General features: G+C 43.2%; 2 protein-coding genes across 4 annotated transcripts in view; one reads left to right on the forward strand and one right to left on the reverse strand.

Annotated features, from left to right (window-relative positions):
- Nucleotides 1–2,959, forward strand: part of LRIT2 (leucine rich repeat, Ig-like and transmembrane domains 2) — a 3,496-nt gene extending 537 nt beyond the window's left edge. Inside the window, exons 2-3 of the mRNA XM_041475912.1 lie at nt 1–718; nt 2,154–2,959. The exon at nt 1–718 is cut by the window's left edge and continues 64 nt beyond it. Coding sequence (XP_041331846.1) covers nt 1–718; nt 2,154–2,959 — 1,524 coding nt within the window. The remainder of the gene's footprint in view (nt 719–2,153) is intronic.
- Nucleotides 2,960–7,027: 4,068 nt separating this feature from the next.
- Nucleotides 7,028–49,912, reverse strand: CDHR1 (cadherin related family member 1). Of its 3 annotated transcripts, XM_041474934.1 has the most exons (17): nt 49,852–49,912; nt 48,997–49,092; nt 40,894–41,039; nt 40,040–40,090; nt 39,126–39,215; nt 38,558–38,644; nt 36,744–36,860; nt 35,022–35,165; nt 32,614–32,692; nt 29,645–29,745; nt 27,678–27,881; nt 24,490–24,642; nt 20,311–20,475; nt 18,185–18,252; nt 15,461–15,689; nt 14,315–14,569; nt 7,028–7,719 (listed from the first exon to the last, which is right to left on the reverse strand). In XM_041474934.1, the coding sequence occupies exons 1-17, from the start codon at nt 49,910–49,912 to the stop codon at nt 7,168–7,170; spliced, it is 2,598 nt and encodes an 865-aa protein (XP_041330868.1). In that variant the 3' UTR covers nt 7,028–7,167. The 3 variants fall into 3 exon arrangements, with proteins under 3 accessions (XP_041330868.1, XP_041330879.1, XP_041330889.1); XM_041474945.1 differs by lacking the exon at nt 49,852–49,912 and having other exon boundaries at nt 48,997–49,141; XM_041474955.1 differs by lacking the exons at nt 7,028–7,719; nt 49,852–49,912 and adding an exon at nt 8,297–8,509 and having other exon boundaries at nt 48,997–49,141.
- Nucleotides 49,913–72,089: the final 22,177 nt, after the last annotated feature.

Raw genomic sequence — 72,089 nt, forward strand, 5'->3', positions numbered from 1 at the left:
AAAATTAGAATAGAAAATTCTCACCTAACAGAATTGCCTCGTGGGTCTTTTGAGAACGTTAGTGCCTTGGAGTATCTGTGGCTCAATTTTAACAACATCACAGTGATGCACATCAAGAGCCTGGAATATCTGCCAGCTCTGAAGGAGCTGCGCTTGCAAGGGAACAAATTAAGTTCGGTGCCATGGACAGCATTTCAAGACACCCCGACTCTGAAAATCCTGGATCTGAAGCACAACCGGCTGGATGTCCTTCCAGAACATGCACTCCGCTACCTGCCCAACCTGACCTACTTAGATCTATCCTCAAATCAGCTTACCATCATATCCAGGGATGTCTTCTACAACTGGCCCGTGTACCAGAGAAGCCAGAGGACGGAGGGGCCGCTAGAAGATATTTCCAATGCCGTGCTGGCCCTCCATGACAACCCCTGGATTTGTGACTGTCGCCTGCGGGGATTTGTCCAGTTTATCAAGTCTGTGGGCCCACCTATTATTTTGATGAATTCCTATTTAACTTGCTCAGGCCCAAAATTCAGGACAGGGAAGTTTTTTCACGAAGTGGAGCTTAACAGCTGCACGAAGCCCCTGACCTCAGCCCTTGACACCAACCTGACAGTCCCAGCAGGGTTAAACATCACCCTGACCTGCTTTGTGCAAGCCAGCCCTTCCCCGGCTGTCTGGTGGACCTATGCACTCAAACTTTTAAGGGCATTTAATGGTAAGCAAAGCTTTTTCTTCTTCCTTTTTTTTTTTAATTAAAAATTTATGCTGTACTATTCTACTTACATAGGTCTGCAGGCCATCACAGTCACCACAGCAACCCAGCCCCTTTAGAGCACCACAGTTATTGTGGTGGCTGTAATCCAAATGATCTCAATCATCCTGTGCATCTAAGCACATCTGACCAGCATAAGAAGAGCTGCTTCATGCAGGATATCAGCCAAAGATAAAAGGAGCACGGCCTCATTTTTATACAATTATCGTACTTGTGGATTTTAAGGAGCAGCTCTTTCCTCATGATACATGATTGTAGGAGCTACTAATCTTATATTAGTTGTACATATTTAATAAAAATGTAGTTATCTAAATATGCATGTATATTTACTATGTATTATATACTACATAATTTACTATGTCATATACTCTATATATATATATGCACACACTCTGTATAATTATATGTGCACATAGATGTGTTTGTATGAGCCCACACCCATATACACAGACTTGTATGTTTCAACATTATTCCCATGTATTCCCTCAAGAAACAGAACACAAACCACAAAACTGTGCAGCCCTGTTTCCTGTCTGTGTCCATTCATGTTCTGAATGAACTGAGAGAGAGGCTGCTGTTTACCTGAAGTATTGCTTATTTATATTCTTTAGGAAAGGTGTTGTAATGTGAGACCTTTTCCTCTTCCTTCCAATCCATCCTCCCTCATGTTTATTTTTACTAAGAGCCTTCAATAGGACAAGTTGCTATTTTCATCAGGTAAAGTAAGATATACAGGCAGCCAGCACACAGGTTATGTGTCCCTAATAAGCCAGCTAACTAAAGAGGATAGCATTAGCCCTTAATCCTGGGCTGATATTTGCTTCAATTGCAGCACTTGTGTTTCTTTCCACAAGCACATGCTGATTAATTACATACAGTTTCTTCTCAACCACAGCTTTCTCAACCACAAACCTCTGTCTGCATAGATGACAGGGGTTCACACTGTTTTTAAAATTGCATTTTACTTCCAGCCCAACACTTTCTAGCTTCATACACCTATTTTGGTCTGAGCCTTTTGAGACTGACAATTTAATCCTAGCAGAGGATGGAGCATGTGCCCAGAATGTAGGTGTGCCTCCTCAGTGCCTCTCCTGGTTTGCCCCGACCAAGAACGCTGATGGCAGATGGGCAGCTCGGCCTCTCCCCCAGCAGCAGCTGCTCCTACCGGGTCAGGGCTCGGACACACCCCGTGTCTCCCACGCCGGGGCGTCCCAATGCTTTTATCGCCTTTCAGCCAGACAACGCTTTGCTGTTAGCTCTGTGGGGTTTGGCACATCCCTGTGCCCCTCTTCCTCTGTCCCTGGGTAGGGCGGGTCCCGTCCCACACCGGCCTTGGGGCCCAAGGGCTCGCTGCTGACCCACTCACCTCTGCCCGCAGTGTCCACGGAGCCCGTCAGCGAGGACACCGTCCGCTCGGAGCTGCTGATCCCGGCGGCACGGCCTGCAGACGCCGGCAACTACACCTGCACGGCCGCCAACTTCCTGGGCAACACCTCGGTGGCCATCAGCCTCCGCGTGGTGGCCCCGTGGGCCTCCACCACGGCCCGCGGCTGGGCGCCCATGGCCCCCGCGGAGCCGGGCGCGCACGTGGAGGTGCGCATCGCCAAGCAGACGGTCTACGGCATCACCCTCGAGTGGTTCGCGGCGGCGGCGGCGGCGGCGGAGCCGGGGGAGACCTGGTACACCCTCCTTGTGGGCCGCTACGACGCCGCCCATAAGGACACCATCTACATCGGGCCCGGGGTCAACACGTACTCGGTGACCGACCTGCTGCCCGCCACCAAGTACGAGGTGTGCGTGGCCGTGCGCAACCAGGCTCCCCGCAAGGGCCAGTGCGTCGTCTTCGTCACGGGCAGCGACGTCAGCCAGATGGAGCAGCGCGAGAAGCTCATCCACATCGTGGTCATCGTGTGCGCCATGGTGCTGGCCGTGCCGGCCGGCATGTACGCCTGCACGGCCGAGGCGCTGCCCGGCTGCCTGGCCCGCTGCCCCAGCGCCTGCCCGCGCCGCCGCCGCGGGGGCCCGGCGCAGGCCGCGGGCAGCAAGGAGAGCACGCTGGACAGCCTGCCCGCCGGCAGCGAGGACGGGCTCTGCCGCCCCGAGGGCGGCGCACGGCGGCCTGCGGACCGCCCGGAGCCCGGCAAGGCCCGGCCGCCCCACAGGAACAGCGCCGACCTCTACTAGGCCGGCCTGCCGCGCTGCGGCCCTTCCGCACGCCTCGGGCCGCGGCCGGTGCTGGCTTTCTCGAGGGACAGCGCCGGGCTCCGTGCTGCGAGGCTCGGGGCACGGCGGGAGCACCGCCGCTGCTTGCGGCAGGCTTGGGGAGCCCCGGGAATGGGGGTGCCCGGGCTGCCCGGCCACGGGTGTGGGTGGAGCTGCGCCTCAGGAGCCCCGGGCAGTCCCTGCAGCACTGTCAGGGAGCAACGCACACTGACACACCAAGAAAACCAACACTGACAAAAAACAATCCCCGAACAAATAGTAATGCTTGTGGCCAAAGGCCAGAGGTGTCCCCTCACTCACCCACACAGGTGTGTCTTTGTTTATGTGTGTCCGCAGCTCTGTCCAGTGCCAGGCGCCAGCTTCTGTGTGCCAGCTCCTGGGAACGGACAGGGCAGCAGGGCACGCCTGCCGCCACAGCCCGGCAACAGCGGATGGTGGGGAGGACTGGGCCAACATGATGAAGAGATTTGATTTTAGTTGGAGAAAAAATTATTTGGACCAGAGGTGTTGGTTTTGAGGGTGGGTTTTTTTTGTTTTGCTTTGTTTTCCTTAAGGTTTACGCAGCCCTAAGAGATTCACAGCTTTGGTTGTACCACAAACAGGAAAAGTGCAAGTGCTTGAACCAGGCTAGTGGGACAAGTGGACAGGGGCAGAGAACATTAGTGGAGGATGGGGTTGGGAGCTGAAGATGCAAGCCAGGCACATTCCCTAAATGCAGACAGGTGCCTGCCTATCCTGCTGCTTTGAAACCAAAGCTCTCCTCTTTGCTAGAGGCAAAAAAAGCCCAAAGATGCATGTAAAAGCAACTTCCTCCTGCTTGTGAAGCAGCTCAGTGCTGTGATTCTCGGAGGTCTGAGGACATGTGACTTACTATTTTTCTTTTTTTGACCTCTTGCTTTCCAGCAAAATGAAAGCATGTGGCCCATAGACCCACAGCACTTGTTATATGTGTTATAGATCATCTCAAAAAGAAAAATCTAGAGTAGACACCCCAGCTGTTGTGAGCTTCATGCTGTGGTAGCTTGGCTTTCTAATTGTATTTTGGTTTTTGGTGTGTGTTTTCCATGCTGTCTCTCCTCAGGCCTATGATTACTCCCCCAGCACCTCCTTCTGCTGTACTGTACTGCACAGCTTTTGAACAGAGCTCTGTTTTGTCACTGCTGACTCTCCCTGTTAATACTTCACTGGACTTCCTAGTCTTGTCAGTCTTTTAGTGTCAAAGCAATAAACACGACCGGTTTTCAGAATGCACAGAGGTCCTCTGCTTCATCTCTGGCCTTTTACAGTTACAAAGAACCTGGCTTCCAAGGAGCTCTGGGGTTTGGCTGCAGGGATGGAGGAGGCCAGGCAGCTTCAGTACAAATCACAGGGGTCTGGAATGGTGAGGAAGGGGCAGCAGCTGCTGGCCCAGCAGGAAAACCTTGTCCTGGAAAGCCACCCACAGACACAGCTAGTACAGAGTGAGCCATGAGCTGATGCTGGTTGAAGACCAGAGTGGGGCCGTAGGCGAGGCGAATAAATAACAAAGCACCCTCAGTAATGACCGACCTTCTTCAGCAGGGAGGGACAACAGCACACTGCAGAGACTGGAGAGAGCTGCTGAATCAGTGAGGAAAGAGCCAAGGAAAGACAAAACATCCTCTGACCATGTGAATTTGTTCATAACAAATTGCAGGCACTGGACACTGGCATCAGAGTGACCCTGCTGCCTCCCTGGCCTGGGACCGTGCTGCAGAGCGCTGTACCACGGGAGCTCGGCCAGGGGCTCTCTGTGACCCTGCCCATGGCCTGTGCCAATGGCATCCTGCTTCCCACCACCCCTCCTTCCAGGCTGGTGTTGTCCAAAAGCCACACAGCCCCTCTCCTGACTCACAGCCCGCAGAAGGGTCCATTTGGTTATCCTAAAAAGGGGCCTGGATACCTGTGGCTGTCTGGTAATGTAATAGGTGAGCACAAGGCATCGTTGCCAGCAGAAGCACACCAAGCACAGAAGCACCTTTTGCAGATTTTTAAAAAATTTATTTATTAAAAAAAACCTTTGAAATTGAAATACAGAGTAACTGGGAAAGAGTCTCACAACATAGTAATAAAACATCTTTATTGCCTCTTAAATATAATCTCTAAGACTATAAGCCTGTAATTCCTGCTAAATCTGACTTAATTGAATGGTCTTTATAGGCTTTCCTCATTAGAGAATGAGCACTGAATACTGGCAATAACACAACACTGGGAAGACAGTGGAATGGGGAATAAATCAGGAACTTGGGGGAACATTGCAGAACCTGCAGACACTCAGCCAGCGGGAGGCAGGTGCTTGCACAGGGCAGCAGGAGTGGAGTCAGGGGCTGCATGTCCCCTCCCTTCGGCCAGCTTATGGCCAGGGGACAAGGACGAGGTGATTGGACAGGTGAGAACTTGGCCTCACATCACAGTGCCCCGGAAGGAAGGATAAGCAAGAAAACAGTAGAGAAAAGGAGAGATGTGACAGGAGAGGCTCTGGGAGCAGCGATCCTGCTGTGGTGCCCAGCTGGGACTCTCCTGGATCTCTTGGCTACAGCTGCTGGCTTAGCTCATGGGTGACATGAGCCACGAGCACTATGGCTTCTAGGCAGATTGAATTGCAGTTAAAAAATACAAGATGATCCTTGTAAGTGCATAATTTCATATTCAACCAGCTATCTCCTAAACTGATGAAGTCCTGGTGCAAAAAGGGGAATTATTTCAGCTACTGCAGTGAGAGGAGATCCTGAGGGCCAGGTCTGCTGGTTCAACTGAAATGACAGCTGGAGAACTCTCATGAACCCCCTGAATTAACACAGTGTGCTCCCCACCTTGATGTTCCTGGTATTACAACAGCACAGCTTCTCTGCAGGGCTGGCTCTCAGAGAGAGGGTGCAGGGTGCTGCTCCCCAGCCAGCTCGGTTGGTGCTGCCTTCTCCCCAGGGGATGGGAAACAGCCAGGCCCAGCTGAAAAACATCTCCTCAGAAACAAACTTGAGGGGGAGTTTGTGGGGTAGATCCAGTGAAAAAAGTGCTCTGCTCTTGGTGCCTTTCTACTGTCACATAACAGGAAAAAAAAAACCTGTCAGCTGCCCTGCCAATCCCCTCCTATTAAATGTTGTTTAATTCACTCAAAAATACTGATAAGAAAAACCTGAATATTTTATGGAAACCTCCCTTTGCAACAAGCCAGGAGAGGTGATGAAACATATTCCTTGACACCTTCTGCTAGCAGTGTACAACACCACATGATCTTTCCAGACACTTCCCTGACCAACATATGCAACTTTCCAGCACTTGTCTCTGTCTTCCACTTATCATTTGCCTCTCAGTTTTACCTCGACTTCCCAGTGTTTTTATTCATGTCCTTCTCCTGCTGGGCTCCCGCTCTTTTGGGGCACAGTGTCAGAAGGAAGCAGTGCTGAGTGCTGCTATTGAACTTCCATGCTCAAATCTTGCCCCTGCTGGTCCAGGGAAGGCTGAGGTGCCCCTCCCATCCCTCCCCAGCAGGCAAGTCCAGGGCAGAAGCAAAGCACAGCATCATGTCAATGTGCTCTGGCAAAACCCAGCGTAAGCTGCAGGAAAAGGAAGAACTTCTCCAAGCCTGCCCGCTTACCTTCTGGGGATGAAGGGACTCAGGCCACGAGCACATCGCTCCGCCAGCTGCTGCAAAGCACATTGTGCACAGGACAGAGCAGTGCCACTGCTGTAGGAGACCTGCACCTGGACTCAGTGCTGCTGCTGCAGCCAGGCCAACACCTTCAAAAATGGGTCTGGGATTTGAAGTGATGGCTTTTCAGACACCTCAAACCCACCTGTCAGACCAGGTTAGAAGAAGCATCCACCAGGGCCTTGGCTACAGAGCATCTTGTTGGAAAACGCAAGCTCTGGGCAGAGACCTCCAAACCAGGGGCAACCTGAGTCCCTGTTCACCTGGGGAGACCGTGGCCGGCGCACTCAGCACCGTGGTCAGACAGCTGCAGGGAGGGCCCACGGGACACGGCCGAGGGAACAGCAGTCACGATGGTACTTGCAGAAGGTGAGGGGTGGCTATCACAGCGAGAAGCTGCTCTGGTTCACAGGGTGCTGACAGACACAGGGAAGAGACAGCAAATAAAAACATCCATGCCCAGCCACAGTCTGCAGTCTCTGGGGGCTGCTGAGAGCACCTAGATGTGGGGCTCCCCGAAGGCTGCGTTCCTCTTCTCAAACCTCATTTTGAGCTCTGACACGAGGGCGTTGTGGGTGCTGCTGTGACCTTTCTTCTTCGGTGGCTTGATTACATGCTTGGGAGTGAGGGAGCCGGACACGGTTGGCACCCGCCACGCCTGGGGATCGCCTCGGGGAGCCAGGGCGGGGGGTGGCGGGGGCAGGGGGGCTGCCGGCAGCATGGGGACAACCTGGACGTTATTGTTGCTGTTCTCATTGTGCAGGCTCTTCACGTCCTCCTCAACGACAAACTTCTCTGCAGCGTTGCTGGGCCTCTTGAACTTCAGCCACTCCATCCTGACTGTCCGGGATGGCGGCACCTGTCTCTTTTTTATGATCCTTCTCACCGGCATGACTTTGTTGGACCGCTTGTTGCGCCAGAACATGGCAGTAGAGATCATGATAGTTATCAGCACCATTATGCCCATGACACCAGCTAGCACTCCTAAGGCTTTCATGGGGTTATCTTTAGTTTGCATCAAAAAGGCGGCCATAGGCCCTTTGTGAAGAGTCTGTAAAGGAGTACAAAGAAAACACATGACTTACTCCAGGGGACAGACAGTGACCCAGAAATTTCATTTGTCCAAAATATGTTACAAATAGAGCTGATTGATGGAACTTGTCTCTAAAAAAAAATATGAGAGTCACACAGCCAGTCCAGTCCAGAGGTGGAGAATTTAGATGGGGCTGGAGACTGGGTAAACATTATAATACTGTGAGGTAGATGACTTGAACACAAAAGCTTACAGAAGCACTGCCACCAAATTAGGGCAGATTCCTGCATGTCACCATAGTGTTTAACTTGCAAGACTAGAGCAAGAAAATAATTGGCTCAATTACTGAGCATGGCATTGAAAAGGATTAGGAGAAAGCTTCTGCTTATAAAATGTCAGCGTACAAATGAGTAGTTAGCAGGTATGTGCTGCATTCTGTTTTCAAGTACTCTTTTACAGACATAACAAAACTCTTTGAGGTAGGGGAGATAAGTGGAGCTAAAGAGCTTTGTTTATAGAAAGAAAAGAAGTCAGCAATGACATAAGCTACATATGGCATATTAAGGACAAATGAATGGCCAGTTCACTTTCCAGCTCAGCACACTGTGCGTCTCGGAGGTCCCCGTATAATTTTGCGGATTTTGCCCTGCGGGTGGAGCTTGGATCTTTTCACACTTTTCCAGTACATGATGGTGGAGATCACCATTGTAACAGAAATGGTGGAAAGGACGCCACTCATGCATATTCCATATATTGTCCATGGACGCTTCTTGAGGCCTAAAATATAGGATTTTACCCTGGACTTGATCTGGAAATATCAAAAATAAGAGACATGGTCAACCCTCACATGATTATATTGGAAAGAGGCCAGTATCTATTAAAAATACAGCTGGGGAACTAGGCTGAAATGTGCACAGGATAGAGAGCCTATAAAATAAAGGGAGCTAAATGTTGAACTAGGCACAGGAGAGGAGGCAGTTGCAATGATGTCGAACTGAATCCAGAAACAGTAAAAGAAGTTAGGAAGCACATAGAAACACCTGGCTGATTGGGGAATAAAGGCTAGAGGCATGGCACACAGATCACCCTCATTCAGGGTGTGGTAGCCGATCCTTGGACTGCATTTCCAAGAGAAGTTTATTGTGAATACAGGTGGTGTCTGAACAGACAGTAGTGCTATGTAAGGCCAGGAGAGCCTGCAGAAATGGCACATTCACACGCAGGTTTGGTTACTGAGAGTTGGTCATAAAGTGATGTGTGGCTGCAGAAAGACAGGGCTGCCCACTGTGCCCTAGTCCCCTGTCTTTGACTACATGAGGGACTCCTCACCCAAACTTTGCATGTCTAGTGAGCTGTGTTTTAGAGGTCTAAGCTCCCAGCTTTTGGCCAATGGGGAGAAAAGGACTCCTCTGGAGCAGCAGTCACTATATGCCAAAATAGGTATCAAAGACAGTGTGTATAAGGAGAACCTTGTCAGTAGCTTGGACTTGAACCTCTGACTTGCAGATCAGATGGATTTCCCTGTGTGATTTTAATCTAGGATGCCCATCTCTTTGCCCTCCTCAGTCTGTGGGGGAGGATGACTAGGAGTATCCCAGAGTGTGCTTCAGAGTACCTCTCGTCATTAACGTCATATCCATAAACTTGGGGCATGTAAATTAGCTAATAAACACCTCCTTGTCTTAATTTATGTTTTTTCACAAGCTATCTCAAACACATTATCAAGCCCCCTCTTCTCCTACCCTGAATGTGTCCCATTACGAACAAGAAAGGGGCAAAGAAATGCTAGTGAAACTCACAGACCATGTCACTAGGCAGGTAGGCACAAATTTTCATCATTTTCCTGTACAGAGAGTTCTTCCAGTACTTAATTAGGAGTGGACCTGAACTAGAAACCAAAAGCAAAGCAGCCCATGGCTTTGGTGGAGCTTAGACATCAGCTTTGCTGTTGTGCATTACATGGATTTTTTTTTTGTACTTAAATCCCATCAGATGATAGAAATTCTACCCTGGCTTACTTAACTTCATGTGAAAGTCAGATGAATTAAGTGTCAGATAAACCCTGCTAAGTAGTACATGACCTGAGTCCACCTGTTACGAGTTTTGTCAAGATCTATTTTATTGGAAGTCACTGATGGCTGAAGAGTATTTGACTAGCTATTTGAAAACCTTGAATAAATGAGATTAGATTAGACAGAAGTACATGTTGCCTGTGTACTACAGTTGCAGAGGTAAGAACAGATAAAAATTTATGGAGATGTGACATTTGGCTTCATTCAGTTGCCTGGTCTCAGAAAGTCTGGCATCTTTTCAGAGCTTCCAGTGATGAAGAGATGATTAATACTAAAACTAAACCCATTAACAGCTATCTGGTTCAGCCTTTATTTTAGTTACTTGACCTCTACTATACAAAGCTTTGCCTGGAATTAGCCTTGGACAACAACTGTTCTGCATAAAAACATCAGACATTTTGTAAGCACACAGTGGGAGAGTTTCTGTTTGTCATGGCCATGACACTGGCAGGATAAACAGAAGGAATAAATCGCAATACAGGCCAGGAATGTCATAATCTTAGCCAGGCTGCAGAGAGACTCATGGGAAGTGCACATTTAAAACATCAAGTCCTTGTGTTGATTACCAGCAGTGCCATGTAGCCAGCTCAACAAATAGTGCCACTTTGCAATTGCTGAAGCTGTTGTTTTTTCCTAAAAGGCATGCTGCATTTTGAAGGGTACTGGTTTTTCTAATGCACATAAAATAAAAGCAGATACATGATTAAATGAAAGCTGTTGTATCTCTGTGGGCCAGGACATGGAAGAAAGACTCCAGTCAAGGGAATTAAAATACCAAAATACCACTGCTCACAGAAGATAATGCTCTGCTGTTTTTTGGGGGATTTTTTTGGCTGTGGCAGCTTCTCAAGAGCCTTTCCTAATGCATGGGTTGCAGTGAGCAGAGCACATGGGCCAAGTATCCAGAAGCTGGACCCAAAAGGATGTGTCTGAGCTCTTCAATCACAAGAGCAGCTAAGGCTCACCAGCTATATTTAGGAGTCTAAGTAAGTAGGCAAACCTGTTAAGAGCCCACGCTATTGCAGATTATTTGTAGATGTGGCACTTAAGGGACATGGTTTTGTGATGGACTTGGCAGTGCTGGAGTTGGACTCGATCGTAAATGTTTGGCTCAATGATTGTGTTACAGACAACTCAGGCTGTGTTGACTTGAGCAAGTGGATCTGTACAATCTGTGCAATAAACCAGCTGGTTCTGAGGAGCCCACTTCCACACATTCAGTGTTTCTGGCTTTGTTCTAGCCTGGTTGCAGGGAGGGACTGACTGTTGGTGCCCAGGCACACTAGCTATGCTCCCAAAACATATTTTCCTCTGAAAGAAGTTCACTTTGTGTGCTTGGAGCTAGTTGAGGCACAGGCCATCCCACAGCATGTGGGAATGATCAGGAGATTTGCTTCAGAAGTGACTCCTGATCCAAGGTAGAACACCAGGTGCCCCTGCAGTGCTTATCCCAAAGCTCAGTTCTGTCACTGTATATGAAGGCTGTGTTTGCATCACTTTGCAATACAAACACCAGCATGCAGCAAGACTTCTCAAATCAAACCAATATTTTTTTCAAGTCCACGAAACTGTGGAAAGAAGAGGCTAACTGCTCTGCAAATGTGGCAAGGGCTGTTCAGTGCCAGCAACCACAGCTCCCATGGTTGCCATTAGTACGAGAGGAGAAGACCTCCATGTTACTTCAAAGATTTTTGTCGAATCTTTCAGTTAAGAGAATCTAAAACTGAGACTCACCAGCTATATTTAGAAGTCTAAATGAGTGGTCAAAGCTATTAAGAACTACAGATTATGCTGTCTAAATATGGACTTAAGCCTCAGTCTGTGAGGAGGTGTAAATAAACACCCCCTCTACATTTGCAGAACCTCAGTGGAGTCATCAAGAGGCCGAGGGATGCCCCCATCAGGCCAACTTTCAGGAACAAGAGTAGGAATCAGCCTTCTCTGAAAATATCAGGCAGGAATAGATTTCTGAGTGAGACATATGGATGGAAAAAGACTGGCTTTTCCAGCATATGTTTTTTATTCTGTGAAAGGGTATTTTTTATTTATTGTGAAAGGATAGGATATTAACAGATGCCCCTCAATACTAATTTCCATAAAATCAGACTCAGTTAAATTAAAAGGCCTTTGGATTCTTTTAGCACTGTATTATTCCAAGAGAAGGTCCTTTTGATGTGCAACATTGCTGAACTTAGCCACAAGGCATCCATCTCGAAGGGCACAGACTTGTGCTAATTGCAATGGTAAACGTTAATCAGAAAATATGCCAGTTTAATTACTTACTGTGATTAACACTGCAGGAAACCTCTAGAGGATGCATTCAAAAATATCCTCCTTATCCAAAATCAGTAATACATAAATGCCCACCAAATAGTGAAATAAGAGCCTTTGTACAGCTGGAGCACAGAGGGATGAAATGCACATTTGTTACAGCCTCAGAGAAAGAGAGAGAGAGAGTGTGTATGCAATATCCCTACACCAAGAGATTGTTTTCTTCACAAAGCATTAGCAGTGACCGCGCTGTCCCTGGGACACAGGCAGTGACCAAGGGTTTTGGACACTGGCAGTGCATCTCACATACCTGCAAACTGAAATCTGTTTCTGCAAAAAAGATGGGATGCTATGGGATAAAAAAATCCCCCGACCCAACCAATCCAAATCATTACAAGCCATAGAAGAAGTAATAGAGACATGTACAAAAGGTTATGGAGGATGTGACACTAGATTGGTAGCCCAGATGCTGCTGAAGAAACCTACTCAAAGAAAGAAGATTCTGTTGCTATCTCAGACTCTCTGTTGGGACTTGGCATCAAGAAGAGCATTGGAAGAAGGAAAAAAACTTGGAAACCCATGTCATCACATGCTCTCTGCTTCCCCTTCAGACTTTATGAGGAGGGCTCTCCCTCACTTTGTGCCAAATATATACCCCTGGATGGGGAGAAAAGGGAGCAGACAGGGAACTTCATACAAGACAGCATCTTTCATCAGGTACTGCTATTGCTTCAAGCACTAGAAGGAAATTCAGCAAACTCCTTATCCCAAAGTATCAGCTATTTTTGTTTTCCTTCTAGTTGTCCTTCTTCAGCTGGTTCAGGGACGTGCTGTCCCCCAGCAGGGAGGTGTGGGACACCCTCCCTCCACTCACACCCATCAGCCCCACTGCTGACAGAGAGGTTTCCAGCTCACCCAGGAGGGAAGGGGAGGCTGTGGCCACCAGCAGGGACATGCCTGAGGACTGGGCCTGGGTCCACCCGGTGCCACACACTCCTGAAACGTGCAGCCTGGGAGAAGCCTGGAAGCAAGGCAGGGAGGGCAAGTACTCCCACTCTTGGCTGTGGGCAGCAATTCTGGTTTGTTGTATAAAACCCACCGAAACTTCATTTCCATGAGAAATCCAAGTGCTAAGCAGTGCATTTCCTTTGTACCTGTAAGAACAGCTAAATCTCTAGACTTACCACAGACACCCTGCATGCAGAGTCCCCCAGCTCCACGTGGCAGAGCCTTGCTGCAGCGAGCCCAGCCCACACCCACAGGGCTGGCCAGCCCCAAAAGGCAGCCCCATGCCAGCCACTGCCCTGCTAGGGCAGACCCCAGTCCCCTGGCAGTCCAGCAGGCTCTGAACTGTGTACACAAACTATCATGTGAATGTGCCTCATATGGAGTATCAGTGGAATAAGAGGAGATGGAGAAAACAGAGAAAGACTGTAACAGACCTAAGAGCAGTGGGAGCATTGTGACCAAACAAAGAGAAGGCCAGCTGCTGTCTGTAGGATGAGAGTTGCATCTTTGCCCAGTTTATGTGTGTGGTCCAGAGACTATCAGGCTAATGGTGTGTTTCTCATCTGCTTTAAAGCCCATTTCCTCCCTGCTGGTACCTAGTTAAAGGCATGGCAAGGCAGTTACAATAAATAAGAACCATGCAAGCGCGTGCTGCACACCATAAATCGCTGCTTGTTCTCCAGCTGACTTAAAAGCTGGACTAAGGAAAATCTCAACCTAAATGTGCAAGACTCTTTTAGTCTTCTTGTTTTATCTGCTAATAATACTGCAATTATTAAACTCCCATCCAAAGTTCTAAATACTTTAAAGCATTTCTGTAAAGTTTTTTCTCACTTTTCCTATGTCACTTTAGTTGATTTCTCTGACTTATTTCACTCTGACCCCACCTGTTTTCCATTCACTTTTTTAAGAGAAAAAAAATAAATTTTTTCCTCTGGATGAAAATAAAAAAGCAGAAATTTAGCACTCGGGATTTACCTTTACTCTCAGAAGTCTATAGACCTTAATACATATCTAACAATCTCTAACAAAAAACTCATCTCCCAGTTATATTATGCTCCTACCTTTGTACCTTTGCAATATTTCTGATCAAAATATCTTTCACATTTGTGGCTGCAGAATCCAACTTCACCACAAGGCTATAGAAATGCTCTGCAAAACAGAGCTGGCAAGAAAGTCTAAGGAATGGAGCAAGCAATGTCTACCCTTTGGTGCCTTTCAGGGATTGTTCCCCTAAGGATTTTTCTAAAACATTTGCTTACCTCTTCTGTGATATCAATCTTCAGAACTGCTGTGGTACTGAAGGACGGGGAGCCTCGGTCTTTGGCCTGGACCACCAATGACCATATGCAGTCTTTATTGTTTGTGATGTTGTGGATGATGTCCAGAGATCGGATATAGGATTTCAGCTTGATCTCCCCAGTGCTTTGGTCTATGTCAAACACATTGGCTGGATCTGCTTGCATGATGGAATAATCCACAATGTTGTTGGGTTCTTCTGCATCTTGGTCTATAGCCTGGTAGGGCAAGTGTAAAAAACAAAGGTGTTATTGTTTTTATCTTTGCCTGAGGACAAACACCTTCTGAGCATTCACTTCTGACAGTATCTGTGCCATGACTGGGCTGCTTTCATTTCATCTTGGAAGCTAGGCTACATTTTCTAGTGAAAAACAGCAGGACTAGGCTCCTTTCTTTACAAATTACTTCTATTTGAGATGAAATAAAATCAGAGGTAAAACTGAACTGTAACCTATCTGTAGAATGCAAATGGTCCTCAGCTGGAAGCTTCTCACACAGTGTGGGGGACAAATATGAAGTGATAAAGAACAATGGGATTAGCTCCATGCCATAAATTATAGCTGCCTTAATATTTGTGCTGTGGTATTTATTCTACTAACATTAGGTGTTGTGTGATCAGGCTTCATGATATGCATTTAAATATGTGTAACATAGGATGTTCTGCCTGGGAATTGTTATTGCATTTTTTGACCTTCTGTTCTGCACTGGATTATTGGATACGGTTCTTCAAAACAAAGGGAACTATGTTGTGTGGTTGAACACAAAGGGATGTCAGGAAGGTTATGTGTTCAAAACCCTGTACTTTCATTCACTTATCTTATTTGGGCTTCTTGTGATCACTGTATAATCCAGGACCGTCCCCCAGCTGATTGTTCAAATACTGTAATAGGACTTTATATTCTGCCTATAGAATTTATTTCTCCTTCTCAGCAGTCAGTAAATACTATAATTCTACAGTTTAATCCATTTGTTACATCCAAATGGATGTGCAAAATAAAGCTGCAAGAAAAGGCAACTTTCAAACATTCATCATGACACCTGAGAGTAAACAGCAGAGCCAGGGCTTTTCCAAAGCACTTTGCTTTGTGACACACGGTGCCATCTCTCACCTCTATCTTCACCGGTGACCCAATGATCATCGTCTTTTCCTGGATGTTTTCATTGAACTCTGGAGAGTGGTCATTGACATCTAGCACGGTGATAAACACTTCAGCCAAGCTGTATTTCCCATCTGTGTCCTCTGCTTTCACATAGAAATTATACTTTGAGTTCACTTCAGCATCTAGCACAGCCCAGGGCTGGGTGTAAATGATACCTGTTGATGGGTGGATTAGGAACCTGGAAAAGAAGCAAGAGAAGACTTTTGGTCACTTAATGTGTGTTTAGATCCCAGCTTTGCTCCAGGCTGTAAAGACTGAAATGCTGTGCCCAGACACTCGTGCTCTTCACCTAATTCCTCTCTGGGTGATGTTTCCAAATCTTTCACTCTACCTATTTTTTGTCTAGTTCCTTTAGGCTTGAAAACCAGAGAACTATCAGTGTCTCATAGTTTTCCCTCTCTTGTGCCATTTTAGCTGCATTTTCCATTAAAAGTCTTTGCCCTCAGTAAATGCTCAGTGTGATGGCCTTCTCCCAGAGTGATTTTCTTGCATTAAAAGGAAAAACATTAAACGTAATTTTACTTTTTTTTCCAGTTTAAAAGTACAGTGTAATAGATTGTCCTGCATAAATTAAGATTGATTTATGTCACCTAAATATCTAAAAGAAGTGTGATGTATATCATATTTAAGCTCTTCACTTCTCAGAATGGGTAGGAAAAAAAAAATCTGCTCTTAAATCTCCCAAAATACAGGGCAAATGATCTTCTCCAAAAATAATCATTTTTTCATAGACTGACACTGGAATGGAGTGGGTGTTCAGATTTATCTGTTACAAGTTCAGTTTTACACATTTGCAATTACAGAGACACTGTCAAAAGTGTCAGTCCAAAGTCTGGATTTATAGAGAAGATACCAACACAGTGTCTTTTTAAAATGGACTGCCACTGTAGGCTCCAAGCAGTAGTGCTTTTAACAGATGAAAGTGTTTATATTTCCTTTGATCAGTGTACAGGGTAGCAAAATATTTTCTGTATTCCAACTGCGAATACAATTGAGAGTGATTACAAAAGGGGCATTTAGCAATGCAGAATCTTCAACTGTTCTTATAATCCTGTTAAATACAGATACAAATTTGATGAAATCCAAGATCTGGGGGTGGGAATAGCTGTGTAGGAGACAGTGCCCGTGATGCCTCCTCATCTCTCAGCCCAGCCTTACCACACAGACAGCACTCTCATCATTCCCATTTTAGTGGAAGAATAGAAGTGCACCTACTGGCAGCTTAGATTACCAAAGTAGGATTACCATCAGATTGGTTTAATCTTCAACAGTTAACACTATTTCTCCTACTCCAGTACAACTCATCTTTCTGCCCACACAACTGCACACCCACTGATGTAATATCCAAGACAGAAACATCGTGCCTCTAGTTGAAATTCTCCTATCTGCATCAAACTGTGTGTTCAGCACATCTAGAGGTGCCAGGGCTAGAAAATCAATCCAGCCTTGCAGGGTGATGCCATTCTGGCAGGAGGAAAACAAACAAAAATACTTAAGAAGGAAAAGAAAAGCTCACATCATAATTTCTTCATTCAACAGCATAAGAACAGTGAATCTGAGCAGCCCCATAATGCCAATCAGAATAAAGTTGTGCTTACATTTTTTCCCCCCTAAATCCTTTGTCAACAACCTTCTCAAGCTTCTTTCCACCAGCTGCTACATTCTAAACCTAGGAGGTCTGCCTGCCTGACATGACCTTTTCTTGCTTCTCTCTGTGCAGTTAGCAGCTAGCTTAAAGACTTAGTGAAGAGCTCAAAATAATCCATCGTGGAAATACTCCCAAATGTGTATCCTTCTGGCTACAGAAGAGGTTCACCCTTAACATCTTGGATTTTGGACTTTGATTTCGCCTCCTAAACAGCTTTCACCTTAACAAGAAGAGTTCACCTTTAGCTCCAGGTGGATAATGTACAGAGGAAAAAAGATTCTTGAGATGAGTGCCTGAAAATCTCATTCATTTCCAGCATTCTGCCCTGCAGAATGCAGGCTCCAGCAGGAATATCTGTGACAGCCATGTCACTGATCCCAGCCATGTCTGGGAGCTGGGATGGACATGGTGAGAAGGAGCCAGTGTTTCAAGATGTTCTACCCCCAGCACTGTCCCCAAAGCCAGGGAGAGGGAGGGAGGCATTATTACCAAATCAAGTAAGCATCAGGTTCCCTTTTTCCTGATGCAGGACTATTATGTTTAAATATATGAAAGGCATTTAACACCCAATGCAGCTGACCTCCAAGCTGAAGTGATATCCTTGTATATCTTGTCTTCCCTTATTTATCTTGACAAGAGCTATTTGTAAAGCCATATGGAAAGGGAAGGGGAAAAACCGTTCTAGAGATTCATTTTCTGCAGAACTGGCTCTTCATAACTAGACCAAAACCTCTCTTTCTCTTACAAGTGTTTTTCAAATGGTGATTGAACAAATCCTGTGTATTGACACTTTAGCAGCTTTGTATCTCTTTGGGAGTTTGTGGGTGGAATTCCTTGGGTTCATGAAGTCGATGTTTAATGATCAGAGTAGCTTCACAGTAGTAGTTCACAGAACTCACAAAGAACATGGCAAAAATGTCCTTGAAAATGAGCAGACCAAGAATGAGTCTGCTAGCTTTCTTTTAAAATTATTTCAGAACTCTGCTTAGAGGTTATGTAGTTTTATTTATTTACTTGTTACTTACAGATCTGCTCCTGTTCCATAGATAGAGTACTTGATTTCTCCCCAAAGCCCTGAATCTGGATCTGTAGCCTTAAGAAAAGAAAAAAAAAAAGAGAGCTTTGCTTTACTAAAATGGAAAAAGAACTGTTTCCTTTTTCTTTTAACAACAGGCACAAATACTTTTCACTCTCTTTGCCGTCACATTTTTAGTGGGAAACCGCATGAGCAAATATGCACCTAGGAAGTGCACAACAGAAAACATCCCTGCCAGTCCCAGGAACTGTCCCTGGTGCCCGGGGGCTCTGGCACAGAGAGTGACGCTAGATGGCCCCATGCATCCACAGTTACCTCATCCTCCTCTGATAGAGACGGAGATAATCTCAATGACATGAACACACTGCCAGCTCTCAGACCTTCCTAATTATCAGTTAAACATTAATGAATATTCCCTAGACAAAATTATTTACTTTATATATTGTATTTTGAAGCTTCTGCTTGTTTAATTGAGTCAATTTATAGTAATGAATAACAAATGTTTCAATCTATACATTGTATTTCAGCTTTCTTTATTTTTTAATCACTCTTGTGCCTGTGTGACTTTTAATAATGCAAATACTGTAACCAGATGATATCTTAGTTTCATACTCTTGTTGGCTTCCTTTCTTAGCTCAGGCTTAGGAAAGCTATTGATTTGGTAGCAGCTATTTCCATAAGCTGCTGCTTCTCTGATAGCTCTGAGGAGGTGTTATACCATTGTATCTGGCCATCAAAAATCATGGTGGTGCTGGTTCATTCATTCATCTTCCTGTTTAAATATTTGAAAACTGGAACAATGTGTTTGATTCCTGCGTGATTAACATAACACACCTGCAGCCCTACTGGTAGCTGTAGTTTTGTTCTTTGGATGAGCTTGTCAGATTCTTTCACCCCATTATTTTGACCACAGTCTAGTTTAATACTGTCTAAGTTCATTTAAAACATCTGCATACCTGGGACTTCTTCCAGAATTACCATTCTGAGTACTTGAAACATCTTAGTTTTTCACATATAGTTGTAAACCTGGGTCAAGTACTGAGTTGACAGCACATGACTAAATTTTACATGGGCTCCTTCAGCTACACTTTTCTGTGCACTTTAGCTCAGAAGTTTTATTGCTTCTGCAAACATTTTTAAATCTCTTCTTTTTTTGCTGTCCACATCCTAGAGTGTTTTTATTTCTCTTACCTCAAAGACAGTTATGTTTAAGAGTCTCTAATATATTTCCTTAGTTTCATGCAATAACCTTTTCTCTGTTGTTTATGTTTCAGTTCTTTGATTCTTCTATTGCTAAAATTTGCCTTCAGCACTTCATTATTCTGATTATTTGTCTTTCTTGCTTGTTGCCAGCTTGTACGGGAGACCTCTGGCAACCTGCCTCCACTATCCTTACCTGTGTGGCCTCTGCAAGGTGACTTGTATCCCCCACCAAGGCCCAGGTGGCCAGGAGCTTTCTTGGCTTTGTGACATGAGGGCTGTTTCCAGTCTCAGTAGTTTCATTAGAGAGAGTCAGCTGGAAATGCTCCTCCAGCACTCATGTAATACCATGACTTTCTTTGTATGAAAATGCAAGATACTGGAAAATCTATAAGAATATTTTTCCCACCGTGAGAAGATACATACACAGGGATCTTTTTTCCCCAGTCCTAAGCACTTTAATTTTATATTCTTGCCCTCATTAACTGTTTAATTATTCCTTTAGCAGCCAGGTTCCTCCCAAGAGGAGGAGACTAATACCTACTAAGTAGCCATCATGTTTTCTTTTTACTCATACTTAAGCAAGCAAATCCAGTAAATCCAATTCCACTTAGCCATAACTGAATCTTCCCACTGGATACTGATTTGGCTGAGGCTTTCTTAATACTCAGAGGCCATGTGATTTGTCTTACAAGCAGATGGCCCTTATTGTTCTAAACAATATTTGTCAAAACTTTATATTTTCCCAAAGTGGCTTTTTTGGGTTGATTCTGGAAAGGAATTTGGAGTTTGGTCCAGAAGTCAAATGTTGAGTAAGATTTGCTATTTGCCCTGTCCACTATTTTTAAGGTACTTGAACTGTTTCCACAGACACCCAGAAAAGAGAACATTTCTTAAGAGGTGAATGAAACTTACTGTAACAGCAACTACATTGGAGCCCCCTGGGGAGTTCTCAGGGATCCTGGCAATGTAGTAGTCAGAGGAGAACTTGGGGACATTGTCATTGGTGTCCAGCAAGCGAATCACCACATCAGCCGTCGAGCTGAATTTCTCTGGTGTGTTCACCTCTATTGCAAGAAGCTAAGAAGAGAAAAAACAGACATCACTACAAAGCAGCCATTAGTTCTCTTAAAAAAGCGCACAATGGTGCATTTTAGCTTGGCTGGAGCAGACAGCTCAGAACCAGGGAGATGATGAGCCAGGTCAGCATGCGGCCTCGGCTTGTTTGTGTGCTTGCTTGAGATGGGCAGTAAAGCCGTGGGGAGAGGCCTTCACACCTGTGTATTCATACTAGACTTCATGTGACAGATGTGACTAGTCATAACTAACCAACACACATCCGAAAACCATAACAGAAGCCGACAAACAATCATCCCATGCAGCTCCTAGAACTTGGGGAAACATAAGCACTGAATTATTTTGAAAAACCACATACACTTAATTGTGATCTTTTGTAGAGGAAGTTCTTCATCAGGAAAGAAGTCAGGAACAATAAACTGCACCAAACAGGATAAAAAGATGAGGGAACCAGTTGTTTTGAAGCAGCATTACTCCCACCCCAAATGCTGGATTGTCAGGCATGTATAGCAGAATCCCATTTCCCAAAGATTCTGAGGACTTCTGCTACTGACTTCATGGCACTTCTGCCCTCGTTGCCTCATGCTGATTAGGACTTTATCAGATAAAATGAGGGCTTTTGAATTGCCTCACTGTCGCTGAGAACAGAGCTCTCTGACATCACAGGTTTTTATAACTGCTCATCTGAAAGGACAGGCAATCGCATAGAGTAAACTGAGTATTTACTGTATCTATCTGCTCCTTACTGAGCAAAATCTACTGGATTTGGGGAGCATCAGTAGGATGCCTCAGCTGGTAGAGCAGCAAGCTCAGGTGGTTAGTGGCTGAGCAAGAAAGAGCAGTTTCAACAATGGGTACTGAGAGACACAGGGACCTTCACAGCGTCTGTCTCACACAGGATCAGCACTAAGCCATCAGTCTTGGGCTCTGTGGGGGCTGAGCCCAAATGGCTAACACCAAAAACAATGGTCTAATGTTTGATTTTCATGCTTGGGCAGAGACATAGCTAACACAAGGCAGGAGGGCTCTAAGAAGACAGCACACCACTAATAGACTACTGAGCAGGACGTGAACTGAGATCTAAGAGGCTCAGCTGAGAAATCTGGCTGCAGGGGTTTTAATTGCTAGGAGACATGTCCCAGGAGCTCCCACAAAAAGGGAGTGCCTAGGTGAGCTTTGGCAGGAGCAGCAGGGCTGCCACAGCACCCCCTACTCCCTTGATGCTGTGGAGCTCATCCTTGCTGTGCAGGGCCCGCGGGGCGGGCGAGTGATGCTCCCCAGCAGTGACATCCCTGACTGCCTGAGGGACACACCCTGTGCTCAGGCCTCTGCTCTGCCAGATTTGGACAATTTATATCACCTTGAGATGAAAGCAGAGGGGGAAAAGGCTATCTCAGTGTCATCTCCTAGAGCTGTGCCTGCTGTGTGCACATTTATAATGCTTGGAAATAAAGAGAAGAAATGAATCCCGAAGGATTGCTTGCAATTACTGCAGGACACTGCTGCTCCAAAAGGGGAGCCTGGTCACTCCATTGCTGTGCTAACTTTTGTGTTTGGGAGTCTCAGGTGGTGTTACAGCAAAGAAATTTTTGAAGGGACAGCCATGCAGACATCAGCAAACACCTCCTCATGAGAAATCTCAGCTCCTAAAGCAGTACAGAGGTAAAATCTTAGTGCTGATTGTGCACATGGAGCTATTACTAAATTATAACATCTGCAGTTAAACCATCTCTGCTGCTGCAATCAGCCCATCTTAGTACACCTTGTGAAAGCTCAGTATTTTTACTTTGTTTTCTACACTGATTTTTATTCCCTCTCCTTTAAGCAGCCACGGTCCTGCTATGTCAACATCCTGACAACATCTTTCTTCAGGAAGAAATTTTGTCAGCTTACTTGCCTGCAGTGTCTTATGCAGACCTGTATTGTTTGTTTCATGCAGAGAGAAAAAAAAATAGTGTAAAACTATTGCTTCACAGGACTACATATCAACAATTCATACTTAGGTGCCAGAAGAGCAAACTGACATGCAATCTTAAAAGTGGTAGGTAAATTTTTAAAATAGAATTTGATTTTGGCAGCTGACGATAATTTCAGCCTCACTTGGTCCCAGTCTGTAGATGTGAGTGTCTGGGTGCTCGTGCCAAGGCAGGATGTGCTCTAAGCTGGAGGAGATGGAGGCAGGAGGTTTGCCCCCAAAGCATGGAAGCCCATAACAAGGTGGGACAGCAATATCTGGCCCCTGTGGCAGAGGGACTGCAGAGATGTGTGAATTACCATAGCTGCAGTACTCTGGGAAACCCATTTCAGCTCTTAGATAGCTGAAAATGAAGGAACTCCTAACTACCACCTACATTTAAGAGCCAGCACTAAATGGAAGATAGGTTTCTCTAGCAGCCTTGGCTTCAGAAAATATTTCAGTGTATCTCCCAGACAAATCAGCTTTAATTACTCTCTGGCATTTTACTCTTCAAAAATGAACTAGAGGAGAGGGATCATTGCTTACAGAAAAAAACCAAAACCCTGAAGATAACCTCTCAAAGCTGTTGTGAGATACACATTAAATAGAAATATATTTCATCCAAAATTCTAATCAGAATGACTACACTGACAACCAAAACTGGGTAGGAAGGGATTTGAACTTTGCAGGAAAGTGAAGCCAGCAATTAGGTCTTTATAAAGTATTTGTTGCCATATATTGCTGCCATATCATCCATCTGCACCTTCTCCATTTGGAGTCCAGAAAAAGGCTGCACTTTTTAAGCCAAGTCTTATAGTCTCCAGTGGAAATAATTTTGGAAAGTCTTTCTCCAGTAGAAATAATTTAAAAAAATGAATAGCTGCTTAAGCTATAAAAATATATATCCTTTTTTTCTGGTAATTAATTCTTTTGGTGTTCATGGCAATCACATTAACTACTTTGATTTCTATTGGCATTCATGTGTAACTCCTTTACTGGTCTTTTGGTAGTTTAACCTGAATAAATGTGTGCTTGTTATAATTAGTTTCAGTAGCACTTTATGGCCCTTTCAGAATCTTCCACTTTAATACAGTAATGATGCCTCATATTTTTGTAGCATCTATAATCTGTAAAGCTCAAAATGGCTTAGCAACACTGCAAGAAGAGGCCTGACATACTGAAGTGAAGCTTGCTAAGGACACAAAGCAAACCACACAGCAAGGGGGAGAAGAAAATAGTTCTGAATTTTGGCTTTTGGACCGTGCAAAAGATGCTCCTCTCTGTATGTTACAAAACTAGCATATGTTAATGCTCAGCTAGATTGTTTTGGCAGTTTTTTTAAATGATTACAGGGATTGTCTATGCAGTTCTTTGCAATCAGAACTGAAACATCTACACTCATGTCAGAGGCAGCTGACAGAAAACCAGACTACTTAATTATCTTGTTGATGAGCCAAAGAATCCATCAGGGAAGGTGATAATGCAAGGTTCCAGCTTTTGGATGAAACTGGTTCTTGCAGAGCTGGTTTAGAGCATGGGTGAGCCTCAGGTCAGCCTGCAAATGGCCATATAGATAGATAGACTCTGACAAAGGCAGTGAGCAATTTTGGGGAATTATCTTCCAGTCAGCTGGGGTCTTCAGGCTGCCAACATCCAAAAGCATGATCATGAATCAAATTACTTAGCACTAAGTAGGTAAAGTCCTTGCTGCAGAGAAATTAGGATTTCATCCTGTGAATGTATCATTGTGAGTGCAGAAATAACACCCTGAGGGTTCAGTCTAGAATGATTCAGAGCCACCAACATGTACAGTTTCCAGAGAGACATAAAAATCAACATTTTGCACTGACTGGACTAAATCAGTCCACAGATGCCTCCATTAAACCTTGTGAAGGTGGTGAACCAGAGGCAGAAATGCGTTTCCCTTACATGGACTATCATGTCTCTGATAACGCATCAGACAGCTCTGGGTGGATTAAGAAGCTAAATCACATCAGATATAAAAGCCATCATACTCATACTGCATATACTGAAAAAGAGGACCTGGAAAGCAGAAGTACCTTGAAGGTTAACACCTTGAAACTTTCATAGTCAATGGCAGCAGAATTTTCCACTATTATTGTAACCTGAGCCTCATTCAGGACAGTTTGAGGAACCACTCGGAAGATGCCACCAGGTCCAACAAGTCGGAGGTTGAATTTAGCATTGGCTCCCTGTTAATAAAAGCAGACATGACATTGATTGTTTTCAGTAATGTCACATTTCTTACAGCCTAGATTGCTCTGTTTCTTCAAACTACATAAAATGAGAACGAGCCTTACTGCTGAGAGCCCTCTGCTCTCCATCCCCTGGGCAGGAGATCACTAAGAAGCTTAGTTGTATAATCCCTCCAGCCCTAGTCACAAGACAGACACAGCTTTTCTTAAAATAGATTGACAAGCTTGGTTATTCTTTCAGTCATAATGGAAAAACCCTGCAGCAGGCCTGGCTAAGAGAGGAGTCTTGTGGCAAGCAGCCTTGGGTTTCATGCCACACACTGGGAGCTAGAGAGAGATGACACCACATGCATATTGCCAGGGAAGTCCTGCCTCTTCCTGCTTCCTACCAAGGAAAGACAACTGAACTGCTCCAGTAAGGACAACACAACCCTCACAAACCCAGTCCCACAGAATGGTTTGGGTTGGCAGGACATTTGAGATCACCACATTTCAACCCCCTTGCCACAGGCAGGGACACCTCCCACTAGACCAGGTTGCTCAGAGCCCCATCCAGCCTGGCCTTGTACACTTCCCATGTCCAACCTGTGTCCTAATATCTCATATGCTGTGTGAGTTGTTCTTCATGCATTCTGCATGACGAAGATGCAGAATCACAAAGGCAGTTTCCAAACAGATGTGGAGTATCATGTTTTGCACTGACTGGATTAAGCTAGCCCAGAGATGCAAACACCAAATCTTTTTGAAGTTGATGCACTTGTGGGGAGAGAGGAGCTCCACTAGTGCAGGACAAAATCTGACACACACTTGACAGCTCCAGGTGAAGTGAGAGGGCAAATCCCCTGACATAGATAAACCTTCTAGCCAGGGAGAACATGGGAAGCAGCAGTGTCTAAAAGATTATCATCACTTGTATGCAAGTTGGGAAGAGTGAGCCAGAGCCAGCTGGCCAGACTAATTCTTTTAAACCAAACTGGAGCATGTAAGAGAAAGATGAAAGGGGGATCCTCATATTTCTGCCTTACAGGGAAGATGTGAAAATGAGCTGAGCCTACCTCGCCAAACTCTCTGGGTTCACCAGTTTCTCAGTGTCATGTTTACACTGACAAATAGCCAGATTCACTGCCTGCCTGGTGCCACATTCTGCCTGTAGCATGAATCTTGAGATTATTAATTTCTAATAATAACTTTCAAACAGGACAACTTTACTTTCAGCTGTATCCCTGGAGAGCTTGTTATGAGCAGTTCTTGAGCAGCCTTAGCTCATATCAAGAGAAAAAGTATTCAGCAGTAGTCCCTTAAGGGAAACAGAATGACCTTGTATCCAAACTCGGTCTGTGTTGTTTGGTCACACAAATCCAGTCCCCAACTACAGAGATGACAACGGGCTCTCTTTTTCTGGGTGGTAAATCCAAACACACAAAGCCAGAGCTTCTGGGCTATGGAAAGTAGTGCTGATGGGAAGAGTGGATAGTCTGACAGTACAGTCAGACAAAGTCATACAAAGTGTGTGGCACTTGGGATCGTACATGACTAGAAGGGGGCATGGGATAGGGAGAGAACTGCTCCCTCCAACAGCTGAGTGATTTCTGCCACTGATGTCCACTGAACCCAGATCTGCTCAGAGCCAGCCATGCTGCTGCATGTCTCCAAGCAGACAGTCATGGGACACAGGAATGACTGAAGGAACGGCAGCACTGAGTCCTAAGCCATGCTGAAGAGGTCTGGGAGAGAAATTTCTGTGTAATTTTTTTGCAAGTAAGCATGGCATTTCCATCAATCTGTAGGCCTAAACCAGACCTTAACCACAGCTTCCTCCTCCTCCTCACCTGGATCACCCACTCCCCAAAAGAAAGAGTCTCTAGCAGCTGTGACAGAGACAGACACACGTTTAATTTTCTTCTCTACAAAATCATCTTGGATAGAAGGGAAAACATTGCATTCTCTGCCTTAGAAGAAAAGCAACCCATCCCCCCCCCAGAGTGATGCCTTACACTGTACTAGGAAGCTTATTGAGAAATCTATACAGTGTATTTATCAGTGTTTTCTGCTTATTTTATAGCCTAACTTGCAGCCTGAATATTTTGTCAGGCTAGATATATATTTTGTCTCTAAAGAGAAGAGATGGGTTTTGTTTCTCCCCTTCTGCAGCACCATCCCCCATGACAATAGCAGGATAGACACAGCACTGCTTTGAAAGCAGTCATTTATCTGCTCGCTGCAGAGCAGCAGGAGGGAGGGGGAAGAAGCCAGTGGGTTTGATAAAGTACAATACCATCAAACCAGCACAATACTGAGCACTGCTACAGAAGAGAGTTCTTTCCAATAGTAATACAATTCTCAGCTGCATTAAGCTTTTTTCTTGTCACTACCTAACCAGAGGCTAACTCAGATGGATGTCATTCATACAGTATTTAGCTTAGGGGTCCCTATAGCAACCACTGCCATAGTACCTACAGGCATCACAGGTCAGTTAAGACAGGAGGCTGAGATGGATGGAATCTTCTTTCCTTTTCCTTGATCTGGTAAGAGTTAGTTTGACTTGGGCATAATTTTTAAGAGTACCTAAATATCATTCCAGTGGGAATGATTAATCAAAGCATGCACTGCAGACCCTGACTGTAACATAAGGGCCAGAAGAAGATGCAGACATTAGTTACTAAAGGGCTTGGAACCTCCAAGAAAATCTTCAAAGGGAGTATGTTCTCAGACAATACACTGGCAACAAATGAACACAACCAGCAGTTAGGGAAGTTCGCAAGGATTGTTCAACTTCAGAGGCCACAAGACCTGGGCAGTGGGTTTAGGACCACCCTTCCTATTGGCATAAGAGTGCATGACAGACTAACTGAACTCTTGGGCTCAATCTCTCTGTGATACTGGACCCTACCACTACTTTGTCTGTCCTAGGCTTTTAGGGCATGCAGGTGAAAGAGTTGAACGTGTAAAATGACATTTCTCCATCCAAGAGCTCTTTGTAGTCTTTAAGGAAAACAGGACAGGAAAACTGAAAGTGCATAGTTTCCATTTACCTGATCTGAATCATTGACTGTAATCTTCAGTCCCCGTAAGATCTCACCCTCTGGGGGATGCTCGTACATGGTCAGCTCAAACCTGTTCTGCGGACCATTTTCTCCATAGAACGTTGGCGGATGGTTGTTGAGGTCTACCACCCGTATTGTCACCATGGCAAATGTGTGCTCAGAGATGTCACCTTCCTGACTGACTTCTGATGCCTGCAGCAGGCAAGAGGAAGAAAAGAATGATGAAGCATTTTTCTCCTTTTTCAGATTCATGTTCAGGTATTATCCACATGTACAAAGCACTCTAACTTCTAGGAAGATTCATAGACTTATATTTCTCTAAAACCTCAGTCCATTTCACACTGAAGTTTATGATGATTAGAAGATTATGGTAATAAACCACTCCCAGTAGAGCCCCAGTTGATTCTCTCTCTAATTTTGTCATCTTAGTAAATCACTCTAGGTGAAAACAGTTCTCTAAAAACAATCCAATAGAAGTAAGGTAATTGCTTGCCTAAAGTGTTGATAGAATAGAAAAAGAAGACAATGTTTAAATTTGCTGTGGTACCACAGGCAGTTCATTGTCTCATTGCTGCAAGGACTGCAGCCTTTAATACTGTGAGAAAAACTCTACTTGTGGCATTTAGCTAAATATTTGAAAAAGTGAATGTTTGGTTTTTTTTTTTTTTTGAGATTTAGTCTCCAATTTAAAATTCTGCTGTGGTGTTTAGATGAGCTTAATTTAAGGTGCATATAGTTTAGACAGACAGGCAAATCTAGCTGGTATTTTTCTGAACCATAAGATCAAATCTGTCTGGGTTTCAACAACTGCAACATGCGGCCTGATTCACTGGATTGAACCTGAGACATTGTTTCTGCCAGGACAGAAACTGGCTGGTGTTTTTGTCCCAACAGCTATATCTAACATGCCTTTTTGCTCAAAGGGCTCAAAACCAAAGGCACTTTCTCCAAAGGCACTAGTCTGGCAACTGAGGTGCCTGTCACTGTATATGCTGGGTAGTATAACACCCTTTTAGTTCCTCTAGCAGCTTTTGCAGCCTGCATGAGCTCTGGGTCACCACATACATAATTAGGAGATCAGAAAAGCCTGCAAGGCTTTTAACCCATTCTGGGGAGTGGTAGCAGACTGCAGTGAAGCAGAGCTGATAGAGGAAGAAATGGTGCCTGAGTTTAACTCAGCCCATGATAACTCCGTGTTCTCCCAGGCAGCTGTACCTGTACCTGCCCTGCTTGAGCCCAGGAGCAAGCAAGTGCCCTTGGGGGTGCTACACACTGGTTCTGGCAGTGTGCAACTCCTCAAAGCTGCCTTTAAGTCAGTATTGTCCTTGCCACAACAATAATATATAATTCCAATGTGCTGAAGAAAACTGATACAGTCGTCACAATTTAATTCTACATTTTTTAAACACTTTTTCTTTAGAAACTGCTTAAAATAACACAGCCTGTCACATGAGTACTGGCTCATGGAGGTGTTAGCTCATCAAGGTGTGAGCATGTATTTGTGTGTGGCTGACGAGTGCCTCAGGAGTGGATGCTGACATGATGCTGCATGGTCTCTCCCAGTCCTATTACCAGTCATAGATTTGACTGTTACCTATCTCATAACATGGAGGTTTCAAGACATTAATTCCCAGTTTAGCAATAAAATCTGGAAACACAGAGAACAGGTATCTATGGACCGTAAAGGACATTGATTCTCTAGCCTCAGAGATGAAATTAGGACAAGATGATTTAATTTGAACGAAGTTAATTTGAGATACTACATATCCCAACAATAATATCCCAACATCCCAACAAAACCAATTAGTGCTGCTTTATACTATCTGGCACTCTGCTCAGATATGGGAGGTAATTTCTGAAACAGGTAAAGCCAGGTATAAATTGAACAATTTTGGACAATCATGCCTACTCATGACATTTTAGCCCAATAGTCTTAAAGTGGCCACAGTACCTACCTTAACTTTTAGTTCATACACTTCTTTCTTGAGCTGATTTGGGCTTTTTATCACAGAAATGGCTCCAGTTGTGTTGCTGATTTCAAATGAACCTTCACTTCCTGCAATGAAAACAAGATGCTCTGGTTGCATGCCACACTTTCTTTCTTTGAACAACATGGGCAAATCAACTGTACACTTCATTAAGCACATCTTAGTCCATATGTGTATCCATATGTATCAGTAGATCTGAAGCCACTCTTCAAAAATGAAGGATTTCTATGGCTGGTCACAGTGAGATGAAAACACAGATGAGGGCCTAAAAGGGCTTCCTCCCCAAGAATGACACAGTGGAGTTCCTCCCTTATGGGCAACGGTCAGCATTTTCCTCTTCCCATCCTGCTTGGGCTCCCCTCAAGCCTCAGCATCCAGGCATGCAAATTTGGTATTAGTTTTTATTATGCTGCCTTCTTTATATGCTGGTTTAGACAAAAATAGACATTTGTCATTGTAATTAGCAAATGCTTAATTAAGTCTCTGAGAAACAAGAACATTTCTCTCACTAATATCAGCTAAGGTGAGAAGCCTGACAACCTGCCAAAAAGAAACACAGTCACTTCCCTCAGACAGCATCTCTGGAGAAGTGTCTTCTGGTCTTGAACACTGAGTTGTCAAAAAAAAGCTTTCAGCCTGTTGCAAGGCTGCCCTGAACAAAAAGGGTTTTTTGGAGTAACTGGGGTAAACCCCAAGGTTTCTGGACTGAGGCAGAGTCTGACAGAGGCAGGACAGGGCTGCAGGCTGACTTTGCTACTGCTACCCAACTTCCATTGATCTGGAGAGAATACCAGTTCCAGGCAGCAGCTTATTGAGGTTGGTGTATTTGTGCTGAAGCAAATGCCCGCTTGCAGAGAGGCAGCAGTGTCTCACCAGGATGTCAGGAACCATCTCACATCACAGGCAAGGGCAGGCTGGTGCCCAGCAAGGGCAGCCCTGATGCTGCCTCATGTAAAGTATTGGCCACATCCTGTGCTTTGTGGCAGTCTACCATTGAAAGGAAAAGAGAGGAAATCCCTTTAAATGTAGGAGATCAAGCCTTCAGAAATAAAGGATGATGACCTGAAAGCCCAGTCATTGTTCTTTTCCTCAAACTTATTTCCAATGCTGATTTTTAAACCATCCGATAGTATCCTCTTCTGCTAATGCCTACAATAACTGCAACTTCATTAAAGCACTCTAGACACAACATTGAACAGATATTGACTCACAATACCCAATTATTAAGATACATTGGCCTGCAAAATACATTCTGATTGAGAAGAAGCTTAAGTCAATGTGGTTTCAAACCACCACACTTCATGTTATTGTCTAGTTATCCCAGGGAAACTGGTAACCTGGAATACATTTAGCAGTATGTATGTTCCTCCAGACAGCATGGCCAGAAGATTGGAGCATTTCCTATCATTATTCCACACTCCTGGGATAACACATGCTTATTAAGAACAAACAATTGCCTATTTGATGTTAGTGTTTTCTTGTTCTTTAACATCCCAGCCTGCAGTTATTGGAATAATGGTTTGTCAAAAATAATGCCAGTGTCTGAGGTGCAGGGGCAGAAACCTGTTGCAATCTTCTGTTCTCTGTTTTTCAACTTTCTATGCACTAAAAGCATATTCCCTTCCCCTTTTTTCCATTTCACACAAACAAAGCCCTTTGTTAATGGGCATGAGAAAAGCCTGCTCCCCATTAAGTTATATTTTGTTCTACTTATCTGTTATCCCCTTTCATCTTCCTTTCCCACTCTTTCCTAAACACTTACCTTTTTTTTTTTTTTATCCCAGAGAAGCCTTTTGGTCCTTCTCCATTTTCTTTGGCAATCCTGTATCTTTTCTCATTAATCTTACTTCCCTTTGAGATTTTCCCTGGTTCTTCTACCTTCACTTGTTCTCCTTACTTAATTTCTCCCTTGTTTAGCATATTTTCATGCCACTTGCTTGTTCTTCCTCCTCATTTTGCATCTTTCTTTTTACCTTTTCTCATTTTCTATCCATTGTCTTCTGCAACTCTCTTTTCCTCGATGTTTCTACCTTTCTTTTACCTGTTTATTTCTTCACATTAAGAAGGAACCTCAGCATGGGTCTCATCCCACACCAACACAAAACTCAGCTGTGAGTATCTCTCTGTTCTGGCTGTTTAGATCACTTAACACAATGAAGCACTTACTCCATAGCTCTTCAACTACACCTCAGATTTCTCTCAGGAAGTTTTGGGATCTTTCACACCTGTGAGTTGGGGTGCCCAGTTGCTACAGAAGCCTTGTTTTGGAAGGGAGAGTGTATAAAACTCAAAATCCCCAAAGCTGTAGCCTGGAGTTTAGTTGCTCTAAGCTGTTGTCTTCACCACCTAATGAATCACCAATTCCACTAAGTTTCACACTCATGCTATTAAAAGATGTGTGACAGACACTCTCAGAATAGCTCATGGAAGGCATTAATCTTCTGATAACATCTGTTTTCTTCCACTTCAGTGTACAGCCAATGTCTCTTCACTGGTAAATATAATTTCTTCCAAGTAATCAGAGGTTTGACTGTTTAGCCACTTTCATCACTGTATTAATAAAAATATCTCTCCAAATGCCATGTCTCGGTCTCCCAATGAATTATCTCACCTCCCAGATTAAGTGATAGAGATGCTCAGAAGAGTGAATGCATCTCCCTTTACACTTTCTGAAATGACAAGCAGGCTACTGATGCCTAACAAATCAGCAACATTAGCAGCTCCAAGCACAGTTCTGTGAAGAAGATACTAAAACTCACTGAATTGAATCTTGGCTATTCTCTGCTAGACAGGGCCCTGAAGTTGTTTGAGCTACCCCACATTATTTCCTGAGATTTTGTCTCAGATTTATTAAACTCTAGCATATTCTGTTCTAATTTAATGCCAGATGGTGTTTTGAGTGCCCTTCAAATTTCATATAAGACAAGCCTACTCACCATTCACAATGGAGTAATGAATACTGTTAGGCCTTCCTCTGTCTCCATCAAGAGCAACAACAGTAAGGACCTCAGAGCCCTGGGGAGAAACGGGAAATCACAGTCTGTGTGCCGAGATTAGAGCAGTGAAATTGCAACTGCACATTAATAAATGGAACTCCTGTAAGTATTTCTGCAGTGAAGTGCTGGGGGCAGAGTGGGGACTTGTGTTTGTGCCATATGGGGAGCACAAAAAGGGCCAGTGCCCACTGCTCTGGGTGTGAAATGGCTGCAGACCCTGCGTGGCCATGGGTGCCTCAGCCCTGGGGGCTGGCTGGTCACAGGAATGGTTGGAAGCTGTGGCCAAGGACACCTGCCTGGAGCCACAGATGTGGAGAGAGGATTTGGAGCAGCCAATCTGAAACCCAAAGTTTAGTTTGGAGCACTACCAAGATTCCCTCTGGCTGCTTCTCTGTAGGCTCCTGTGTCCCATGGCCACACAGTATGCTGAGACACAGGCAGCTGCCAAGAAGTCATTGGGTCACTTTGGTCCTTCCTAATTAAGTTCAGAGGCAGTAGAAGCAAACAGAGGTCAAAGAGAAACTTGGCCCACAGAACATCTAGGGCATAAAATTGTGATGAAAATGATGGTGATTTAACTGCCCTTAAACTTTCACTGTCTGTCTTTCTGCACAAGTAACGTGGCCGTGGGCCATACGTACAGAATTTGTGTACTGAGGAGCATTTGCTCATGTGACCACTTCTATCAGCTCAGAGGGATGATGAGTGTCACATTAAAATGCTCACCCAAGTGGCAATGAGCTGTACAATTCAGGCCTCTGAACTAAAGTGTTACTGTTTGAGGCTGTAGAACCAGGGAACATTGAAGTAACTGTCAGTGAATCAGAAATGGCAACAAGGAACATTTTCATGACAACCCTACAGTGAATTTTTCAAACAAGAGCAAGGCTCTGTTAAAGAAACTGGAAATACAGAACTGTGTTTATTATAGTTTATGCTGGAAGCAGCAATAAAATCTGCCTACTGGGCAAAATGCAGTGCAGTCCCTTTGAAGGTGACAGAGTACTTGTAAATCCTGACAACTCCACCAAGGAGAAAAGAAGCAAGTTTACAAAATTAACACCAAATGCACAAACACCACTAAAATCAGCTATTGCCTCTTTCTCTGTGGAGCTCATTCTAATGGTAAAACCCACACAGGGAAGGACTGATTCGTGCTTCCATCATTATATCATAATGCTGTAAGTTATGAGCTCAAGCTGGATGTAATTAACATTTATTGATTCTCATTTCCATAGTAAACACTAACTCCTGTGTGCACCTGATAGTTATTTCAAGATCTATATGTAACTATGCAGAATAAATCAATACACATAATATCATTCATTTTAAACACCTGCAAAGTCCATGAGCATTACTTCTCTGCCCTGCTGAAATGTAACAGCCTCTGCAGTGAACTGCAGTATAGAGTCATGCATGGGCTGCAGTGCACATTTCTGGGCAGAAAGGTAAGACAATCTTTCCAGCAACTCAAGGGAAGGTCAAATGAGCAGAGTGCAATCACACTGCTAAACTGATCAATAGTCTAATGTTGGGTAATTTCATGGGTAGATACCATTTCTTGTCCTATATATGAAGAAAATTTTAATTAAATCTTATGGATCAGGGTGAAAGCTGATCCATACACAATCATGTCACTGGTTAGATATAGAAAAAATTCATTAGTTTGCAAGTTCAAGAATATGTGGCTGAAAATGACTGGTTCTCCTAATTATGCCCCTGCTTGACTGATAATCTGGTTGAGTTTAGGCCTAGGAGGCCTTCCTGGCCCATCCTGCCTAACCAGACATCACTGAGCAGAAAGCATCCTGCATTTTGGGGATGTCAAGTTGCTTCTCCCCAGGTGATGTCCATGGGACAACACAGGGAGTCTGGAGTATCTGAACATAAATTCTGCCTGCACCTTGTACAACCAGCTGTTGGTAGTAGACTGATCTGAGCTAGAAAATAAAAGCACTGTGAGACCAGAGAGTGAACAGACACACAAAGGCTTTTAAGCGTGATGTGTTCAGGTGAGGTGACTGGCAGTCTGCTAAGCCTTCAGCCAAGTGCCTCTGGAGCTCTGAGCTACAGAAGAGCTCTTAGTCACTGTCTGGGTTTAGACCAGGTAAATGGGCAGAATCCTTTTTGACTTCAATGAAAATAACAGGAAGCCTTGCATAGCAAATTTGCAGTAGACATAAGGAAGAACAAGTGTCAGGAAGATTTGGTCAGCTCAGTTCACCTAGGAGTCAAATCAGAGTTTAGGTCCTATTTCCAGTAAAGCCTGTGCCAGAAACCTTAGGGCCATCTTGAGCAAGATGGGAAAGGCTGTACTTGATCTCCCATGTATGAAAACCAGAACTTACTGCGAGCGTGTCCTCATAGACATATCCATAGTAGGGAGTCCCGATGAACATGGGAGGAGTGTCCTGAACATCCTCCACGTTTATAGTAACTGTTGTTGTGGCTGAAAAGACTTTGTTGTCTCCCCTGAGCTTCCCACCACCGTCCTGGAAAAGAAGTCATTGTCAGATGCCTCTGCTGAAGCATGCCTGCAAATCAGCTAAGGCATTGCATGGACCTCATGAGCCTTCAGAAGCACAGTTCCAGGAATTTTTTCCCTCTCTGAACATATAGATTTAAGCTGTGCTGCCCTATTCCCTTCTCTTTTCCATTTGTCCTGCTTTCCCTCTGCTTAGGAAAACAGCTTGCAGTGCCTCATATATTGGCTAATCACAAAAGTGATTAGCCAATATATGCAGTCATAAATGATCTTTATAGAAGGGGCAGGGAATTCAAGGGCTTTCTCAGGAAAAAAGAACACTAGAAACTGATGCAAAAGTTAGTGACCAAGGTCTACAACTTTTCATCCCACACAGAGTCTTGTCATGAACACAAGACAGTGCACAGTAGCAAGGTAGTGCATCTCTGGAGGGAAATAAACAGTGTACATGCTCAAAGTCTCCTAGGAACTCCAATGTGATAAAGTGCAAGCACAGAGGAGCTGTGCAGCCAAAACCTGCGAGACAGCCACACTGTGTAAGCAGTCTCTGGGGACTTGGTACAACCAGCTCTGCACGACTGGTACAGCAGAGCCAATTAGGAAGACAACTTGCTATTTCAGAAGCTTTTAACACCCTCAGTCTCAGAGCACCAGCTGTAGGTCAGTAGTTATGCTGGTGTGTAAGAGTGTGAATTGTTCAACATGTCTGCAGTACCTATTCTAAAAATTCCAATTCTTTTAAAAGATAAACAGATTTTTTTTCTTCCTTACTGCCCCAAAGGTAGAATTTAAGCCAAATTTTGTTACTTCTCCTCAAATGAACCTTGGCTAAAAATACATGAAAAGGTCCATACATTTTTAAAAAATATGAGCAATTCCAAGTCCCCATAAGTTACAGCAAAACTGCCCTCTTTCCATCCATGTGAGTCTGTGTGACAGGTCCCCACAGGATTGTGAGAGACTTCAGAATCTATAAGCTTTTAATGCCTGTTAGCATGTGCAGTCACAGGCACAGTACTGCTGGGAAAGAGAGTGGCAAGAAGGGATGTGCAGCAATATTTGCAGGATTTAAATAAGCTCCTGCCACGAGGAGCTTATTTAAAGAAAAAAAAGGAACATTCACAGATATTTCCAGAAAAGAAATCAATCACTTGTGCTGTGCTGGGTCTAGCTGTGCCCTGTGTCTTACTGTGGGTAGTGACTGTGGCCTGTCTGCCTGCCAGGGGTCTGTCCTTGTGGTGGTAGGGCTGTGTTCTGGGCAGCATGAGGAGCCCTGAGCTCACAGGCTGATGCCTCTTGAAGGCAGGGCTGGATACACCAACCCTTCTCTTCTAGGTGAGTCCCATGGCACAGGGGACATGAATGAAATGCGGGAAACCCCCTCCCAAATCCTCCAGATGTTGTTCAGTAGCAGACACCTGCTACCTTTCCTTCCCCTCTTTCCACGTTACCCCCAACACCTCCAGATGTTACAGAAGGAGTAACTCTGCTGCCTCCATCATGTTTCAGCACTTGTACTCAAACTAATTGGTCCCACTCAAGCACAACACCCCACCTCCTCTGGTCTCACATAAAAGCCTTTTACCTTGGCTACAACGACAACAAAATGTGTTCTTGATTTCTCGTAGTCCAGGGTGACCCCTGGTTTGATGCGCAGGACACCGCTGTGACGGTCTATTGTAAACTTATTAGCATGGATGTTCTAGAGGAAAAGAAAAGAACCAGCCAGAGATTACACATATGGAGATAGGATTGCCATAGGGATTCATCTTTTATTTCATCTGCTAAGGGAGAAGACTAGAATAATGGCACGGTTTGGCTGAATAATGTATTTGATGAATTTCACCTCTGTGTGTTTATGAACAATTCATGAACCAACCACACGTCTCTCATTATTCAGAATACATCAGTTACTTGTAATGTCGATTTTTTTTTAATCTTTTAGTATTTCATTGTGAAATCTTACACTTTTGATTAACTCAGTTAATTGCATGGAAAGAGGTAGGGAGACTTAACAGAAAAAAAGATGAAGGGAAAAGGAAGAAAAAAAGAAATGGTGTTACCCCTTAGTGTTTCAAAGTTCTACTGGTTTAAAAAAAAACACAGGAAGGTTGCATGTATAGATTATTGTCAACACAGTGGTGGCCTTGTGATTTTTGTGATGTACAAGCAAAATCTAAAGGACATCTGATTTTAAAAGAGGCCTAAAAAATGCCTTCCTCCATTCTTCTGAACTGGAGATATCTGTACAAACACCTCTGCCCCTGTATCCAGACACAATGGCCATAGTCAGATAATCTTGGCCATTTCAGCAGACATCACCACCTGCCTTTATCTTACTTATGGAGAGGGTTTTTCTGTGCAACCTGAGAATTCGCAGAGACTGTGCCCAAAGACATGGCAAGATTTTTTCAACAAATACACATATTTATTATCCTTTTTGCCACACAAATATATTATAAACTAGACATAGAATTTTGAAATTGCTGTCCTTTGGTTCATAGACTATCAGCTCTCTGGAAAAAGCCCTGTGCAAAATTGAATCCTGCATATGGATCATAATTTGTGAAACCAAAGCTAAATTTCAACAAGAGACTCAAGGTGTTCTTTCACAGTATGCCCAAGCTCTTAACAGGATTAGCTTTAGTGCTATGTAAATATCTTCTCACTTGTCTCCATATTCTTATCCAAAATTAAATATTGCAATTAATTTGCTTTGTTTTTTGTTTGCTTTTTTCATGTTTCCTCTTGAATAAAAGGAACTGCAGATAACCTGGATGAAAGTGCCTGTAGGAAGAAGGAATTTGAAGGACATAATGCAAAAAATTGTCCTTGTGGCATACAGAAGATCTCTAATACAGAAGTTCAGCTTTAAATCTGGAGCCCCTCCAGTTCTTCACCAGTGGGCAGCAACTGAGAGGATGGTTTCAGGCAGTCACTGCTTTGGCAGGGAGAAGATTCAGTACCTCTCATTTCACACTGTGATCTAGGTATCAATTATGCACCAGCCTGCTACACTAAAGGGCACATTTATGTTTCCAGTGTGTTTTGCTCCCTAAAGAAAGCTATTTCATGTTTTAGAAATCCCATAAACATACAGCTGGATTACCAGCTAATGTTGCTCTTCAAAAGAAGTGTCAGTAAGAGCCCTGCCATGAGGGGTCCTGCTGGTAAGCACAGGATTGTCAGTGGCAGCTCCAACTGCCCTTACTGCCTCCTGGATCACCCTTGGCTGCTTGCAATCAGACAACACCCCTTCTGCCAATGCTTATTTTCTTGTGCATGGTACAAAACTATAGGCACTAGCAGTGCACTCAACCCCCAAAATATTTTTAAAATCTGATTTCTGAAATCTCAGTAAATGAGAGATGATTTGTGATGGTACAGACAATACTTTACCTGCAAGAAGTAGGTGATACTTCCTCCAGAACCCGTGTCTTTGTCTATTGCCTCAATCTTAAAGATACTGCTGCTGGAGGGGGTGTTCTGTGACCAGAAAGAGTTAGCAGTCACACAGAAACAGAAAACCAGGTGAGGTAAAAGAAATGAAAAATGAGCATGCAGTGAGGCAGAAAGAGAGTGATGGTAGAAAGAATGTAAAAGCACTGAGGGAACCAGAGAGCAGAAGGGAAAGAGGGAAGAAATTAAAACTGGAAAACAAGAAGAAACACTTCGTGAAATAAAAATAACAGAACATTTTAGCTGAAACTTGCTGTATCCTATTCCTGTAGTCAATTCTAAAAACTCACATTGACTCACATCTTGGAACTTACCCCAAATATAGCACACCTTAAGTACCTACAGACTTATTCCCCAAGTTTGCAGTGAATATTAAATATCTACCCAAACCCTAAACCAAGAGAATGCAAGTCTGTCCTGCACAACTTGTTATTTTACTGAAAACACATTAGCCCCTGTTTACATCCTATAGAAGTATATTTCCAGTATGCAAAGGAACTTCACCAACCTCTGGGACTTGGACTATGTAAGGTGTATTGATGAACTCTGGGCTCTCATCATTGGCATCCATTACAAGGATCCTGACTTTTTCAGAAACCTGGAGTAGAATATGAAGAGCATATTATTACTCCCTTTATTTATTAATCCCATTATTTCCTTTTTACAGAGATTTCCAGGGCAGTTGTGCCTGTAGGAGGCTGGAACATCCCAAACATTTCTTGTAATAACCTCAATTAATTTCTTTGAGATGAGGAAGAGCTCTAGATTTATCCAGTCTTGTAGATAAGAAGAGGGTCCCACTTTTGTGGTACCTCTAGTGATGAAACCCACATCCTCCTACTGTCAGACTGCCATCCTGGCCCTGACAGCATCAGTCCATAAATTAAAAATGCCAAGAAAATCTGTGGAAACAGGACTGGAGGCTCAGTGCCTCAGATAAGTCCTTAATTAGACATGAGCAAAGCTTTATCTAGCAGCAGACAAGAAACCCCCCACCACCTTAGCCTGAGCAAATCTTCTTAACATCATGCTGGAGAAACACTGTGGGGGTGAGGACAGGCAGCTCTTGGGCACCCAACACTAGTTCCTATAATGTCACACATTTCTCCAAAAAGCCTCCAGATCTTCGGCACAAATCCGACTGTGCTGGCAGTGAAACATCATAGGAAGCTGCTGTAATTCTGCAGGCTGCTAAGTCAGTATTTCAGCTCACACTTCATTGTAATTATCCTCAAATAGCTGAGCAAGGAGATGAAGTGAGACTTGAGTAACTGTGAGTTCAGTGCCTCTTGGAACAGGAGGTAAGGCTCTAATGAGATTATGTTTTCTGATCAAATGAGATGGTCCTTTTAAGGTAATTTAATAGGAGTAGGTATGTGAGGACAGACAGTTTGACAAGCTACAGCATAATTAAATACTTACTGTACTCAGGCCATCTGAAATACTGACAATAACTTCAACCTCATCTTCCTTCTGTAAATGAAGAAAATTCTTTTGTAAGAGAGATGGTGTTTTTCCTGATTGGAAAAGGGACTGAAGATTTAAACCTGACTAGGCAGGCAGATGAAAGTAACAACTAATATCACAGAGCAATCCCAGCAGAGGCCAGGAAGACTCCTCAGAATCTCCAGCTCCTTGAACCTTCTGTGGCTACTGTCAGGAGATGGTTGCTCTGGTAATCCCTCTTGCTTCCTAAAGTGCTCGTAAAAATCAGTCACCTTTTTCAAGAAATGTTCCCCAAAATGGCACTTTGATTCAAAATTGTTCTGTATTAGTGTACAGATTTTTAAAGGGTTTACCCAATATAGTGTAAGCTTCTCAGTGAGGAGACATGAAGGGTTCAATGCCTTCTTCCCAGAATAAGGCTGGCTTTAGGCATATTTAACCAGCATGATGCACTAGAGGACTGTCCTGAAACACTGCTTACACAAATCTCTACTTCTTCCTAATGACAGGAGACTCCCCTGTCTGAGGATTTGATGACTGTAGCTGCCCCTAAGCTCTTGATGGGGTGTGGGTGGGGGAAGATAAGAAATAAAGAATATACTTCTCTTTTGAAAAAAGCTGGACAGACAGCTGCTGAAAAATTTGATAGCAATGTTAGTGGCACAAGTCAACTGGAATGCAACATGATGGGTGAAGTATAACGTCTTAGTATTGCAAAGTATATTACACGCTTCAGGGGCTAATAAACTGGCCTTGTCCCTCAAAGCCTCAGATCAAATTAAACGGAAAGAATTTCCACAAACACCTGGAGTGGTGCCATTTGATTGTACCTCTCTGTCAAGCTCCTCGATCAAAGTAACATTTCCAAGATTCTTGTCAACAGAAAAGTAACGCCTTGATCCAGCTTCATAGGTCAGGCCATATGTCACAGGATCTCCTTCTGGGTCAGTTCCATTCAGAGTGTACACGTGGGTACCTGAAAAATTGATATTCAACAGCATTTCCCTGTGGCTATTTCAATCAGTGAGTGTTCCACTGGTCTGTTCCTTAGGAACCTGGCTACCCTGCAGCAGGAAAAGGTTTTGTTAATCAAGCCCACTTACTGGGAAATATAGATAAGCAGACAGTTCAACAATCCTGATGGCAACTTTTTAGCCAGCTGGTTAAATTGAGTTCATCAGTGCTGGTTTCTGTCACTTTAGGCCCTTTCCTGTGGAGCTGCACCCAGGTCAATACTGTTCATACCCAAGGGTGTACATAGGTGACAAGCTCTTTGCCAGCTCTCAGCCCAGGTGAGCAAGAAGTGATGCTGTTGCACAAGTGGGTGACAATCCCAGCAGCACCTAAAGGCCCTCACACACCTCTTCTTTGTCAGAGCATCAGAACTGCAAACTAGCATGCAGAGAATCTGGCAATCTCCCTTCAAGGAGAGCTCTCTCAGGATTAGATCTGAGCTCTGGAACTTGGGAGGTGCAAGGACATTTCATATTTTCCCACTTTCAGAATTAATCGATGCAAAAGTCTTCTTTCCTATTGCACTCCCACTCATTAGCTCTCTCTCGTTAAATTCTTTTCTTGACACACCCACTCGTGCTCATACCAATTATTAAATTTTTCAAACTCATCAATGTATTTCCTTCAGAAGCTGGAGAAAGATTGTTATTTTTATACATTGAGAAGTTGGTGCCAGTTTTTCCACTGAATTGTGTATGATAAATGCTAATTCCATATTTTCAAAGCATGGTGAGAGTGTTTATTAGCATTATTTTTTAAACTTACATGTCTGTCATTCTACTGTGCTTTAACACCTTCATCTAAATAACTTCAAGCAGTTTACAAACACCAGTTAACTGAGCCTGAAATATAAACCACTGTTGATGTTTCCTTCCCGTCTGCTGTGTCTTGGGTAAGTTCCCTGACACATTCAGGTTGGAGAGGTTAAGCACAGAAACTGCTTCACATCTAACAAAGCCCTCTGCACTGGAAATACTGCAGCAAGTGACTCACTGGTTACTAGTAGTTTTGCTCGTGCATGCGACCCAAATACAGGATGGAAGGATCCCTGCTTAGAAAGTTAGCATAAAGCTAAGGACAAACACTAAGAGTCCCAGTTTTGAAGTACTCTGGCCCTGAGTTTGACAGATGTTTAATTCAGTACTCAGAAGTGATACTTTTTTTTCTCTTCTCCTGTCTTCAGAGACCACTGACCAGATCTGTAAGTTTGTGTTTAATTCTAGAGCTTTGCCCACACCACTGACAGGTCAGCTTCTCAAAGGTTTCCTCAGTTTTGCAAGGCAACCTTTGGACCTCATTTGCTTCTTCCTTGGCATTCAAACTGGAAGCTGCTCAGGGGTCCTAGTGGCCATGGGATATCCAGCCATCAGTGGTGATATTTGCAAAGCATGGCTGTCTTCTTGTCATAGCAAGAGATTATACTAAACCATGTGGAATCTGTGCTCACTTAGGAGTAAACTCTCATATGATAATTATCAGGGCAATATTTGGGCACCTTTGTACAGAAAAATATTACATTGCAAAAACCAATGCACCCACAAGAGCACTAAAAAGAGATCCTGTTATGAGCTGGTTCAGCCAGTCAAAAAATAACCAATAATTTTGTGAACTGCAAAACCGTTCACAAAACTACAAAACATTTTCCACATTTTTCCTGTACTTTTCCCACAAACCGAATGGAAAATGACAACACATCTGTAACTGTGATCCCTGAAAATTATTAGGGAAAGACAACAAGCAGTATGATGAGACACTTCTGACTGTGACAACTCTGTACAAGGAAATTAAAGGAGAGGAACTAACTGGGACTGATATAAAATATTATTCTGAAAGGACACCTGCTTCCTGATACAACTGTAGCACCAGCACAGACTTATTTATTCTTGTTTCTCAAAAGCTTTTTCTTAATATCACAACTGGGTCCAACTGGAGATTTATGGTGTCAATTGTCATCATCTCACTGATATCCTTATAAATATAGTACTTTAATGCAGCGGTTTTTTGGTCATTACTTGTCTGTACATCTCAGTTGTTTTCTGCCCTTCTTACTACCTTTTCCTGTCCCTTGCACTTGACACAATGCAGGCTGTCCTGCCTGTTTCTAGCTTGTGTGGATGTCTGCAGCAGCTGCTGAGCAGTGCTCTCTGTGCTGTGGAGAAACAGGATGGACACCACATCTGGGCTCTCTCAGAGCCTGAGAGCAACCACCAGGCACAAGGTCTCTGCTGTGGCTGCCCTGAAATACCAATACCAGCAGCACACATGCAAACCATTCCTCAGGGGTTACAGGGCTGGAGAACAACACACTAAAAGTTTATGTGAACCCATTTGAACCTGGGCTGGTTCTTTAAATCTCAGTATCCCTTCCTACATTTCTTAGAATGTTCTTACAAGGAAGACAGGAACTTTCTTGCTGCTAAATGTGAGTAGAAACATTGATATTGGTACAGACTGAGATTACTGAGCTTTCTGAGCAAGTAATGACGAACTTCATTGATCCTTACACTGGACTCTCTGCTTTTTAGCTAAAGCCGATACTTCATTTTTCATAATACAAAATACTCGCATGCCTTTTAAATTAGATTGTGGATCAAAATTTATTTTCTAACACATTATAATTCCTTATTTTTTCCAAATTGTAATTTCACTGCACAGTACCCTCCATATCATTAACACCCCCAGGAACACTTCTCACCACAGTGTTAATGCCAATTAAAAATCTGTTCTAAGTGTGCAGCCTCTACTTGCTGAAAAGGAAATAAATGATAAAGACAGAAAAAATCTTACCAGAGGATACCAAGTAAATACCCTCTCCCTGTCATAAAAATATGGGAATAGAAGAGTCTTTACTTGAGGATATGGCAAATGCCACAGTTAGGAGAGCTGGATACTCTGAGTACCCAGGGAATGATGCAGCAGGCTGGGACAGGGGAGTCCTGGGGCACTACTTGCTGCTTCCTGCTGTGGTTTCCTCCCAGGAGCCATGCCACGCTTTTTCACTCTGTTTTTCCTCTTCCATCTTAAAAGTCATTTGCTCTCTGCTCTGCCACTTGGGCTAAATGGCTGTCTCATGATGCCATTGCTCCATTTTTGACTCAAATTTAATCACAGTTTCTGCCCTGGGCTCTGGGACTGATTTTGCTTTCTCATTGAAGGCACGCTCTCCCTCTCTGCTGTACAACAGTCTGCAATCAGATCCCTCCCCTGTCAGTTAAACAAGCCAAGCACATTTTGGATTCGTGCTCAGTCCTGCCACTGTCCTTTGCCACCACAGCTGACAACTGTTAAGAAGATGCTGAGAGGGACATGAGTGGCCATGCTCCCAGGACAGGACACCTCTGTTCCTAAAGTCACAGCAAATACTGCCTTGCCCAGGATCACATGTCTCTCTCCACCTGTCTCGGCCAAGGGCCCACTTCCCCAGCAGAAGAGGAGATGGACAGTTAAAGCTACAGACAGCTGTTTTCACACCAAGCTCACCCCAAGCACAGGCTCCTGGAGGCCATGGACACACAACGTGACTACTCCAAAGCCTCTTCCCCGCTCACTGCCTGCTACTGCTCCTTCCCGACCATGCCCAGGTGACTCCTGCTCCCTCCCTGCACCCTGGTGCACCAACCACCTGGCAAAGCAGAGACATGGTAGCATCAGCAGCAGCCAAAACATGCCCAGTGCCTGTCCTGGAGAGATGGGATATGGCAGCAAGGACTCAGCACGGGGCCCAAACCATCACCTCACAGACAGCAGCAATATGTCCCTGCAGAATCCACGGCAAGCAGCTCCAAGGAGAAGCCTTCTGAGTGCAATTTTCTGATGTGTCTGCAGTTTCTGTCAGAAGAATCTAAACAAAATTGAAGGCTGTAACACCTGTGAGTCCTCAGAGCATCTCTGTGCAGTGCTCAGCTTTGCAGGGGGCTTTGCTCTGTGCATGCTGGCACTGCCTCTGCAGAAGGCTGTGCTTAACACTGCTGTTCTGGCAGCTCCCAGCTTTCCTAGAGGTGGACCAGGATGACAGAAACAAGGAAAGAATGATAGGTACTACAGGGGACAGGAAGGCTCTCCTCAGTCAGGTGTGAGTGACGGAAAGAAAGGAGACCAGCAGCATGTACGAACAGGGCAAGCTGGAAGGATGGAGGCATCTGAAGGGATCAGTCACCTAGTGGTGAGGAGGTGGCAGCTGTAGCTTTGATCAAAGAACTGCCACTGCAAACTGGCTTTTAATGGGAGAAGTGCCTTCTTGGGGGCAAGGGAAAAAAAACAGAAAGGGAAATGCAAGGAGATCATGCAGCGATCTACAGAGCCATGAGGATGTTTGGGCTTTGAGAGAGTAATGAACTTAGGCCTTCTGAGTATGCTTCAATCCCTTGCTCTGCAGCTGTTCCCAGCCCCACTGTGTCCCCACCACGAGGCTTACAGGGATTATGAGGTAAGATGAAACAAACAACTTGAAATAGCATCCCACTCCTGCCTTAAGACCTTGATTAGGAGCACACGCACATTTTGTATGTACACATGCAAAGAGCTAATTACCCACCTGCCCCACCAAACCACAAACACCAACTGCTATTTCAGTTCACAGCTCCTCCCATTCTTCTCAAATCTGGCACTGAAAGGGGCTGCTGCTGCTCTGGCCCCTCTTACTCTGAGGGGTCTCTAGCCCTGCAGCAATAAATAGGATCTGGGAATCTGCAGGTACCTTCAAGCATTCATGCAGAAATGCTGGTTTTATGATAACTTGGTACACAAGTTACAACCCTGTGTAAACAAGAAAACTGGACAAGGGAAAAGAAGGTCAAGTTAAGGATGATACGAGAATGGTAATGCATTTGATGTGTTCACACAGCTGCAGAGCTGCAATGTCTCTTTCTACAGCCACACATAGACTTGTCCATAGACTCATGTCCTTTCAGTGCTCCCAAATGTTTCATGTCCCTTGCCTACAGATGTCTGGGAATAAAACTAACACATACTACTTTGCCAACCACTTGCAATCTCAGCAGGGTCAAAGACTGTAAAATTTCTGGAGGTTTATTAAAGCTGCTGTCTGTGGCATTGCACAGATCAGACACCAGCTGCTGCCAAGAAAAGCATCCTGCCCATGACTCCAAACTTTATGTAAGGACAGGGAAGATCTAATAGCAATCTGTCCATTTTTGCAGCACATAAACCTGAGTGAAACTATCCAGAATCAAACATGGAAGTTTTAGTTCCCCTGTTTTGTCATTGATCATCCTGCTCAACCTGAGAGATGACTGAAGGAGTGTGGATGCTCGGGACTGCACATGAGCATGGGAGACCAGATTCCTGCTCCTGCTTCTGGAGCAGATCAGAGCAAGTGATGAAGAACAATATTCTCCTCTGCAGTGCCACAGAAAAGGGCCAGCCTGGTAGCCATTTAGCAGGGAGCTCTGGCACAAAGATCTGGCTGTGGTATGATTGAACTCTGATCCTCTTGCCCTGTACAAAGCTGAAAGCACACCCAGCACTGCAGCACTGAAGTGTCAGTGCTGTTTGTGCCCTTCTCTGTGACTGTCTCTGCCAAAGCCTCCCCAAGGAGTGACTATGCTGACATGGGCAGCAGCAGTTTGCATTAAGCAGGTCCCAATGGAAGTTCTGAAAGTGCTTTCAGAAGAGAGGACCTTGCAGTACTTAGATCTGTTTGTCAAGGTATAATGGGAATTAGCCCAAAGAAGCACTGGAAGCTGTGTGGCCTTCTCAAAAGTAAGGTCTTATCTCTCTTTCCCAAGGGTTTCTACAGGTCTTTTGGAGCTTTCAGAGAGAAGCTGTTTCTCTCTTGTCTTTTAAAGCACATTTACACATCAAATTAGAAGTACAAGCCATCCAATTTAAACACATGTAAGCACATTCTGGATGAAGCTAGTAGGCAGGAAGCATAGCAGCTCTCAAGAAAGAGCAGCCTGAGCTTTATCACTGCTGCAAGCAAAGCACAAACTCTCCAGAGACCTCTGTGTTCCTAGTCTGGTTGCTAATGTTACAAAAGCACACACAGAAGCCCATCAAATATATCTCATTATTCTTACTCAGGCTAATTAGGAGAGCACTAACACAGGCTCTGATCACTCACACCACTGTTTTGCTGTTTGTTGAGGCACACTGTCCTTTTTTTGGCTGCTGGAGCACCAGATCAGATGCAGTGGAAATTACTGCTGTACTTCACTGCTGCAGGGAGTGCTGTCATTGAGAGACCATGTGGTGCTGCAGTCCTGACAGGAGGGACATTTTTGCTCATGTTGTGGCTCTGTGCCATCTTTATCTCCTCATCCCCATGCAGGTGCCTGGAGGCTCCCAGTGGTGGCAGGCAGAGGCTGGCAGCACACCAGGGAGTGGGACTTGGATGGCAAGTAAGTTGTACTCCTGCAGTTTCAGTGGCAGAGCTGGCACGCACCACCCCAAACAAACAGAGCTGGGGTCCCATTTTGTGGCTGTCTGGCATTACAGCCTTGTCTACACTTGGACAAGTGTTTCCACTGGCTAATCTGACTCCAGCTATCAGCAGAACTGTGTGGATTGCCAAGCCTGAGCTAAGTGTGGTTTCCATGAGAATCCAGGCAGAAGTACAGCAAAAATTGCAGCTCCTTGGTCTGCCTCTGGCTTTTGCAAGTGCCACTACATTACTACATTACTGTTGGCATTCAAGCTGAGGTTGGCATTAAGCTTGACCAAGCTTGTAGCAAATTCCTGCTGCATCATTAGCAAGCTCCTTTTAAGTTAATTGTCAAGATGTGTCACTACTACACTCTGTGCTGCCATCGCCCCCTCCTCTTGTCAAGCTGAGCAGGTGAAGGAGAATTTGCTGCTTCCAAATACCCCCTCCCCACCCTCTAGCAGGTCCAGTGTGGGTCTTGGATGACATTAACAGCACTGGGTCAGAAATGGAGACTTTGAGCAAACCCAGGCAGCTCCTTCCCAGCGCAGAGTGACCTTGGTCTCCTTTAAGAAGGCGTGGGTGGCAATGTCAGGCTTGCAGAGCAGGCTGTGCCTTCTGATCCCTCCCTCATCCTGGCCTTCCCCAGCTGCCCAAGCCCTCGGAGGGGGTGTTTGGCTGCACCCCCTGTGCAGCCATATCTCTCCTCTCTGCATAAAGCACAAGTAAAGCGATGCTTTGGTACCCAGTTTGCATTAACTAAATATTTTTCTGATTTAGCCTGTGAAAGCTACAGACGAACAGAAGAAAATCCTAAATAAAATCTCAGGGCAAAGTTTGAAGTAAAGATGATGTTCATCACTTATTTATGTAATTGTTTAGGTCTTAGGAGATTATTTTTCCCCCACAGAAAATATTGATTATAAATCACTTTTTGTTCTTATTTAACTTTCCTTAGTGTAACTACAGTAAAAAGAAGCATAAATAGACTTGTCTCAGAATGCTGAAATCTGAAAACTGTATCAATTTTTGAATTTTCAATAAAACAAAACTGATGTTTTTAAAAAACATCAGTTATTTAGACAAAACAATTTTCACTGCAAGTGGAAACATTTTCTACCATTTGTACATAAATATTAAAAATGTGTTTAGAAAAAGTCATGCCCCTTACTTTTTCAATGTACAGCTTGTTTTTATCAAGGCTGATAAAATTACTAGAAACTAGGCTTTCTTCTCATGAGCATTTACAGAATTTGTTAGAAGCCTTTCACCACGAATTTATTTCTGACCCCAATGCTCTGTGCTCTGAAGCTGTGAATAGACTGGTGCACAAAAAAAGAGGGAGCTAGAATTCATGTTTTAAATTGCAGCTACCATTCAAACTTTCATTTTAAATCGAGGCCAATTAAAAGCTTGAGAGAAAAACATGCAAGATCACAGCATACAACAGCAACCTACAAGAAAATATATATGTTAAACATAAGAGCAAGCAATTCAAGTTTTACAGTTCAAACATACAAATTTTAATACTGACCAACAGGCGTGTCCTCTGAAAGGCTGAGAAGTGCCATGTTCCCGTTTGTGCTTCTGGCTCCATTATCAAAGAAATAGGGGGCATAATTTGCCTGAACTGCAATTAAAACAAAACAGAAGCCAAACAAAAGCATTTTGTAGGTGACAGTTATTTGGCTGTCTCAGTTACCTGACTCTCAGTAAACAGGAGCTGTTTAGGGAATACTAGGAGTGCATAACACACCCAGTTGCTGCAATGGACTTTCAGAACTGTATCTGTATAGATATTTTTAATAAAATTACTTCTATGTGCCACCGTGCCAATATTTACACAGCAAGAAATAGAGACAGTATACAAAAAAACCCCAATCAACAGAAACAAAACAAATAGCAGGATCTCCTTTTAAAAAACTCAACCAGTTCCAGACAGCTTCAATGAAAAATGAACTTTTTCAGCTTGCAATGATGGAACACCTCTCCTCTACTCACACATATAAGCCTGAAACTTCCCAATGCCTCAGTACCTTACCCAGTATTCTTACCCAGTGTTCTAAGCACATCCTGCCTTAAAATTATGCCTACTACATGAGCAATTAGCCATAATTAAATACTTACTTGCTGCCAGACAACAGCAAAGTTTAAAAAAAAACAAAACAAAAAACAACAAATTAGTTGTCATTCTACTGACTGACTGTTAGAGATTCAAAATAGCCCATTTGAAATAAAACTACAAGTATATAAACACAGAGTGTAACATTTGCACAAGGACCAGTTGCCATGGAAAATATTTCAGAACATCAGTAAGGATAACTACAGGATTTAAGGTTATGCTAGTATTCTCCTATAATTTACTTTAAAAAGTGATTATTGTACTCACCCAGGCAAACATGCACCAAACTGAGAAATAAGGAGGGGGTGAAATGCCTTACATGCTTCATCCCACTGAAGAAAGAGCCAACTTCTTCTGTGTTATAAGGGCTTGGTTTTCGTTGGTTTTATTTATTTTTATCTCTCTGAAATGTCCAGGAAAGTGCCCTTCAGACTGATGTAGCAGAGAAATGTGGAAGAGGCAGTAACAGATGCTAAGATGTTAAGCGGATGACACGTCTTAATTTCTGAGGAATTTAAAGAAGCTCCTTCCTACCACCTAATTAGACCAATTACTTTGCAGGGAGCTGTGGAACTCATCTCTGAGACAAGATTTGGAGGAATCACTGTAACTCTCATGTTTTGCTTTCAGTACTGTATTTCTGCTGTCCAAACACACAAGTCAGGGAGAAGGTAAAGTAGAAATTTGTTTTCTTTCTGAACTCTATCTTTAATTCTCTAAGGCAGTTACCTGTTTTTAAGAACTAAAAGAAGTTTATTTTCATTTTAGCTCTGGTAATCTTGACAAACTACAAAAGAAGAAAATCTAGCATTAGCAAAAACAATAGAAATTATTGTTACAATTTAAAAGAAAGCACTTCTTGATAGTAAAAAAATACGCAACATTGCATCTTAAAAATGCAGAAGTCAAAATGTTCTTTTTATGAGTTGGCCTGATCATTTAATTCTTAAACAGCATGAATTGCTGAAAGCATCTTTTACTTTCAGCAGGAAATTTTCAACATACTGAGAAGTGCGCTTAACCATCAACACACTGAAAAAGTTAACAGAACAGCTTTTTCAAATTGCTTGGTTTGACATACAGAAAGTGTCTTCACTAACTAAAAATACATATAAAACATACATAACTAAAAATACAAACCTGTTTGAAAGGCGCTCCATCAGTGACAGTATGTGACTCAATGACCCTTGTGGTCCCTTCCAGCTCAGGTGATTCTGTGACTGCGATCCTGCAGCACCAGGCTGCCAAGCACTGAGATGTTTACATTGGAGCTGACCTGTTTAAACCTGACCTGCAGCAGAGCACTTGCTCTTTAAGGATGTGTTAATGGAGTTTTCTGGGTTAATTAAGAGCCAGAGTGAAAGACATGTCCAAGGAACTGAGCAGTCAAAGAGTTCCCCATGACAGTGCTTTAAAAAATGGCAGAAGCTGCACATGCTGGGTGGCAGGGGCCCTTGCAGGGTGGCTGCAGTGGCACAGGTGAGGTGGGCACATGCAGTGGAAACACTGAAAGCAGGTGCAGAGGCAGGAAGCAGCTTCACACAGGGCAGCAGTGGAAGCTTTGGCTCCCTCAGTCACCCATGTTTTATCATTGTTTGCTAAGGCTGCAGAAGGGAGCAGGTGATTGTTCCCCAGGCATGACCCCACAGACAGAGTGTCCCCTCCCAGCCCTGTGGGGTGCAGAGCTGAAGATGGGCAGGGCTCCAGGGATTGCTTTCATCACTCATGGAGAGGAGGGACAGGCTGGGCAGCTCCAGTATATTTTTCCTAGAGAAGGAGCTGACAGCTGGATCCTGTCACACATTTATAGTGCACCTTACCCTGACAAATGCTGGAGGGGGCCATGGGAGAGGCCTTTGCTGCAGACAGTGCTGTGCTGCTCCCATACTGTGGCTTGTGGGCACCTGCAGATCCCCTGGGATCCACAGTGCTGCTGGCAGGACACCTCTGCCTGCAGAACAGGTCAGCTGTAAGGTTCTCCAAAGGAGAAAAGCAAAACTCTTGGGCCAATATTAACAAAACTCATCACCCATAATGGAATTTACCAGAGAATGGTAAAGAGAGCAAAAGAAGGCTACAAATGGATGAGACAAATTAATGAAGACTGGGTTTACTGATGACTAACAAATGTGACAACACAGATGCAAAACCTGGTTCAGTTCAGCACTACATTATCACCTGCCAGAAGCTTGGAAGTTAAATCAGGGGAAGGCTCTTTGATATCTTGATCTCTTTCTGACCATCTCCTGTGGGATCAGACCTTTGTTCTGGCTCTGTATGATTATATTTGTAGAGCACGATTTACAAAAGCTCCATGTTGAACCGATCCGTGACTGCAGCAGTGGCCTGTAAAGCTCAGGGAAACCTGCAGCAGGCAACTATGAAAAACAAATGTATTTTTAGTGCATTTAAATTCATGATATGGGGATCCAAAGCTGAAAACTGTGTGGGAGCAGATACACATATAGAAGATGGATATAAATTTAGTCCCTGTTGTAGTTTTAATCATCCCACCTCTGTCAAAAATAGTATTAAACCACTGACAAAATCACAGAAATAGATCTGCATGGTGCCCAAAAGAAAATATAAATAGCACCTAAATGTCTTCTCATCTGCCTCCTCAACCCAAAACCAACAACATGCTTTTTTTTTTTCTACAGAGAATTTTCCTAGAACAAGTGATGGAGAGCTGTTGTCAAAGTTAATAGCTGTCTGTTCCCCTGGTTTCATCCCCTGGGGATCTGAATCTCTAGGGCCTGCATCTCCAAGGAAGCAAAATGCCTCCCTCCTGAATTTCAATGAGTTTGAGCTCTTAATCTCCTTACAGTTTGAAAACCTAGCTAATATGTGTTTATGCACAGTCAGATCCATACCTAACACAGAAACATTCGACAGAGTTGTTTTTTGTGTCAGAAAATATACTTTGATCAAAACCAACACAGCTCATGAATCTAGGCTTATTTTGATGAATTTTCTCCTTTGGAAGAAAAGGGGCAGGAGGGGGTTTCAGGAAAGCAGTACTTGCTGTCCCAACATTTTTGGGAATGGTAGGATCCCTCTCTCTATGTACAAGAAACTTGCTATTTTGTACATCTTTAGCATATCAAGTAACAAGAAACATAAAAGAAAAATGAAATATAGCCACCTGATCTCAAAAATACCCACCTGATCCAGACCAGCTGGTTTCCCAGGGTTTTGTTTACTATTCAGTACAAAAAATATCCAGAAAAGATTCCAACAGCTTCAGAACAGAAGTTTGGTGACTGATTAGCAATATCTACTGGAGCTTGTTAGACAACCTGAATTTTTATACAATTTAAGTTTAAATGTTGAAGGATGCTACAATAATGCAGTGAATATTTTTCAGACTTCCCCTCCTCTGAGCGCAGCTGGGGTGAACTGGGGTGAACAACTGTATGGCTGCAGAACTGCTGGGCTGTGCACTGAGAAGACCCCTGGGATGCCCTGAGCCATGGATGCTTTTCTTCCCCTGAGACAAAGGGGAACATGATCATTGCTGGGCACAGGGGCCAGCCACAAAACCAGCCACACACAAGGCCAGTTCCTGCCCTGTTATCTCTCAACTCTTTGAGCCTTTGAGAATCTTGGAAAACCCTGGACCCCACCATGTTCACTTTTTTAGCCCTAAAATTTAAGTTTAAGTTTAGTAATCCTCCTTAACTAATGGCTGACAAGAAAGGGGCTTTCACCACTACCAAGAGCTGCACTTTTTCTGTTCACACAACCCTGAATGGGGGAATTGTGGGTCCTGCAAAGACAGCTGCTCTTGAGCCTAGTCCCTAAGCACAGCCTAAAATGTTGGCTAGACTAGAACTGGCAGCAGATGCCAACATAAAACGGCACCTAAACTTGCCCAGGAGCCCAGCCCCTCACTCTGCACAGCAATGCCACCAGGAGCTTGGGATGGGGGCAGTGGGAGTTCTGTTCACAGCTGAGGGAGTGAGTGCCCTGTTGTGCCACTGGAATCCCAGCTGGCACTTGCTGCCACCTGTGCTGGCAGGCTGAGCAGAGGGCACTGACTGAGCTGGCACGGAGGGAAATTACTCTTTCCACCTCATGGGTGGCCCTTCCACCTCAGGGCAATCACATTAGAGCTGCCCACCTGGGCAATGCCTGCTCAGCATATAAATGGGAGGCTTTCATGAGTTGCATTTTGATCAGCTTTTGGATGCTTACATGCATTAGCAATTTAAAAATCGTGAGAAAAATAAAATGAAATAAATAACAGATGTTATTTTACAGTGTCCTGCTTTGCTTTTTGAATTACTATGTGCTGTTTTCAGATTTTGTGTTTCTATTTTCCTCTGTTCTATGCTCTGGACAAGTATTGATAAGTAATAAAGTTCACACTCATATAACAGTTCAAGTTACTTTTTTATATGCTTATTGAATTGGGGTATATATGACATTAGGCATTACCCTGGAGAGGAGTATTCAGCATTTTTTGTGTGCACATTTGTGCGTGTCAATAAATACAACATAGAAAGTGCTGCACCCTTTATATAAACCTCAGCATGTGCAGAAAGACACCAAATCACACTGCGGCATTCTCTTTGTAAATCACATGCTAAAAGGGGCTGTGGGACTTACCATTGATACCTGGAGGCATTATGCACAGCACAGTTAATTCAGAATTCTTCATGCAAATTCTGCAAAGGAGAGAAGTGAAGCTCAGTCAAATTTTCTCAAAACTCTCTCTATTCTCACATCTTTAAAAGTGATTGGGAAGACCTTTTTTAACTTGAAAACAAAGGAAGGGAGCATGACATAAACCATAGGTAAGACAGACACCCTAACAACCCTGGCCCCAGCTGGGCTGTCCCTTGCACACCAAAGGGTCAGTGCAGTATCAAGTCCCACAGCAAGGTGTGAGCAAGAATTGTCTCAGTTGATCTCCAAACACCTTAGGAGCAGCAGTACATGCCAAGGTAAGGTAAATGTAATGATCACACTTGCTGTCTGGGTGTTTGCTCCTGGCTGGCACCTGGGAGGGCTCAGAGCATTCTTGTTTCACCAGAGCTGAGACTCAGTTAAACACACAGCTCCCACCACAAACCAAACAAAACACTCTTGCCTGCCCAAACAACATCATTTCTCCTCCTAAAAATCTCCCTGAAAGGACTGAGAGATGACTTGTACTGGGGCATATCATCACTCTCCACCAATTTCCATTAATACAGAATACAGATGATGCTGGAAATCCAGGAACAGCTATTGATTACATTTCAGATGACTGGTTTTGGTAGTGAAGAATTTTACACAACCCAGATTTTCATAGCACGGCACCATACCTTTTGTCTGATTGCTGGGAAAAACTACAGGAACTGGGGAATCTGCAAGAACCTGGGCTAGTTTCTTGGTGGGAGAGAAAAGACTAAAGTTCCTCAAAAGTCTTCAAGGTCCATCTCTACATTTTGAATTACCAACTGTGAGAGAGAAACAGACTTGCAATAGGTCAAACATTGCTCAGTAGGAACTACAAAAGAGAATCAGTCCTATGCCTTGGCGGTTAAATCTAATCAGAGATGTGTGCTTGAGTCCTTGGCCATTATCACTAAACTCTGATCTTCCCAGTTGCCAGAACAAATATGCCACCTCCTAAATGAGAGTTTATGCATCTCCCCACAGCCTACTCTCATCACTTAGGAAAGGCAAATTTGTTAAAATGACGTGGAAATTTTAGTAGTCATGACACATTAAAATGCAAACAAATAAACACCTCTTTCTTCCTCTCACCTTTATTTTCTTGCTATTAATTGAATGAATTTAACATTCTAAAAGGAAAATGAGCTCATTGTTACACAGGGGGGTTTTCATATCTAGCACAGACAGTCTATAAATAATCAGCCCAAGATCATTAAATTCACATAAATGTAATCAAAAGATACTGATGTGATCATGAGTGACCTTGGTTAAATTTATAAACCTCTCTTAGTTCAGTAATTCCAGGCTGAAAGCAACACTGTACTGTTTGGTTTAAGGAATTTAATGAACAGCATGAGTTGTAACTCAGCTGTCTATGCATCCTTTTTTATATTGCAGCTCCACTAAGCAGCTATGCTAAACCTCAGCAGTGTGCAGGAGAATGGTGAAACCTGGGCAGTACCATAGAATGGTTTGTGCTGGAAGGAACCTTTAAAGCCCATCTAGTCCAAGGCCCTGCCATGAGCAAGGACATCTTCAACTAGATCAGGTTGCTCCTGAATGTTTCCAGGAACAGGGCATCTACAGCTTCTCAGGGCAGCCTGTGCTAGTATTTCATCACCCGCATCAGAAAAAATTTAGTCTGATAAAACACATAGCATGAAAAGTCTTTGTAACTCAACTGGTTCAGGAAGATACACCCACAGAGCAAAAGAAGGAAAATATTCCCAATTCATGGAAAGAAAAACCAAGATTTAGAGAGGTGACTACAAGCATTATATTGACTTGAGCCCCTTGGGTTGAACCCCCTGCCCATTTTGGGTAACAAGAACAGGAACACTCAGCTATGATGTTCTTATCTCCAAAGGAATTAAGAAATTACAATGTCAGGAAAACAGAGGGAGTGCAAACACCAAATATCTACCAGTTTTAGCATTTCCACAGTGGCTTTAAAACATACAACAAAGTGCTTTCCCAACAAAATGGGGTGGGCATTTTTTCCACACAGGCAAAAGATGGTACTTTCATCCCATCAGAAAAAAATGCTAACCTACATCTCAGAGCATTTGCCTGCATGATTTATCATGAGTTATTGTCATTCACTGTGGGTGGCAGCAGAGGTTTGGGGAATTCCTGGGAAAAAGAAGTAACTTATCTCAGACACAGCTTCTCCTGGTTTTAGTCTGCCAAAAAGTGTTTTATAGCATTTGCAAAAAAAGGTGCTGCAGGTTACTGAGAAAAGGGGAACATTTTCTGCAGCTGCTAAGTAATTAAAGTTCCTGCTATCCATTTTGCTAGCTTAGAGGCTTTTAAAGACCACTGCAAAATCCATTTACAATTCAGTAACTTTGCTTCTTTGGAGCTACGAATCACTCTCCTCATTTTCTTTTGACAGGGATGGAAAATGAACAAATAGTCCCTAGAATACCCAGTATATTTAGATAGCCTACATTCACTCCAGCAGCATGATCTGTGATGGATGTGGTGCTGTGGAGCATGACACAGATCTGTGTGAAGGATGCCATTTAGCAGCAGACAGGCAGTCCAAGTTATTTATGAAAGAAGTAGTATTGTTCATTGTTTTGCCTGTAAAAATTATACATATAACTCAGAGTTGGGGTGTGAATAATGAATAAATCAAGATTTTATAGTTTACTCAGTGTGGCTGAGAAAAATAATGATACTTGTTTAGGCAGAGCAAAGAAGCACTTGTGTTCTCCCCATAAATCTCCTGGCTGGTGTGCATGCCACGGACATCCCTGTGTGGATGTCCTGCTTACAAGACTGTAACATGACTTGTTGAACCAGGGGATGATGAAAATGAAACATGCTCCTTTCACCGCCATGTCTGACCAGACTTAGCAGTTCAGTACAGGAATGGCATGAATGCAAAGACTGCAGGTGAACCAAAGCCCTTGCTAGAGATCAGCTCTGAACCACACCAGCACGTTGGCCACAGGGTGATGCAGCCCCTGGATTTCACTCAGATAAATAAATGTGTAACACTGTGACTGCAGGTGGCTCTTCTGATGATCTCTCTTGGGAATGCAGGTGTGTGCCTTAAACCACTCTCAAAAGGGAATCCCACAAGTCAGCAACCCTCATACTGGACTAAGTGACAAGGTACTTGCCTTGTTAGGGTATGGAGATCCCCCTGGCCAGGGCATACACCAGCCTTTGCCTTGGATTGCTGTGTCCAGAGGAAACCTGAGTACCAGGCAGCCTTATACCAAAGCAGTGCTTGTCCTTAACCTAGAAAACAAGGTATGTGTCAACAGATTTTCTATTACAAGAATATTAAATACTCAGCTTTGAAGTAATTTACCTCCAAAACACGAGACTGTTGCTCTATTCCCACTTGCATTTTCCATCAGCTATTTACTCTTTGCCTGGAGAGATTTCTACAATCATTGTGTGTATATGGTTCTCAAATCAAATAATTTACCTTGGTGAGAGCCTAAAGATTGTCTCTTCATTCCTACTAGCTTTACCTATGAGCACTGTGCTCTCACCATCTCCTCCCACACTTTCTAGTACTTTAGCTCAACATGCTGTACTTACTTGGCTTTTTTTTTTTTTTAAACAATCTATCAATAAGATAAATCAAGATAATTGCATCGCAAGAATCTCAACAATAGATGTCGAGGAATTAATAAAATATCTGAGAAAAGACTTCCACATCTGCTAACTAAGATTATACAGTCCAAAGTTACTGCAGTGAATGCTGAAATACAAATTAAATGACAGAAAAATCCCTTCTAACACTGTGGCTTTAAGATGGGGCCTTGAAAGAGAGATGTTCAAATCCTCTAAGTGTCCTTGGTACAAAATTAATGTCTGAAAGCAAAAAAGGCAATGCAGCCCCATTTTACAAGATATTTTTTGAAAATATACACTCCAGTCAGTCTCATGGACAGAATTTCATGGAGACAAATTAATGTAGTTCAGCAGTTGAGGAATTCACCTGCAGAATTTCTTTGAGATCCCACAAAGACAAAGAAGGGGTGAGGGACCACCATGCCAAGAGGCAAAATATTAATTTTCTATTCAATGAGAAATAACAAGGAGGAAGACTTGACATGTTTAGAAACAAAAAAAAGCATGGAAAGAATGTTGAAGAAGGAAATAGAAAGTTTTGTTCAAAAAGACAGGAAAAAGTGCAAAGCACATTTTATAATAAAATTATGAAGAGTAGATTGACTTTACTGCTCAGACTCAAGGATCTGTTTTAGAAACTGCTGAGTCCTGACTTAAATGGAAATTTAAGAGGAGCTCCTTTCAAAGACTATCAAAGGTGGAGCTTACGAGGTTAAGGTCAAGACACAAAGAGTGCTTTCTCTCTTTTCATCAACCACACTCCTGAAGATGTGTGCAGAATAAAGCAGCAGTATTGGTATATATTTAACTAAGTAAAAGGAAAATGCTGAATTGTTTAACCTTGATACACTCAAACAACAAGATAAGAGCTCAGTGACAATTGCCATCATTTATGGTTTCCCAAGTAATGGAAGTTAACAACTGGAAAGCCACTGAGTCAAAAAGAATGCTTTAAAGAGGGACTTGAACATACTGCTGCATTATCTCAGCTCATAGTCTTGTTTTTAACCACCTCACTGTTTCTCTGATAACATTCATAAACAGATGGACTTTTTCACACTTTTTTTTTTTTTTTAAATGAAAACATCTTCCTATACAGGCATACTGATCCTTTGGGAAGAAATCTGTGATGCAAACAAGTTTTGGCATTGCTCAGTGAACAGATCACACAACTGGCACTGACTGGGACACAGGGTTCTGGGACACTGCAAACAGGAAGCTTTGTCTAGCAAAGACAGCATTTTCCAGTGCATCTCAGTTTTGGGAGACAATTTGAAGGACATGCTACAGAGATTTGCTTTTCAGAGACCAGGCAAGCATCAAAGGATGCCTCAGGAATACGTCTTTTTGCCCCTTGAGGTTGGCATCAGCACTGAGGACCAAACAACATGACAAAACCCAACACAAAAGCACTCTTCTTCACTGACCTAAGCAGCACCTTGCTTGTCAGGTGCTTGAGGGGAAACTCTGTTGCTCTTCAGCTTTTGTACTCAGAGTTCCTTTAGCCAGGATGCAACCATTGCTGTGACTGCAGCACACATCACAAATGGTGTGCGCAGCAGTGCAGTTAAATGATTGTATGTGTCGCAGCACATGTTGCAGTTGAGATGGCCACAACACCCAGAGTGTCACCATACAATTTCAGACAGCTTCAACCCACATGTGTCGCAGCACATGTCGCAGTTGAGATGGCCACAACACCCAGAGTGTCACCATACAATTTCAGACAGCTTCAACCCATACAGAGCAACACCATTCCATTCCAGAAGGCTGCAATTATCTGCCCTTGTTCTTCAGCCCAGCCTTTTATCCCCTCGTGCTCATGCACTGCCCCTGTGTGCCCTCTGCTCCCTTTGGTGTTGGTCAGTGCCCCTGGGCACTCCATGGCTCATTGCTGTCAGTGTTGCTCACCTTCTGCTCACAGCTGTGCCCACTGGGGATGAGGCTTGGCCCAGCCCCACTCCAATCACCACAAACTCTGTACCTACATGTACAGGTGCCTGGTGGGCAGTTAACAAATAGGCATTTTTGTGTGGTGGAACCTTTGAATGCTGGGGCCCCAGCACATCCTTGACCAGGTGTAAATCATCAGCCCTGAGTGCCTGTGCTGTATGAGCAGCTGGGAGCAATCAGCTCCTCAAGGAACATCCCAGATGCAGCCCGAGTGTCTGGCAAACTGGGCCTGGTGTGAGAGCTTCTTGGGAGAACTAAGAAATATGATATGGGAAATTATATGTATATGAAAATTCAGAATTTTAGGAGCATATAATGTACTTAGGCAGGTGGAGGAAAAGAGAAATATATATAGCCTATTTTAACAAATTTGCAAAAGTACAGAACACAGTTTGTTACAGGAATATAACTTGCTAAGTAGAGACAACTTGTAACAGAACACAAAACTTTAGTTGCTAGGTAAAGGCCATAATGATAAGAAAACAGTAAAGCAAGACTCAGGTATTGCTGAAATCTGTAAAGCAGAACCTTTTGCTTAAGGAGCCAGCAAGAACTAGGCTCCTGGTTTTGGCCAGGACAAACTGACATGACAGAAAGCCAAACCTCCACTGAGCCTGCCCAGAAGAAAGGGTCAAGCATCGAACATTGAGGAAGATGATGTTACTTCATCAAAGAAACCCACCCATGACCACCAAAGACTCTGTGCAGGGAATGGGCAGGCAGGGAGGTGTGGGCTTGGGGGATCAATGTGTACTTAAACCTGCAATCACCAGGTACGCTTGTCTTTGGTGGAAATATCCCCCATGCATCCCAGCTGGATTAAAACACAGCTGCAACATTATTCCTGCTGGAATAAAACATACCTGCAACATTATTCCTGCTGGAATAAAACATACCTGCAACATTATTCCTGCTGGAATAAAATATACCTGGCAACATTATTCCTGCTGGAATAAAACATACCTGCTTTACAGTTTTTAATTGTAAAGTCCTTATTCCACAAATCAGCTGAGGTTGTTGTGGCTGTGAGGCTGCAGAAGCCAGACCAGTCACGTTCACCTGAGGATCACTCACAGGCACATAGTGACCTGATTTCTCTGATAATGTGTTCAGAGCCTGACCAGATGGCATTGTGAGTGTAAGGTGCTTATCCTATAGGAAATCTGTCCTTAGCTCCCTTGTGGAATATCAGCCTGGAAACGTGGGTTTAAATCCCTCACACTTAAAGATACTCACAGTCACTACATCTTAAACACAGAAACAGATGTTGGCACAAAGGCGGAATGACAAGATGAACAAATCCATATCCTGAATGATTCTAGCTGAGATCCACTACTAAGATACTGAAAACAGGAGTAATTCTTGGGCACTCCTTCTGTACTCCTTCTGCCCTGCTCTAAGATCAGAAGACAAAGCATGATGGAACAGTCATGTGTTCAAAAGCAAGGTAGATTATCCAATGGCTGCTCTAAGTCTTATAATACTGAAGGCACACGTGGATTGGAACCAACACCCTTGCTCCTGCCATTAGGGAGCTCTCCTTGCTCCCCAACAGCAATTTAAAAAATTAGTCCTGCAGAACAATTAGCTATGGTAAAGATAACTGCTTATATCTAGTGATAACTGAAGTAAAAAAGACTGTATAAGTGGGTTTTCCTCTCAATCTAAAAGAGGGACAAAAGAGACAAGCTTTGGATAAATTCTCCTCAGAAAAAACTCTGGTAAAAAATGCATATGCATCTGACCTGCCTCTACAATCTGACAACATTTTCCTAAAACTAGCTAGCAATAACTTTGGACAAAACAGAGTCAGGCAACAGGTTCTCAGACTTGATCCAATGAATACTGAAGCCACCATGAGTCTTCTACTCAGTTTTGGCAAGAGTTAGCCATGTATCTACACAGGAAACATCCTTCTGCTTTTATATTGCAGCTGACATTATTGTTTTGAGATGACATTATTCATGAAGTGTAGTTTTCCTGGCAAATGGGATCACAAGAAGTTGCCCCTGTAGCCCACACTTTGGATAAACAGATCTTCTCTAGAGCCAAAATAATGAATTCCTTGAGGATACCCAGGTCCTTGAGTTGTGAGCCACTCTAGAGAGCTGAAAAGCGAGTATCAAGAGCCCCCATTACAGCTCTTGGGATAACATTTTTTATAAAGAATACATATTTTTATTTCTCCTACTACCTACTTAGAAAAAGAGATCCCAAAAACTTGCCTCTAAACCAACAGTCCCTACCAGCAGGGATCATTTCTCCTGTGCTCCTGACAATTCACAGTCAGTGCCAAATAAAACAGACTGATTTGGTGTTAGCTGGTGGTATTAAGCTGTAAACAAAGTGAGGAGGCACCTGGCTCACTTAATTGACAGGGTCAGACCAGGATTCAACATCTGTTCTGTCAGGCACAGAGACAGTTCAAAAACATCTTTATTGCAACTTAAGGGCTGTGCAATTTTCTTGCTTGACAGCCGACTGCACACACAAACACAAGCCACAAAAAATGCATTTGTCAGCTTGGACAAGATAAATTTACTTTATATAAGCATACAGCTTGTGTATTTTGAAAAGCCACTGAACAAATATGTTTCTCTTCCGGTAATGCCAGACAAATACATGTAGAAGTGAAAGGAAAATAAAAAGGAAGAACAGATGCCTGTAAGTGAAACCATGATCAGATGGTAGCTCTGTTGTAGCACATGGGGAAATGGCCTGGTACATAAGAGTCAAACTCTGCTGAGGAATTACTTTGAAGAGGACACACAACATTCTGATACCTCTGTATGAAGCAACAAGGCATTTGGGCAGCAATCACAATCCATACTGAAATTATTTGGAGGTTGCTGCTGTAGTCTGCTCAGCCAAGGCTAGGACTTTAGACAAGCAGTATATTTAGCTAGAATAGCCCCCAACCAGGGACTGAAGCCTACTAAAGTACATTAAATTATGTGCTGGGATCTCTCCAGAGATGCAGAGTTGTCACAGCACACGCCACAGTCCAGACAGCCACCATACACGGAGCATCACCATACAATTTCAGAAGGCTTCAGGCATTCACCCATACAGAGTAACACCATACCACATCAGAAGGCTTCAGGTGTCTGCCCATTCAGAGTAACATCATTCCACTCCAGAAGGCTGCAAGCATTGCCCTTCTTGTTCTTCAGCCCAGCCTTTTATCCCCTCATGCTCATGCACTGCCCCTGTGTGCCCTCTGCTCCCTTTGGTGGTTGGTCAGTGCCCCTGGGCACTCCATGCTCATTGCTGTCAGTGCTGCTCATCTGTTTCTCAGAGGTTCACCCATTGCTGATGAGGCTCTGCCACAGCCCCACCCCAATCACCACAAATTGTGTGTCTACACAGAATATTTCTGTAAGAATTGTGTTAATGGTCTCTGGGGCTTATGCTTTTCTTAGAGGGAACATTTTGCCTGAAGGAGGGTTGGAGAGTTTGGAGCATGCTGCTCCAAAGGAGGGTGTAAGGCAAAGAGGAAAATATTAGAGCATTTCTCAAATATAAAAGGCCTTAAACTCACATTAGCAAATGGAATCTTCAAACCTGTTAGTGAAGCTTTATACAGAGTTGTAAACACATGGCCATATTTTACAGAGAAAAACCCTGCTGCAAACAATACCAAAAATACTTTTTACATTTACTTGTCATTTATATTCTACAGATTTTTTCTGTGAGCTCCACAAAACAATAGAAATAAAATATGTTGGCTCCCTGACCAGCAACTGAACAGTGAAACACAGTTCCTTCACCAACCTCCTGATTCAGAGGTCTTGCAAGGAGGACTGGCAGTTCCTTTATCCTTGATATAAAAAATGCTATGCATGGTCAAGCCTTCAAAAATAGGAAGCTGAGTGTCAGATCTACCTACTCTCGAAACCAATACGAAAATAAAGTAATAGCAAGCACACAGAAGAGCCAGAAATAGGTTCAATTGTTCAGTATAATAGAAACATTCTCAATAAGAGCAGGACTCTGAGCAAGTGCCCATAAACCTGACCTTTTGGAATTGCATTTGCCTGTGTGAGTTACAGCAGACCTCTGACTGTTCCCATTCAACTCCCCCAAATTGTGACGGGCACTGAAACCATTTCTATCATACTGACAATTATGTTAAGAGAAAGAGTAGTACTATGAGGACTGACAGAAAAATTACTGTTTGCAATCTGCAATTTACCCAGCAGCAGAAAAGGTTTCTACTCCTCCTCATATTCACTAGAAGGAGAACTGAATTTATGAACAAGCAAGTAATTCAGTTTTAAGGACTCTCCCCCAGGCAGAGAAATAGCAGCAACACAGAGGACAGTTAGGAAAGGACAGATGACACATGGCTAAAGTATCAGCAGGTGCTTCAGTTTCTCTGTTATTCAGCCCTTCGGTATTATTCTTAGCATTTATTTCATGCTCCAGTAAGCTTTGTTTGTTGCGGTGATCACACAACTCTGCTGTCTTGAAAGAACAGCTGCCTTCTGGCTTCAGAGGAACAGATGAAATCTGATTAGGTTTAATATCTTTTCAGTATGCTCTTCAATAACCACCTGATGACACTCTTAAGGCAGTTAAAACTAGGCCACTTTGATTTTAAAGTCAGATTTAGCCCCCTTGGAAGACATTGAAAAGCTTACTTGAATCTGGCCAATCACCACTATTTTAATAATCTGCTTATCTAGTTTCTCAGCCCTTTGTAAATGATGATATTTTTATCATTTGTAGAAATTTATTTCCAAGTGGATTGCAAGCATCAAGCACGAGGGCTGCAGGAAAAATCATCAATGATTGATGATCATATAAACAAACACCTTTGTTACTATAAAATATTCAAGAAAAGGTTAAATATACATGTATACTGATAACTAGAAACAAAAGCATCAGCCCTTCACCACCCTTTAGGCAATGGAATGCCTAAAAGGCATTTAGAAATGCAAACCAGTACAATTCATTTATCTATTCAACCAGCTTTCCTCATTCTCTTACTTGAGGAGCTAAATCCCTGCTTGGTACAGAAGAACATTCCACCGACACAAAGTCTGGTGACAGCCAGACAGCTTTGCCAGACTCTTTCTGCCAGATTAATACTATCAAAGGTGCCTGAGTGAAGGAATGAATAAACATTAATGAATTAACATAAAGTAATGAAGCCTTTCCCCAGAGAGAAAGCAATGTACACTCATGTCCTGTCTGTGAAAGGAGGGTCCTCAAGATAGTGAGGCACTGTTGGTTGTGCATGTAGGCAGATGCTTTTCACCCTCCTCTCAGTCTGCTTATTTTAGCTGTGGAAGTGGTCCAGAAAACAGAGGGACTCGCTGAGAACAAGGCTTGCAAGATCTCCTTGTTTCCACTGTAGCAATTTTAAAACTTGTACCTGTAAAACAAACATGAAAAAGAGAGAAAATTGAGAGATTTGTTTAATTGGGAGTGTGGAGAATGGCACGAAACTTTTAATATCTGGAATTCAGCCATGTCTGAGTGGGCAGGCTTAGATTACCAGTGATCTGAAAATAAACAGGAACATGATGGCAAATTTTTTTTCATTTCATTAGTTGCTGGAGGTCACTGACTCCCAGCAGCCTATTTTCCCTGTAGTGAGGGTGCTCAATCACTGCAAGTTTGCTGCTGTTGGAAGTTTCTATAGTCCGGTGAAGGTCTTCATAGACACAGGATGGTGCTACTGTCTCTCCAGAGCTTGAATTCTACAATTGACACATTAAACAGCAGCTTCCCCTTACTATCATCACAGTCTCCCTTTTTCCTGGTCAGAAGCCATAGATTGACATTGGCTTGAAGCATTTGCTTTCTGGGACAGCAATTGTTTCTGATGGAATGACAACATTCTAGGTAATCAGTGGTTTTGCTTCAAAAGAAGTAGCCAGTGTGGTTATATATGGTTATACATAACCCTCTCCTCAAGACCTTGAGCTGGTCTCCAAGTGGTTTTGCAGCCTGCCCATGGCAATTGCCCAGCACAAAGAACAGCACAGAGCAATGCTGAAAAACAGTCCCTGTGCTTTTCCTGCAGACTATAAAGCAAGTAATAACCCCCTAAAAAAGACAGCACAAGTCACCCAGAAATCTCATAGCAACAATACAAAACAAAGCCAACATTGTACAATTCCGGTCAAGAACCGCACATTAAAACAGAAGAATTCAGCTTTGGGCAGTTGCTGCATTAGGCCCAAGCTTTTACAACTGCCTCTCAATAAGAGTAGAAACCAATTCAGATCAAGCATTTTGATACAAGCAGATCTGAGGAAGTCATTTGCAGCAGAAAGATGCACCTTATACGGAAGAAAATAAACAACAATCCCTGACCTAAAAAAGGTTTGGCTGCAGGTAAGGACAGATGATTACAGTAAGCATATTGGAATGCTCTGAGAACCAGGGCAGAGTGTAATGGGACAAGCAAAGATCATAAAATATTACTGTGTATGCAGCAGAGGAAAGCATTTCAGATTCCCTCTGTACGAGATCTTTGTGGTGAATTTACAGGTTTTAATGGAGTGCTTCCTTTGTACTCCTTTCTCCCCCTCAGCACAACACCTTCTCTGTGAGACCAGCATCACTGGACTTCATCCCCAGGAAAGAGAAGTCTGCTTTCAGAGGAACGTTCTCTTTTGCAAGCACTTTTAGCAGAGAGTTTTCATGCCTGTTGCGTGTAAAAAGGCCTGAAACACCCCCAATTTTGTCAGATAGCAGAAAGTACTCAGAATGAATAGTAACAGCTGTGCTGATCACATGAAATCTCAGTAATGTGGAAAAGGGGCAGGATCAGGCAGGCAGCAGCACGTGCAATCCAGCTCAGGCCAGGAGTGACAGAAGCCACCTCTGTACCTCTGGCACTGCACATCCCCCCAGGCCTTGTGGGCCAGCTGGGAACCTGCTATTGCTCAAGTCCTCAGTTGCTACTACACCTGCTGATTAAATGAGGAGCCCCAGACAGCTACAAATCCCTGACCTTAATAATTCTGCTATTTGTTCACTGCTCCTGGTACCAATGGGACTCTGCCTATAAAACAGAGGCCATGATTCAGCACTGGGAGACTGGACAGGAAGGAAAGGCTCCAGTTAAAGGAAAACTGTAGAGTAACACAAAGATTTCCACCTAAGTTATCTAAATATAAAAAGTAATAAAGCATTTAAGGTATTTTATCAGCTAGAATGAATTTGTTCGGAACTTTAAATTAGTAATTTTATGATTAAAAGATCAGAAATAGGAAATCTATTCTAGATCAAATTCTTTATCTTTAGAGTTTAACAGAAGTTATCAGCTAGACATTTCATTGAATTTAGAAACATTAAGATTTAAGATGCTAAGAAACTAAAGAGCATACTAATCCTTTTATCCTTGACTTGTTCATGGTTTAGCTTTTTTTTCCACTGGGGTCTCACTGAAACCAGGGATATTATGTACTTTTACTTGCACAGTCTTTAGATGCACAAATTTAGAACAAATTCAATCTCAGCTAATTTTTGTTCCTGGTAAAGCTGTGAGTTCAAAAATTGGATTTTTGGGAATTTACAGAACAACACTTTGGTTGATCTCTCAAAACATAAAGATGAATACAGTCACAGATAAATGGTGATGGAATACAGCAGGGCAAAGCCAGGATAATATTTCACTTCTGCAACTGCTCTTATCAGTGAGGAACATTGACACTCCTTTAATCAGACTTGATCATATTTCTCTTAATTGTTTCATGCTATGGGAATTACATGGATTTTAATCTCTTCTAATCTCATTTCTTCCCAATCCAAAGACTCATTAAGTTTCCTAAGAAAAAGAGAACTAGTTCTCAGTGATTCATTGAAGCTAATATTTACCTGCATAGAAAATTCTGTGAAGTTTGCAGATGGAAAAAACCCAGAGTGCTGTGATTTTCTCTTATGATTACCTAATTCATCTAATGAAACTGTAAACCTTTTTACCTTTATGCGCATTTTTGTTGAGCTGGGATGCTTTTAGGCAGCAGCGTCTTCTAACCTTCTGACCTAAGGGTGAAAAATAATACATTATCAGTGGAGACAGGTAATGCAAATAACTGTACATATACAGCAAATGTGTCAGAGTCCACAGACATATTGCTTACTGTATTTACCACTGACATCCTTGTGTGGAGAGATCTGTAAAACAAAGGATTATCATGACTGATTTTTAGATCTCTGCACAGCTTTGTCCCTAGTGTGGAACAGGAACTTATTTGCTCTTTTCCATCATTACTCATAGATGCATCAGATACACATTGTAAAGACTTCTTTTTTCTTCAAAATGTCACACTGGCAGGCAATACAATTACAGTTACACCACTTTAAGAAAATATTAAAAATTACCAACAGGAAAAAAGAGCATCTCTGTGTCCAGATGCACGGGAGTGTAGAATAAATTGCTTTGGATGGGCAAAGCCACTGAAATATTCCCTCCCACCACACCTAAATAAGTGAGATGTTGACTGCAATTGACCACAGTACCAGTCACTATAAAGGGAGGGAAAAAAATGATTACTCTGGAGCTGGGGTGGAGCAAAAAGGACAGAGACAGATGATTTCTCATCAACAAAATCTAACATAAGGTCAATGTTTCTGGCAATCACTGAGCACATTTTACAGCCCAGACTGGTGATGGGAGGCTGAGCTATCTTACCACCATAATTTAGTTCTGATGTAACAGGTTTAACAAGCAAAGTACATTTATCTTGCACACCCAGACACTTTTACTTTGACATCGGTGCTTACAGATAAGGAACAGTGTCCTTTGCACGTTTCCTCCCCACCTTGTGACTCATGGAAGCACCATGCACATCAACAAGGAGGAAACACTATTTACGGGAACTGGCAGGTATTCACATTTGTGTTTTATTGATAGGGCCATCTCCTATCCTTCCTGAGCTGGCTTCCCTTATGCTCCTGAAGACACTTCTAGAAATTCTACAACTCCCCTTGCACTGTTTCTAAAGTTTTCCTCAAGTGTTATGGAAAAACCTGAATAAAAAGAAGTAGAAAAGGCAAAGAGAACAGAAGGGCTTCAGGTACCACTCCTATGGCAAACAACTCTACCAGCACAGACACCAGTAAATGACAAAACTGGGCAGCTGACTTAACCAATTAGAAAAACAGCTTCCACATGTTTCTCCATGCCCATATTTACACCTAAAGCTATTCTTAGAAAGGTTTCTAGAAAATATCAAGCATGGCAAGTCTGCTGCTCCTGACCTTTGGACACTTAGCTTATTTGTTTTTCTTTATCTCACATTTACCCTCTACATCTTGTATAAAATACACACTGTGAAAAATCATGGTGAGTCTCAGAGATTCACAATATTAAACCTCAAATCCGCACAGGTAACTCTAGAGTGCACCTCTCAATTTAAAAATGCTACTGAACTGTCCTTCTACAAATGCACAAGGACATCTGCAGAGATGTGGCTATAGACAGATGGGAAATCCTCTGTTTTCAGGATTTTAACTGCTCTGTGAATTTGGAATACTGCAAAATGGTAACTAAGTGCCTCAAGGTACTTCAGATGAAATGTTGATTATCAGTGGTAAAAAATCCCAACCAACCAACAAAAAAAACAAAGGAAAACAAAGTTTAGAATGATTGAACATCAGAAGAGTTACTCTGATTTGTTTCACTGCTCTATAAAGAACTTATCATGTACTCTGTTAACCTGATTCATGTTCTCTTATTTCATAAGGATAGAGCTTTTTCCATTAACACATTTCCCACTACTGAGAAAATTATACTATTTTTACATTGGTGGATGGCTGGTTATCTTCTGGGAAAATAGAATGTATTTTCAGAAGAGCAGATTTCAGAACACAGATTAAGGTAAAAGTTAATCATGCTGTGCACCAGGCTATAGCAGAGGAAACACTACTGTACAAACCAAAGCACTGATATGCTGCCACATTCTGCAGTCTAAGTCATTTTCTAAGCTCAATCCTCCTTTTCATTGTCAAGCTGTGTTTGTTTCCTTTAATTAAAATCAACACAGTAAATAAGCATTTTATATCAAAAAAGGAAAGAACAGGAAAAGAGAAAGCTGTGTTAGAAGACTATAGTACTGTACCTTCTGCAACAAAGACAGTGAGGCACAAAAGACAGACGAACAAAAAGCCACAAAGTGCCAGGAGCTTCATCCTTCCAACCAGTCACGCGACTTTCCTGAGGAGGCTGAAGGAGTGTCTTGGTCTCCTCCAGCACAGCCTCAGCTTTTATAAGATAGTGCCAAAGGAATGTTATGTTCAGAATGGGTGGAGAGTTGGCCTTTGTATTGCACCTCAACAGATGAAAAGAAACAGCGCTTCCTATTTCAGACAGAGGCAGCATAGAGAGTTCCTTACCAGTTACACAGGAGCTTGAAGCATTAAAGTACACAGGGATGTTCTGAGGCAGAGTCCTTGTCCTGTGCTTCACAGCAGCCTCTCCAGAGGACCTGGTGTGCTCCTCTGTATGCTTAGCAAGGGAGAGAGCACAGCAGAACTGAATCTGTATGGATAGTGATTGGGGCTTGAAAAGGCAAACTAAACCCAAGGTGTTTTAATCAAAGCAATGGCCAGTGTATTGTTACCATAATTAACAAGACAGCTGGTTAAGCAGCAGATTTCTGAGTTTATTATTAACGTCTCAGTTTCTGTTATATCTGAATAATTAAGTTGTGAAGATTCCAGCTAACAGTTAAGATTAAGAAGTCATCAAATTCAACTTAATATCAAGGTTCACAGAGTGTACTTCAAAAAAAAAAAAAAAAAAAAAAAAAAAAGGCCTTTAAGGAGTGATCAACTGTAGAGCCATGTCTCTTAGAAAAGGCAAAAAGTTCAGGTTTGAGAGCATTCAATTCTCCCAGCTTAATCTGGTAAGATTTGGGTCTCTAACAACAGAATATGTTAGAAGTTATGTAGCCTTAAAAGGTGGGAGCAATATATGCAAGCCACCCAGACCTGGAATTACAGCAGGATAAAAGGCTTCACTCTGGTGCACAAATATTGCTCCCAGCACCTGTTTTAAAAGTTTCCTATTTCAGGTTTGGGATTTAGCTTGTTTCTTGCATTCATCAGCAGCCTTCCAAATTGGGTCACCCCTTTATCTACCAAATTTAGCCCCAAAAGCTTATTTCTGCAGTCCTACCTAGCAATATCCATATATGGTGAAGATTGCTAATGCCTGGCAGCCTTTTTTGTTTGCCAAGGCTGGCATTACCAAGGTTCAAGAATCAAATCACTAACAAAACTTGCTACAAGGTAGTATTACCTTCAAAGTGCTTTATGAAAGCTCTGCCTCACACTGGCACACCTTGTTCAGCCTGTAGTAAGGTCGTTAGTTCTCCTCCCTGCTGAGCAGGTCAGGAGGGACTTCTACAGTTAAGTTGATGCAGAGAAAGATGAATGACAACAATGTTGTTGTTATCATCTCAGGTTTCTTTTGAATATTGAAACATATGGGTGTGAGTACTCATTTTGTACTTCTAAAGTCAACACTTTTGCTGGTTAGGACTGAATTAAATAACATAAATCCCAACATAAACTGAGCATGTAAAATGGAGCCGGTCAGCCTACTCGCAAAGGTTTGCAGAAAATCTGAAATGTCAATAAGGCACAAGAAAGGGTTGGTAGGAGAGTAATTTTTCTGCAACATTCAATCAGGCTGTCTGAGTAGCACTGAAGCAAGGATTTCACCAGGTGAGTACAGTATTTTATCTCCATCACAGTTTCTGAGAAAGCTCCAGACAAGCTCATGTACTGGGGAAAGTGAGTGAATGGCTGTGTGGGGCTTAGTTGCCAGCTGGGGTTAAACCACAATAATACCCAAATAATTTTTCATGTATTTTTAGCCTAAACTAGAAGCATCACCTTCTCTTTTTGTGTGCATGATACGAAATAAAGAATGAATACAGAAAAGTAAAATGGGAGATGACTTGCAAAACAGAACCTCACCACGTAATGGCTATTGACGTTTCCAGCTATGCTCATTGAAACAAAAAGTGCTGCCAACACCTACCTCAAAACACCCCATCTTTCTTCTGAAATATTCACAACATAATATTGGCAATGGAAGTTATTTACAAAGACTTGTTTTTCTAAGTATACATCGCTGCAATGTGACTTTACCAATCACCCCAAGCAAGAAAACAGCGTGTACTACCTGAATGCCCCACTTGTTTTCTGTGTGGAAGAGGCAGGCTGCTACTTGGTCTCCTGTTACAACAATCCAAGCCTTCCAGCTACTATGAGGGGAAATGAGGCAAACCTGTACAGTCATCACTGCACACCCAAAAGCC

Source organism: Pyrgilauda ruficollis, unplaced genomic scaffold, assembly GCF_017590135.1.
Source record: "Pyrgilauda ruficollis isolate IOZ18807 unplaced genomic scaffold, ASM1759013v1 scaffold11, whole genome shotgun sequence".
In the NCBI taxonomy this organism is placed as follows: domain Eukaryota; kingdom Metazoa; phylum Chordata; class Aves; order Passeriformes; family Passeridae; genus Pyrgilauda; species Pyrgilauda ruficollis.

What these genes read in the sequence shown, in the direction of transcription:
- CDHR1 (XM_041474934.1), bottom strand. Translation starts at nt 49,912, where the DNA reads ATGAAGCATGTAAGGCATTTCACCCCCTCCTTATTTCTCAGTTTGGTG. An exon ending in ACATAGTCCAAGTCCCAGAG is followed by an intron (nt 38,645 to 39,125) that starts GTTGGTGAAGTT and finishes TTCTGGTCACAG; the next exon opens with AACACCCCCTCCAGCAGCAG. An exon ending in CAGTCAATGATTCAGATCAG is followed by an intron (nt 24,643 to 27,677) that starts GTAAATGGAAAC and finishes TTTTATTAACAG; the next exon opens with GGAGCCAATGCTAAATTCAA.